The 72,089-nt window shown below is 42.3% G+C and overlaps 2 protein-coding genes and 1 long non-coding RNA gene across 3 annotated transcripts; all 3 read left to right on the top strand.

Annotated features, from left to right (window-relative positions):
* The first annotated feature begins 8,640 nt into the window (after nucleotides 1-8,640).
* Nucleotides 8,641-11,136, top strand: LOC134025254 (uncharacterized protein K02A2.6). Its single transcript, XM_062468154.1, has one exon. It carries the CDS (start codon nucleotides 8,641-8,643, stop codon nucleotides 11,134-11,136), a length of 2,496 nt encoding a protein of 831 aa, XP_062324138.1.
* A 29,468-nt stretch (nucleotides 11,137-40,604) lies between these two features.
* Nucleotides 40,605-41,725, top strand: LOC134025120 (uncharacterized). Its single transcript, XR_009930991.1, has 3 exons — nucleotides 40,605-40,657; nucleotides 41,496-41,546; nucleotides 41,657-41,725. It is a non-coding gene; the product is annotated as an uncharacterized LOC134025120 (long non-coding RNA).
* Nucleotides 41,726-48,568: 6,843 nt separating this feature from the next.
* Nucleotides 48,569-52,472, top strand: rsph3 (radial spoke head 3). Its single transcript, XM_062468523.1, has 8 exons — nucleotides 48,569-48,839; nucleotides 49,177-49,264; nucleotides 49,371-49,512; nucleotides 49,662-49,807; nucleotides 49,926-50,129; nucleotides 51,075-51,237; nucleotides 51,657-51,743; nucleotides 52,043-52,472. Exons 1-8 carry the CDS (start codon nucleotides 48,727-48,729, stop codon nucleotides 52,129-52,131), a joined length of 1,032 nt encoding a protein of 343 aa, XP_062324507.1. The 5' UTR covers nucleotides 48,569-48,726; the 3' UTR covers nucleotides 52,132-52,472.
* The last annotated feature ends 19,617 nt before the right edge of the window (nucleotides 52,473-72,089 follow it).

Here is a 72,089-nt window from a genome sequence, read left to right as displayed (position 1 = left end):
CTCGCTGTGCGGATAGCTTTTGTTTGTTTGTTTTTTAGCAATGGATTGCTACTGTGATACTTCTGCATTGCTAGCTAGCCAGTCACTGACTAGTCTAGACTGTTGGATAAAGACTAGCTATTTGCGTTTCGTTTTTATCCGTGAAAGCTGCCATGTTAAGGCTGGACAGTCCATATCCAATTATCTGTCCCCTAGTTATGTAGCTAGCTAAACGAGTTAGCCTCAACCCCCAACCATCTGCTATCCTCAGTAGTCAGTACAGTAGGCTCCAGTGCTGCACATTCTTGATATTCATTTTTTGTTGTTACCTAAAGTCGATTAGTCTAGCTAGCTGGTATTTTGAGGCAAAACCACTGCTGAAGGCAAGCAAGCTCAACCTTCAACCTAGGCGACTATTTGTTCACGTTCTTATGAGATATGGTCGATAAATTATTACTGGTTTAGATACAACAACAAAAAATACTAGCCTTGTCTACTTTAACACCATTGTCTTCTTTCAGGCTGGAAACAATGCAGCGAAGCCTAGAGTGGGCAAAGGGGTACGCTCTTAAATGTTGCTTCAGCAGACGGCCTGATAGCTGAAGTGTCCGAGCTCATGCAGGAGAGTCGCACCCATGGTCGGCATGCACAACCAGGTGGGAACCATTTCAGTGGGGGTGGGTGCTCACAGCTCAGATAGTCCTTTGAGTTGTTTCACACATCGTTCACTTGCTGCCCATTGCATTTTCCCTTGTGCAGTATTTTTTACTGCCCTAATTCATTTGTTGTTAAATTGCAGTGGTATTTAACAGTGCATGCCTAGAGCTTGTGCAAGTTACAGTCTCTTAAATGTTGTAAGCACAGCATTGTATTATTGTTGCAGCCGGTTCCGGTTACCAGGCTCCATCGACTTGGAGTGGAGCTAGAGGTGCTCCTCATTATCACATCACCGGAGAGCAACTGAGGGGTCTGATGATAGATGGCAGATATTCTTCACGTGTTCCATTCTACACTCAAACCACATCTAAGGTCAGTTGTGCTTGGGATTGAATGCTATGAAATGCAAAGCTTTTAAATGCATGGTTTCCACAATTTTGGCATGAATGGGTTGTCAATAATCAAGTACTCTAGTGATACATTGTCTCATCTGGGCATTGTCAATCTTTCTGTCTTGTCAGGCACTTTGCATTAACCTGAAGGCAGCTGCCTTCCCATCAATGTTGCAGAGGCTGCACAGAAGGTACAGTGTTGCTGCTCTGAATTCTTTATAACACATCGATGGAAACTACAGACAGAAGGTAGATGCTCGCTCACTCACTCACTCACTCACTCACTTTCTTGGTATATCTTGGTTATTTAAACTGTAGGTTGTAACATCTCAAATGCTATCAGGTAGCTCACTTGTTTATCAATTAGAGCAAGAACTGACATGGATATGTGGATAAGAATAGTTTTATGATGTTGCTGCTACTTTGGTTATTGATACAGTAGTAGCACCTTAAAAATATACATGCTTATAGTGACAAAGTCCAATGTTATGTTTTTTGTGATTTCAGGTGGAGGATAGTCATCCATGGTGGCATTGATGGTTACAGCTGCCTTGTGTTTCTCCACGCTTCCAGCAACAAGTGCAGCATTACTAAATGCTGAGGCCACACAGTCCATCCAGGCTTAGAACAGGTGATTGCCACCTATTGAATTGGATAACCATGGACCGGAACAGATAATCAATATTTTCCTGCAGTAGTGAATGTAGGTTACGGCTCGACATTAAATTATAACGAGAAGAAGAAGAAGTGAATGTAGCTTGTTTCATAACAACATAGGTTGATGGAGTGATATGGAGGGGTGATTGTCATTGTTTGTTTACTAATTGTTAAAAATAAACAATGTATATCTTGAATCTGCCCTGAGAGTCGTCCTTGTGTCTTGCCTCTCTAACATTATACATTTGTGGTTGAGGGACTGCAAAAGCCATAGCAAATAGAATAGAATATAACTTCACTTTTACAGAACTTTGTGCTGTCAGACACATACAAAATGTAGTATGCACACAGGTATGTGCAGTATTTATAGGTATATGAAAGATGATCTGATCCATCGACGTGTTCAATTTTTTGAGTCATGTCCAATACAAAACAGTTCATTCTAGCATGTCCATCCACACCAAAGGAAGCCTCCTCATGCAGCCCATCCATCCACCATAGATGTTCACCACCAGCAGCAGATGAGAAGGAAGCGGTGGATCCTCTGCAGCCCCATCCATTCCACATCACACAAATAAAGTATAACAGATTAGAGTTGAACTTATATTTCCTCAGGTAACTTTGATATTTATGTATAATAGAGCATAGAATAAAATAATGAAATTAATCAGAATACGTATATTGCAGTATTTTGACCGGGGAGAAGACAGAACCCTGTGTGTGTGTTAGGAATTAAATTATTTGCAGTATGAATCAAGGATTTACACGTTTAGTATAGTATTCCCAACAGATGTGGTTACATTCTGTTAAAGGCACTAGAGATATTCCACAAACACAAGCCTAGCCTTTTAGTTTTTCCAGATGGGAATGTGCATGATGCAGCAATGTAAGGGCAGCATCGTCTAGACTTCTACTCTTCATGGAAGCAAACTGGAGTTGATCTGCCAGGTTCTGGACTGTCTCTTGTAGTTGCAAAAGTATCAGACATTCAAAACTCTTCATCACCATTGATGTAAGAGCTACAGGTCAAACATCATCACATATGCTGACAAAGCCTCCACTGCCTCATCAAGTGTGTTGTCAAAAAACACTGACCAGTCTGTGTTATCAAAAGCAGTTGCTGAGATATATGATTGTCTTTACCTAACAATGAGCTAATTGCAGTTACATACAACTGTTAACAACAAAGTTGAAGACAGAAAGTACTATTTGTGGGGAATACTGCTTTGGTCGCACTCTTTTTGGTCTTTTGGTGGTCGCGAAAATCTAGAAATCCTAGAAATGCGGTGCTGAAACTTCAGCTTCAAAATGTTGCTCTCAAGAGTGGTTGATGGGGTGGAGGGAATGATGAAGAGTTGGATGCAGGTGTATTTGGTGGATGGATGTGATACTGCGATTGTTATTGTTTATTATTGTATATATATTTTAAATATATCCATATCTGAATAATCACATTTCCCAGAGTTTTCCTTGTTTCTTGCCTCTCAAACCCTTCAAATATCTTGTTGCGATCTAGTGACACTGCTTTGTTGAGATCTAGTGACACTGCCTTTCGTCATCCAATTCGCTTAATAGAGTGAAACTGCCTTTCGTCATCCAATTCGCTGTCAGGTAAAACTAGGGTCCTAGAACTGCGGTCCTGAAACTGCAGCCTCCGGTACTGCAGGCACATACTATTGATAATTCTTGATAACCACAGAAACATTACATAATATAGGCTTAGACCCTGCATTTCTATCACACAGTATATATATATATATATATATATATATACATACAATTAAGTGTCATACATCTGCCTCTGACTGCATTTTTCTGCTGATTTGTTTTTTTTAACAAAATTTCACGGCATTTCAGAAAACATCCAAACTATTTGTGGGATTGAATCAATAGAGGAATAACTTGGTGTTAAAAGTATCAGACTAGATCAAGAGGTTTTATACTCAAATCTCATTACTTTGAATGCAAGCATCTGCCAAAAACCTACAAGAAAAAGACAACATAAAATACAAATTTATCATCCTTTATTACAAACAAACAATTTCACAAGAGAATGTTATCAGAAGGTGTAAATTACAAATATATCTCCAAAAACAGATGGTCTTACTCTCCACTGCTCTCTTTTATTGCTGCCAGCAGGGGAGAGTTCCGGCATAAAAAGAGAAGCCAAGTTTCATTATTGATACATCTTTCCAAGGTTATTGATTTACAGTGTACCGTTGCTCATTCATTCATTTCAATTACATACAATTAGCACAAACTGTGGACGAGGCCCAGGAAGCGGTGCTGGAGGCCTCTGAGGAACTCTCCGTGTTGGGTTCAGTCCGATAAGTGGACCTTGGAGGAGAGGGATGCCTTGGTGGACCACAAAAGTCTACTTGAAAAGCAGGCTCAGGGATGCTTTTGAGCAGTGTGTTTTTATCAGTTTTTTCAGTTCTTGCTCTAATTGATAAACAAGTGAGCTACCTGATAGCATTTGAGATGTTACAACCTACAGTTTCAATAACCAAGATATACCAAGAAAGTGAGTGAGTAAGTGAGCGAGCATCTACCTTCAGTCTGTAGTTTCCATCGATGTGTTATAAAGAATTCAGAGCAGCAACACTGTACCTTCTGTGCAGCCTCTGCAACATTGATGGGAAGGCAGCTGCCTTCAGGTTAATGCAAAGTGCCTGACAAGACAGAAAGATTGACAATGCCCAGATGAGACAATGTATCACTAGAGTACTTGATTATTGACAACCCATTCATGCCAAAATTGTGGAAACCATGCATTTAAAAGCTTTGCATTTCATAGCATTCAATCCCAAGCACAACTGACCTTAGATGTGGTTTGTGTGTAGAATGGAACACGTGAAGAATATCTGCCATCTATCATCAGACCCCTCAGTTGCTCTCCGGTGATGTGATAATGAGGAGCACCTCTAGCTCCACTCCAAGTCAATGGAGCCTGGTAACCGGAACCGGCTGCAACAATAATACAATGCTGTGCTTACAACATTTAAGAGACTGTAACTTGCACAAGCTCTAGGCATGCACTGTTAAATACCACTGCAATTTAACAACAAATGAATTAGGGCAGTAAAAAATACTGCACAAGGGAAAATGCAATGGGCAGCAAGTGAACGATGTGTGAAACAACTCAAAGGACTATCTGAGCTGTGAGCACCCACCCCCACTGAAATGGTTCCCACCTGGTTGTGCATGCCGACCATGGGTGCGACTCTCCTGCATGAGCTCGGACACTTCAGCTATCAGGCCGTCTGCTGAAGCAACATTTAAGAGCGTACCCCTTTGCCCACTCTAGGCTTCGCTGCATTGTTTCCAGCCTGAAAGAAGACAATGGTGTTAAAGTAGACAAGGCTAGTATTTTTTGTTGTTGTATCTAAACCAGTAATAATTTATCGACCATATCTCATAAGAACGTGAACAAATAGTCGCCTAGGTTGAAGGTTGAGCTTGCTTGCCTTCAGCAGTGGTTTTGCCTCAAAATACCAGCTAGCTAGACTAATCGACTTTAGGTAACAACAAAAAATGAATATCAAGAATGTGCAGCACTGGAGCCTACTGTACTGACTACTGAGGATAGCAGATGGTTGGGGGTTGAGGCTAACTCGTTTAGCTAGCTACATAACTAGGGGACAGATAATTGGATATGGACTGTCCAGCCTTAACATGGCAGCTTTCACGGATAAAAACGAAACGCAAATAGCTAGTCTTTATCCAACAGTCTAGACTAGTCAGTGACTGGCTAGCTAGCAATGCAGAAGTATCACAGTAGCAATCCATTGCTAAAAAACAAACAAACAAAAGCTATCCGCACAGCGAGTGACCAAGTTAAACCCCTGTTAGCCTAGCTAGCCGGTGAAGATTACGATTAAGTCACAAATAATGATTTCGAAAAAACTGTACCTTTGTCAACATGGACTGAAGGTCGTCGTGTCCAGGGTTATCCAACAGCAAAAGCTGAGTGCAGTCATTTAGTGTCTGCTTACACTGTCTTAGGAAGTTCCTTCTTGCCATCTTCTCATCCTTCAAACTTCTGTGTGCTGGGCTAAACTTGTTTTGAAATCTTCCGCTTCTACAGTGGGGAGGAGCTGGTACTTGAAAATACAGGGAAGAATCAAATCACACTAGCCCAGATAACTGCAGGAGGAGCTAGGGAAATTGTGGGCAGTGATTTGCATGTGGCGTTTATTTAACGCCTGCAATTGCACGTGTAAATATACAGGCGTTTATTTAACGCCTGCAATTGCACGTGTAAATATAAAGGCGTTTATTTAACGCCTGCAATTGCATGTGTAAATATACAGGCGTTTATTTAACGCCTGCAATTGCACGTGTAAATATACAGCCGTTTATTTAACGCCTGCAAGCGTTAACTAACGCGTACATTCATGTGTAACTTTCGCCTGCACATTTACGGCTGCAGACGCTTATGAAACAGCTGCAGGCGCTTCCTAAACGGGTGTCCAATCAAAAATACGCGTTTAAATTACGAGTACATTTGACCCTGTCGGCGTTCCATAGCCCTCCGCTGCGCGTCGGGCCTAACAACACCCTGGAACACGTACTTTATTGACGATAATGTACTGCCTCGAGTACCTTATTGCTTAACTATTTCATAAGTTGACCGAGGAGTAAAGGTTCGAATGCTTGAAGCTACGTTTCATGCAAGCAGACGGCAAAGATGGCGAGCCTCCCATGAAGAAAATCTACAACGGACAATAACCTTGCATCCGTGAGTCACCTGCGTGTTGAACTCATTCATCCCGGTTGCGGTAGGACAAGTCTGCATAAATGTGCTTGATCTGAGTGGAGTTACTGGACTTGGGATTTCTAGCATTGGACTGCCCAATGTAATCGCTAGCAGCGGTTGCAATTGATGAAAAGAGACTGATTATAACTAAATGTTGAATATAATTCACCATAGATTTTCATATTGTTGAGTTGTGAATGTTATATTTGATTTTCCTTTTGTTATTTTCCTTGTTATTTTCCATGTAGCCTATGTTGCGTTGAACTGGCAAATGGGTATGATACTGCAAAAGCTTAGCTTCAGTAGCTAGCTCACTGGCGTAGTATATTAATAGGAAAATAACGAGATCCTAAGATAGTTCTAACTAAATTGAAATAAGAGTTTAGCACTATCTGAGATTAAAATTAGAACCTAAAACTGAGTTAACTCAAGATAATAGATGTTGAATGGCAAATTAAAGAGAAACTTTAATTTAACTTAAGATAAAAGTTATCCTTGAAACCAACTAGGTTGTCAAACTAAGACAACGAAATAATATTTCAATTATTTTCGTTCATTCCAAAAAGGTTGAAACTTGAATAGATCGCATTTAAATGTTTTGTAAATTGTGTATGTAAACTGTTATTTGGTACCATTTACTAATTATATCTTCTTCTAAATTCTTTCTACTCTTTGATATAAATAAGCCGGCATTTAAACGTACTTGTCTTGGTCTGGGTGTTATTATTATTATGTAACTACCAACTGCTCCTCCTAACTGTGATGTTGAGATACGCTGTCTGCGTAGTGACGTAAGCACTGACTAGTGGACAAGGTTAGGGCAGTTCAAGCAGATGTATGCGGCAGATGCATGCGAGTGATGTCCGTCAGTAAAGCATCCAAATCAATCTAACTGTCTCGTTATTGAACAAACCACAATCGACACACGGAAACATTACAGTGGCGACGAGGATTCAAATGGATATTCGCGTGAAGAATATTTAAAAAGGAAAGGAGAAAAACCAATGCCGAACAGTCAACTCGCAACGTGAGTTTGAAAGCTAAAGGCTAGCCAACCAGTTAATAACGTACAGTGGATGTTAAGAAACTAGCAACGTAAAAATGATGAACTCCGCCATAAGCCATGCTGCTATTCTGCCGTTCGATACGGAGATTGATCCAACTTCAGTCGGAACGAGATGGAGTAAGTGGATCCAACGCTTTGAAAACGTTCTAGTTGCAATGAACATTATGAATGATGGAAGGAAAAGGGCGCTTCTTTTGCACTTAGCTGGGGAACGTGTTCATGACATATACGACACACTTGCCGGTGAAGATGATGATTTTGAAACAACAAAAACGAAACTGGATACTTCAGCCCAAAGAAAAACACTCAATATCTTGTGTACAAGTTTAGAAAAGCCGCACAGGAACAAGGAGAAAGTCTGGACACATATCACACGAGGTTACGCATGCTTTCCAGAGACTGTGAGTTTGCCGATGTGGACAGTGAGATAAAAGCCCAGCTCATCCAAAGCTGCACTTCCTCAAGACTCCGCCGGAGGGCGCTAAGAGAACCTGAAATGACGCTGGAAACTGCTGAATTTTGGGAGAACGCTAGAAATATCAGAGCAGCAGGCAGAGGGCATTGAACAAGGTACATCCACTGCTGTCAACGCAATTGAACACAAATATAAACCACAAATGAATGATCAGAGGGGAAACAAAAATGCAAACAAAGACACACAATGCAGAAACTGTGGAGGGAGATATCCTCACAGAGGAGATTGTCCAGCAAAAGGCAAGGACTGCAATGTATGTGGAAAACCAAACCATTTCGCAAAGGTGTGCCGCTCAAACCAAAGAAAATCAGCTCAAGACAGAAAGGTACGTCATGATCATAACAAAGACACCACATATGGACAACAGAAAAGCACAAGACGTGTAAATCGAGTGACTGCATCAGAGTGTGGTACACAAAGGGACTCATCAAGCAGTGATGATCAGTATGTGTTTTCAGTTAATGGTGAAGCCTGCCCCAAACACCCCAGAACATCTATACTGCTCAATGACATGCAAGTTGAAGTGTTGATCGACTCTGGAGCAGCAGTTAACATAATCAGTGAAAACATATACAATATGCTCTGGCCTCAGACAGAAATGAAGGTTGCCAATATCAAAATATTTTCATATGGATCCAAACATGCTTTGCCTATTATGGGTGTTTTTGAGTGCTCTGTGAAAGCAAATGACAGAAACACACAGGCAACTTTCTATGTGCTGAAGGGCAGTGGACACTCTCTTTTGAGCTATGACACAGCTAGCAAGCTTGGCCTAATACAGATTATCAATGCAGTGGACCCCACCATTAGCAGTGTCTCAGACGAGTTGATTGACAGTCATCCTGAACTGTTCACTGGTATAGGCAAGCTCAAAGATTTCCGTGTGAAGCTACACATCAATCCTGAGGTACAGCCAACGTGTCAATCACACAGAAGGGTTCCTTTCCACGTCCGACAGAAGGTCGAAGAAGAACTACGAAAGCTGGAAGAAGACGACATAATTGAACGAGTGACCGGGCCAACACCCTGGGTTTCTCCAATTGTTACCCCGCCGAAGCCTAAGGACCCCGATCAAGTACGGATCTGTGTTGACATGCGTCAAGCAAATGTGGCAATACAACGTGAACGTCACCTCACGCCCACAATGGACGACGTGATCCATGAGCTAAACGGGGCACGGGTATTTTCAAAATTAGATCTCAACAAAGGCTACCATCAGCTAGAGCTGCATCCGGATAGCCGATACATCACAACCTTTACAACTCACCTGGGCCTGAGACGGTATAAAAGACTGAGTTTCGGCATATCATCAGCTGCTGAGGTCTTCCAGAACACCATTTGCCAGGTATTGCACGGCATCCCTGGTGTCAAGAATTTAAGCGATGACATCATTGTGTACGGCTCATCACAAAAAGCCCATGACGATGCCTTGCGAGCAGTCTTTTCCAGACTCAAAGAATGTGGCCTCACATTGAATCGCAACAAGTGCGAGCTTAACAAGCAACGACTGGAATTCTTTGGCTTTATCTTTTCAGCTGATGGCATCTCAGCTGATCCTCGCAAAGTGGCAGCCATACATAAAGCATCAGATCCCAAAGACCCTGCCGAAATCAGAAGCCTTCTCGGTATGGCAAACTATTGCTCCAGATTTATTAAAGACTTCTCCACCATCACTGCACCACTCAGGGAGCTCACCAAGAAAGGAGCACCTTGGAATTGGGGTGCTGAGCATTCAGCTGCACTACAGACACTCAAGGAGCGTCTCACCAGCGACACTACCATGTCCTATTTTGACCCGAAAAAGGACACTGAACTCGTTGTGGATGTCAGCCCATGTGGGTTGGGTGCGATTCTTTGTCAAACAGACAAGGGAGAGAAGCATGTCATAGCGTATGCCAGTCGGGCACTGACAGATGTTGAAAGGCGCTACTCACAGACAGAGCGCGAGGCCCTAGCGATCATCTGGAGCTGTGAGCACTTCCACCTATACCTCTACGGTAATGAGTTTACTCTTGTGACTGACCACAAGCCATTGGAGCTGATATGGAATAACCCAAAGTCAAAGCCACCTGCTCGGATAGAGCGATGGGGACTCCGACTCCAACCATACGACTTTAAGATTGTGTACAGAAAGGGGGCAGACAACCCTGCTGATTACATGTCTCGACATCCAATACCAATTCAGACATCCGGGAGCACAAGAGCCTCCAAGATTGCAGAAGAATATGTCAACTTCATATCACTGCTGGCTACACCGAAGGCAATGATTCTTGACCACATCAAAGCAGAGACACTGAAAGACGGCACTCTGCAACAGGTCAGTGCACACATTAAGAACAATTCGTGGCACACCATTACTGACAATGCACCGCAAGCTGCTACACTTCAGCAGTACAAACATGTCAGAAATGAACTCACACTGTCAGCAAGTGTGGACTTAATACTCAGAGGCTGTAGGATTGTGATACCCTCATCTCTGCAACACCATGTCCTGGAACTTGCCCATGAAGGCCATCAAGGCATTGCCAAGACAAAGGTCCTGCTCAGAGAGAAAGTGTGGTTTCCAGGCATTGATCAGCGAGCAGAGGCACTTATCAGAAACTGTCTAGCCTGTCAGGCCAACACTCCAGTCACCAGGACTGAGCCACTAAAAATGTCCAATCTACCTGAATCACCATGGCATTCAGTAAGTGCAGATTTCTATGGACCTCTCCCATCTGGAGAATATCTGATGGTGATTGTAGATGACTACACACGTTATCCAGTAGTGGATATTCTGCACTCCATTTCATCCAGTGTCGTGATACCACGCATGGACAACATCTTCTCAATGTTCGGGATACCACACGTTGTGAAGACAGACAATGGACCACCATTCAGTGGTTCCCAGTTTTCCCAGTTTGCTCAACACATGGGATTCCATCACAGAAAAATAACACCGCTCTGGCCACAGGCCAATGCAACAGCAGAAAGATTCATGCGTACGATTGGGAAAGTGATTCGGATCGCCCCAATGCAAGGTATCCCATGGAAGCAACAAATGAACATCTTCTTACGTGAATACAGAGCTACACCACACTGCACGACAGGAAGATCTCCTGCAGAGTTGATGTTCCAACAGCGTTTGAACACTAAGATAGTCAGTGACTAAGATGGAGTCAGTTGGCTGAGTGGTTAGGGAATCGGGCTAGTAATCCGAAGGTTGCCAGTTCGATTCCCGGTCATGCCAACTGACGTTGTGTCCTTGGGCAAGGCACTTCACCCTACTTGCCTCGGGGGAATGTCCCTGTACTTACTGTAAGTCGCTCTGGATAAGAGCGTCTGCTAAATGACTAAATGTAGAAGATACCATCAGCCTACTCAACAGTCATTAGTGCTGACAAAGAAGTGCGTAAAAGGGACACTGAGGCGAAAGCTAAAATGAAGATCCGTTCTGATGAGCGACGACACGCAGTACCATCTCACATCAAGCCAGGTGACAATGTGCTTTGTCGTCAAGTGAGACAGAACAAGCTGACAACACCGTACAGCAAGGAACCACTCACCGTCATCAATGTGAAAGGCTCCATGGTGACAGCAGAACGGAATGGCTATACCATCACCAGGAACAGCTCGTTCTTCAAGAAGATCCATCCCATGACGCAGCAAGACCAACTGCCACCACCCGACTACGACCTGGATCCTGATCCTGATGATGGCAATGATCAACCAGAACCAGCACCAACACAGCCTAGATATCCAGTCAGGCAACATAGGCACCCTCCAACCTATTTGCGTGACTATGAATAGACTGTCTAGAGTTCATGGAGATATGCAAAGAAAACATATCCTTTCAATATCCTGTTTAGCCAGTTTGTTTATGAATGCATATGATATGTTCTGTATCTCCAAGTGTATGCAATGTGAAAGGTGGTGCTGATGTTTTGTGTGTCCCCACTTATGTTTTCAAGGCAACAATTCTCAGTTTGCCAGAATAGTTTGATCATATATGGAATTGTCAATTCCATTGTCATATATGGAGTTGTCAAAAAAAAAAAAAAAAGAGTGATGTGATGTTGAGATACGCTGTCTGCGTAGTGACGTAAGCACTGACTAGTGGACAAGGTTAGGGCAGTTCAAGCAGATGTATGAAGCAGATGCATGCGAGTGATGTCGGTCAGTAAAGCATCCAAATCAATCTAACTGTCTCGTTATTGAACAAACCACAATCGACACACGGAAACATTACACTAACCTAGAGCCTGGTCCAAACTTACTTATCTATTACTTGTAATAAGTGCTACAGAAGGTATTCACAATGAAGACTAGGCACCTAACGCACCGGAGCTGTATCGTAAACAGAACTCAAAGTGATTGGTAAAAACTTCTTCCTTCCTATATACACCCAAACCTAACTAAAATGGGGACACCGGCCATATGACAGAAAGGTTGTCTGACGCATACAAATTCAAATTGGATCATTAATCAAGGCTGCAGTAGACCAAGTGGAGCCCTTGCAAGACAAGGGAATGTGTTAACACGTTGGTCTGCTGCAAGCAGAAACTCTGTAAACCCTGTAAATGTACATGTTACAGTATTAGAATTATTACTAGAATGTAATACATAAAATAAGAAACAAAATCATATCAAACATGACATTAAAAGCTGTTTAGAACTATATTTACAAGAACACAACTTTTAATGATAATTTCAGAGTCTTCTTCAGTCCACCTTCCTCTTCAACTGTTGAGACCACCTTTCCAGAGGTGGTCATTAAGGTGTGATTGTCATTTTAGCATTCATGCAAATCAACGACTGTCCCAGACGAGTGTCTGGGTGACCAGTGACAAAGGGGCTGCCAAAACATCCCTACAGTATTAGATGTAATTTGGTTAATAATGAGAAAATAACTAAATGTACTTTTATTTGGAGTTTAATTGTAATTTGGTTTAAAGTTTTATTTGAGAGTTTTATCAGAGCCTGGCATACTGTTTGGGATAAACAGTTAGGCTGTGATAATGTTGTATTAATAAATGGTATTAGTGCATGAAGAGGGTTATTATAACATTTCGGTTTTTTTAATAAAAAATGCTAACTAGAAAAGAGATATCTTCTGCTAAATTATGTTCCAGGTGAAGCAGTAAACCAAAGAGTGGAGAAGTCGAACGAGGAGATTGGGTATTGATTAAAGTTATCAAAAGAATGAACTGGTCCAGCCCAAGGTGGGAAGGACCATATCAGGTACTAATCACCACACCTACTGCAGTCAAAATAGCAGAGGACATTTTAGAGACGCTTGTTACACTGTAAGAAAGTAAGGTGTACTGTCTTGTACTTTATCCTATAAAGTATTACCCGATACATACAACGTCCGCGAGTTCTTGAGCTTTTTATTCAACTGTCATCAACCGTCAGGTACATTTCCACTGGTTTCCGGTTTACAGATCATTTCAAAATAGGAGTCCTGATTCTATCAGTACTAAACATTACATCTCCCTTCACATTTTTTTTTCTTCAATAGGGCTTGTGCAGATCACAAAAATGTCCCCTCACATTATTATTATAAAAATATTATTATCCTATCATTGAAATTTTCTAGAACAAATTACTTGAATAAGCCATTACAATAAATGATTTACCTCAACATTGTAATTGCTTACAACGCTTACGCTTAAAAAAAAAAATATATATATATAAATATAAAAATTATAACTCACATTGCAGCAATATATAATTCACATATTCATACAATTCTTAACTCACATAATAGCAACATGACTCACATAACAGCAGTATATATTCATAACAACAATATAACAGCACTATATGTAATACAATGAGTACACTTCAAATAACATTTTATTTTTTTATTTTTTCAATAGGGCACTGATCCGCCTGCACCCTAAGTCGAGGACTTGCCTTGACTTAATAATACGACCATACCTCGTGCAGATACAAGCCTCAGTGTGTTTTGGTTCACATACAGATCCATGGTGTGGTTCCTGTTCCCCTGGTTCCCATTGTCCAGTGACCTGATCATCATTGCTGGTCTCAGGCTGCTGTGTGTGTGTGTGTGTCAAGAAGGTGCCGTCGGTTGCGCCTGTACCTCTGTCCATCGCTGGTTGTGATGTGGTAGCTTCGTGGAGTCTCAGCGGGTTGGATGACAGTTGCTGGTTTCCACCTACCATCTCCTTGCTGGAAGCGGATGGGCGTTCCAGCGTGCAGTGTTGACAGGGGCCTAGCAGACCTGTTGTAGTGCTGTTGCTGGCGCTGCTGGCATTTCTCTCGCCTTGCTCGCACTGCCTCCTGGGGGGTTACCTGAGGTCGTAGCTGTAGTGCTGTTGTGGGTAGGATGGAGCGCAATCTGCGGCTCATCAGGAGTTGGGCTGGGGATTTGAGTCCATCGACTGGTGTGTTTCTGTACTCCAGCAGGCTGAGGTAGGGATCTTTCTTATCTTCTCTGGCCTTTGTGAGGATCCGCTTTGCAGTCTGGACGGTCTTTTCGGCCAGACCATTGCTCTGGGGATAATGTGGGCTCGATGTGACGTGCCTGAAACCCCAGGACTCAGCAAACTGTTTGAACTTGTGTGTGAGCTGTAACATGGCCCGTTGTCACTGATGACTTGTTCTGGTATGCCATGTCTGGCAAACACTGATTTCATCTTGTGGATGACGGCATTTGTGGTGATGTTGTGCAGGCGTTCAATTTCAAAGTACCTGCTGAGGTAGTCACATATGACGAGGTAGTTCTCTGAGTTCCAGGAGAATAAATCTTTTGCTACAGTCTGCCATGGATTCTCTGGGATTGCCTGTGAGAGCATGGGCTCCTTTGTGTTGGCATTGCGATGTGTTTGACATATTCCACACCTCCCTACGGTTGCCTCTATCTGTTGACCCATGCCTGGCCAAAACATTATGTCTCTTGCCCTGTGTTTGCTTTTCTCTATCCCAAAGTGTCCTGTGTGTATGCGCTGTAGCATGTCTGCTCTGAGCCTGTGTGGAATGATTATTTTCTCACCCTTTAGGAGGATGCCATTAGCCTCTGTGATCTCGTCACGGTGGTTCCAGTATTCACTGATCTGTGGGTGACACTGTTTCCTTGTCTCCGGCCAGCCCGACCGAATGACCTGTTTGAGGGTGGACAGCTGCTCGTCCTGAGCTGTGGCGGCCTTGATGTCCTCTAGCCTGTCTGCACTCACCGGAGCTGCGCTGATGACTGTGTGTACCTGGGTCTCCACTGCCTCAGAGAGTGAACTGTCTGTGTCATTCATGGACTTTCTTGACAGTGTGTCAGCTACAGGGATCTCTTTGCCTGGTCTGTGGATGAGGATTATGCTGTATTTCTGCAGCGCGAGTATCATGCGCTGTAGGCGCGGTGGTGCTAGGGCTTGCGGAGTATTGTCTCCAGTGGCTTGTGGTCTGATTCCACGGTTACATGTCGCCCATAGAGGTATTCGTGGAATCTCTTACACCCGTATAGGACTGCATAAAGCTCCTTCTCTATTTGGGCGTAATTCTGCTCCGTGCTGTTAAGCAGCTTGGATGCATATGCAACTGGTCTGCCTTCTTGCATGATCGTTGCGCCTAAGCCATTTTTTGACGCATCGACCTGTAGCGTCACTTCCTTTTTGGAATCAAAATATGCTAGCACTGGCCCTGGTTCAGCTGTGATAGTGTCTTTCATCTGCTGAAATGCTCTCTCGTGTGCTGTGTCCCATTTGAACTCTGTTTCTCGTCTTAACAGTAGTCTCAGTGGTGCACTCACCCTCAGCCAGATGTGGAGCGAATCTTGCGAGGTAGTTCATCATGCCAAGGATTGTCTCCAGCTCTGCCTCATTTTTCGGTGGTTGCATGTCTCTGATGGCTTTCACCTTAAAGATCCTGTAAAGTGGACCTGGAAACGAGTTTTAAGTTCGCCACACCACATAATAATGTGTTATTAACTACCCATCCAAATTCGAATGAAAAAATAACACAGACAAGTATGTTACATTAGGCTTTGAAATCGTGAAAAAATCAGCTGTCTTCTCTGCTTGAGACTGGGGGGGCGTGTCGCCTGAAGGAGCTGAAGCTCCGCCCCTCGCTGCCTAGTGCCTACCTCCGACCCAGATAATGGACGCTATGTCAAGCCGAACAAAACCGTATAGAATTTGAATTTATTTGTTCAATGAGTGAAACATGCAGATGCATATAAATGAAATGTTCCCCTGAGCTGTACAGTAAAAATGGACACCAGAGACAGCAGACAGTGAGCTCTCCAATTAGGCTACTTCACACACACACAAACACATTAGCTACCATTTCACCAAAATACCATCATTCTACACCGAGTAGCCTAATATCAAGTTAGCGGTTTGCACTAATTATAGCAGAGATACATCTGGAAAAGTTATCTAGTATAATTATAACAAGCACACAGAACTGAGTGATGAACTGCTGGCGGCGGTGGATGGTCCAGGTGCGACCGGAGGATGAATGGCCGGGGGGGCGATGCTCGGTACGGCTCCGCGCTGCAAGAGAAGCCGTGTGTTGGTGAACCCCGTCTGTCTCTGGTCCATGTAAAAACTGTCCGCCGTGAAATGGTCAGTGGCGCAGAGGCGGCTGTTGGAGTTTATCCGAAGCTTTCCATGAGCGTGGCTCTTCTGACGTAGATGGGGCGAAATGACGTAGATAGGGCATTTTTGGGCTCCGCCCATTAAAACTTGATCTGAAAACGGAAGAGAAACTGTTCTTCGGTTTAACTCCACATTTCAGTGCGACAAAGTTTTAGCGCTTTGCACATGCTTTCAGGAACTCATTTCACACGTATATAATGTACTTAGAAGCAAAACATGGAATTTACTTTACAGGATCTTTAAGTGGGTCTGGTTTCAATCCATTGGCTGTGAGTCTATGTCCGAAATAGCTCACCTCAGACACACAGATGCGGCATTTGTCCGGGTTCAGTCTTACCCCTTTTTCTCTGGTCCGGCTGAGCATGGCTCTGAGGTTGCTGTCATGCTCCTTTCTTGTCTTCCCGAACACAACAATGTCGTCCACGATGCCGGCCACGCCCTGAAGACCCTCGTATGTCTCATCTACTCTCCTCTGGAATTCATCCTGGGCAGACACGATGCCGAATGGGAGCCTGAGAAACCGGTATCTACCAACTGTGGTGTTAAATGTAGTGAGCAGCGACGACTCCTCACTCAGCTTGATAGCCCAGTAACCCGACCTTGCGTCTAGGACGCTGAAGAACTTAGCCCCAGTCAGTTTAGATGTTACATCTTCCAGTGTGGGTAGAGGGTAGTGCGGCCTCAGTATTGCCTTGTTTAAAGGCCGTGGATCTAAACATACTCTAAGCTTGTGAGTTTTTGGCTTCTCACACACTACCAGCGCGTTAACCCACTGGGTAGGTTCAGTCACTTTGCAGATTATGCCATCCCTTTCCATGTTGTCTAACTCTACTTTTAAACGTTCTCTTAAGGCAAAGGGTACTCTCCTTGGTGGGCAAACCCCTGGTGCTATGCTAGGGTCTATCCTAAAACTGCACTCACCCTGGAACTCACTGATGCCTTTGAAAACATCTGAGTATTCATTCAGTATGTTGGCTGACTGTGTGTCTGGCTCTTCCTCACTGGCGTCGGTGATGGCGTATACTACCTTGATGAGCCCCAGGTCTTGACAAGCTCTGTAGCCTAGGATGGGTGGGCCGTTGCAGTCCACAATGTAAAACTTCCGGGTTATGGAGCTATTCTTGTACCTGCCTTCCAAAGTGCAGTACCCGTTCACTTTCAGCGCATGCCCCCCATAGCCAGTTAGCTTACGATTGTCAGTCCTAATTGGGGTGCTAGGCATGAGTGTGGCAAAGTCTTTGGCAGGTATCACATTTGCTTGTGCACCTGTGTCCAGCTTGAATGTCATTTGTTGGTTCTGTGGTCCCAGTCCTATGTCTGCATAGGAGCTTTACTCATTTTTTCTCTCCGTTGAGACTATGTCCACAAACAGCTCTGAGTCGTAATACTCATCATCCTCAACAGCATGTACATCTCGGTGCCATGTTCTATTTGAAGAATGATTCTTTGATTTACAAACTTTTGCGAAGTGGTTGAGTTTTCGGCACTTTAAACACTGTTTTCCTTTTGCTGGGCATTCAGATAGTTTGTTATGGTGCCCTCCACACGCACTACATGCTTTGTAATTAGTCTTCGAGCCTTCGCTTGGCCTGCTGACGTTAGCTCTGCTGGGATATCTGACTGTCGCTGACTTTCCCGCCTTGCGGTGTACTGTGTGCACTTCATGGCTGTCATTAGCCATAGCCTTTAGGTGCACTTGTGCTAGCTCATAGGAGCGTGCTATATCAATTGCCTTATCTAGTGTTAGCTCTGGTCCCTTACTGAGCAACTTTTCGCGCACTCTAGGTGAGTTGGTAGCGAAAACAATACGTCCCTAACCATTTTGTCACTATTTTTTTCTGTGAAAGACATTGGTACTGAACAACCAGACAAGTACAAGGTTAAGTGTCGGCACGACAACATTCATTTTATACATCATATCATTGTGACATGCACTACAACATTCCCATACATATATTGACATAATATACAGCAGCAGAAAGGAAAATGAAATGGCATAAGACATCAAAAGTCCATCAATAATCACAACCCTACTTAAACTTATACAGATTCCATTTTGTCCATCTTCCGATATACAAGTCATTTCTCAAACGCAGTAGAAAGGTTAGTCTTTCCATCTCATGGATCTCCCTAATAATATCCAACCAATTATCCACAGTAGGTGAGTCGGTCTGTAACCATTTACGTGTGATTGCTTTCTTTGCTGCTGCCGTAAATATTCTCAACAGGTATTTATCATTTCTAGTAAGTTCTTCTGGCATATCGCCCAAATAAAGTGATAGACACGATCCTGGAATTGGTAAATCTAAAATATGTTGTATAGTTTCCCAAACCCTCTCCCAGAACTTATCAATCTTCTGGCAGGCCCAAAAAATGTGGTAGTGATTTGCATCCACTTCCCCACAACCCCTCCAACATGTATGTGTCAGTGATGTTTGATGTGATTTTAGTTTAGGTGTGATAAAAAAACTGACAAAGTATTGGCGTAGCTGTAAATATCTGAAAAAATCTTGTTTTTCTAAATTGTATTTTTCTCTTATTGTCTGAAAACTGTGTAGTCTATTGTCCTGTATCAACCTGCAAAAAGCTGTGATTCCTCTATTCATCCAAAATTTAAACCTGGAGTCCATACTGTTTGGAACAAAATCTGTGTCATATGCGACCCATCTCAGTTTTTTTATCTGTGTGGATAGATTTAATTGTTTGATAACATCAAACCATATGGACAGGGTAAAGGAGACTAAAGGATTCAAGTCCTCCTGATGAGTTGTTGCTAATTTTCGGTCACCAATCATTGCTTGTATTGGGATATCTCCACACTTCCTCTCCATCTCCTTCCATCCTGCGTCATATCCACTGTCACACCAAAGAATGACAGGTTTTATCTGTGCCGCCAAGTAATAATCCCTGAGATTTGGCAGTGACATTCCACCTCTAGCCTTATCAATGGTTAATGTATTAAATCTAATCCTTGGTTTCTTTCCGTTCCATATAAATCTAGATATTTGCTTGTTCCATTCATTAAATTGACAGGTTGGAATTTTAACTGGCAGTGACATGAATAAGTATAACAATTTAGGCATAACAACCATTTTGATGGTCTCAATTCTTGAACTGAAGCTTATAAAAAATGTTGACCAGTGGTTAAGATCATCCTTAATTTTCTTGCTCACTTCTTCATAGTTTCTTTTATACAGGTCTTTAGGGCAATGGGTTAACCAAACCCCCAAATATTTAATTGCTTTTTGGGACCAATCAATGGTAAGCCTCTGTTCAAGATCTACTGATGGTCTGTAGTTAAATACTAATATTTGTGTTTTTTGTATGTTAAGTTTATAGCCTGAAAGATTGCCAAAGGTCTCAAGGAGATCCAAAAGTGCGTGGAGAGACCCATCTGGATCCGCCACATACAACAAAATATCATCGGCATATAATGCTATTTTATGCTCTTTCCCGTTTACATCAATTCCATGGATATCATCATTTTCTCTTATAGCTTGTGCCAATGGTTCAATGTAAAGTGCAAAAAGGGTTGGGGAAAGAGGGCATCCCTGACGTGTAGACCTTTCCAGATTGATGCGATTGGTTAATCGACCGTTTATTTTAACTCTTGCTGTTGGGGCAGAATATAAAGTTCTAAAAATATCAATTGAATTTTTAGTGAAGCCAAACCTTTCCAGGACCAAAAACAGATATTCCCAACTGACACAATCAAAAGCTTTCTCGGCATCAAGACTCATTAAAGCTGCACCCACTTTACTTTCTCTAATATTGTGTATTATATGAAGTGATCGCCTGATATTATCTTGTGTTTGGCGCCCCCTAACAAATCCTGTTTGGTCATTGTCAATCAGATCAGGAATAAAGGAATCTAATATCTTCGATATAATAGATTAAGTTTATAGAGAATAAAGTTTATAATCCTGATTTAGAATTGAGATTGGTCTGTAGGAGCTACACAACATTTTATCCTTTCCCTCTTTTGGGATGACAGAAATAATTGCCTCATTCCATGAAGGGGGGATCGAGCCTTCCTCAAGAGTCCAGTTGAAAGATCTTAAGAGAACTGGAATCAGGTGTTCTCCAAATGTTTTGTACCATTCCGTGGGCAGACCGTCCGTCCCTGGGCTTTTATTTTTTTTTTTATTTATGCAGCGCATCCTCTAGTTCTTTCCTTGAGATCACTGAGGTTAAACAGCCATTTTGATAGTCACCGATTGAGGGCAGATCCAATGAGTTTAAAAATGTTTTTATATTCTCTTTACAATCTTGTTTTGTTTGGGAGTACAGCTTCCTGTAGTATGTTTGGAATGCAGCATCAATTTCATCCAAATTGTTATATGTTTGTCCTGTTCCCGTGTCCAAAATTTTATAAACTGATTGTGAAATCTGTTTTTTCCGTATTCTCTTTGCCAATAACTTTGTAGCTCTGGGACCTACTTCATAATATGACTGTTTTAAGTATTTATGTTTTTTGTCTAACTCGTCTTTATAGCAATTTGATATATGATTTCTGATTTCTTTAATTTCACACATTATCTGTTCGTTCTGATTCTCACTGTGCATTTTTTCTAGTTCACCCAGTTTTTTTTCAAGTTGATTAAGTCTATTTTCTTTTGCCTTCTTCATAGCTGCGCTAAGAGATATCAGTTTGCCCCTGACAACTGCCTTTAACCCTTGTGTTATCTTCGGGTCATTCTGACCCATCAGTCATTGTGACCCACCGTCGTATTGCGACAAATTTACCTCATACAAAAACAAAGTGAAGCATTTTCTTTTAACTGTCGGGCTGTCTCAGACCCCCCACATTGGAATGGTTAAAAGAAAATTATTTTTATTTGTTTTTGTATTGGGTAAAATTGGGTAAACACAACAATGGTTCGTTATGAACCTTTGGGTCATGTGACCCGAAGGCAGCACGAGGGTTAAAGTGTCCCAGAGAATATTTGGGTTTACTTCCCCATTATCATTTATTCTGAGAAAGTCCTGTTTTTCAGCTTTTACCTGCTGTACCACCGTCTCGTTATTAAGAAGGCTTGTATTGAGTCTCCAGTTTGTTTTCTTGGGTCTACCGTCTAAACACAATGTCAGGTATATTGGAGAATGATCCGATATATCCCTAGTTCCAATATCGCAGGACTGAACCCTATGTCTATCATTCCTAAAGATAAAGAAAAAATCTATTCTCGAGTACACTGTGTAGGGCGCAGAAAAGTATGTGTAGGTTTTCTCCGTTGGGTGTAGGTCTCTCCACACGTCCAGTAAGCCAATCTCCTCCAGACCCCTTCTTAGTATTTTAGTTTGAGGTGATATCCTCTTAATGTTTGATGTATCCAATCTATTTATTACCGTGTTAAAATCTCCTGCACAGATTAATGTACCTTGTGATTCTGAAGCGATGAGCTCCAGAACTTTCTTGAAAAGTTTTGGGTCACTCTATGGAGGAAGATAAACTGAAAGAAGGGTAGTCATTTGACCTTCTATTTTACCTTGCACTAGAATATATCTGCCTTCGCTGTCCCTTATTTCTTTGATTAATTCAAAATGTATGGAGTTATGTAATAATATCGCAACACCTCTTCTGTGGCTTTTTAAACGAACTATAAAACATGTTCCTGTACCCAAACTTCCTTAGTTTTTCATGCTCACTTTGAGATAAATGAGTTTCTTGTAAAAAAAATTATTTGATTTTTCCCCTTCTTTATCTTAGCCATTACTTTACTCCTCTTAACTGGGTTATTTAAACCATTCACATTCCAAGAGGCTGCTCTAAAGCTGCTATAGCCCATCATCACAATTAAGATCGAATATGTCGACAAAACAATAACAACAATAATAACAATAACAACAGATATAACCAAAAGGCACCTCTAGAACAAGTGCAACGTTGACTTCCAACCTCAGGGTGTTACTATACCCTATCAACCTCTCATATTGTTCAATCAAGTAGTCATGGAGTAATAGCCCTACATCCTGTAGGTGCTCCCTCTTCGCTAGAAGCAAAGTTCCTTTTCCCTTGAGCAACAAAGTCATATTGGTTCTCTTCCTGATAAGAAAAAAACGGTTTCTTTGTATTGTCCGAGGATCGAAATAAAAATGAAAAATAATGATAATAATATATATATATTTTTTTTTATTAAACAAATCTTAAATTTAGAAAGGAAAATACTCTTTGTCGAGTGGACAGTTGAAATACCAAAATCAAAATAATCTACCACAGAATGGTTGTGAGAGTCAAACAATCACGTTAGGTTAGTGCTTACTTCCGTTGGAATCCACTGAGCCTCCCCCGTGCTCGTTCGGCAAGATCTCCTTCTATATTCCAATGCACGCCCCGTGTGAGTTTCTGTTCCCAGTCCATAACATTTGTCTGTGGCAGGTCCACTGGATAGCCCCTCTTGATCATGTCCTCCGCTGCTTTAGTTGCGTTGTTGTAGACACAGGCTCCGTTATCCCAGTAGATCTTCATTTTAGCAGGATATGGTGTCTGGAAGCGAATTTGTTTCTCTTTGAGGATTTTCCTGATGTCTTTGTATTCTTTCAGTCTGCTGTTTACCTCGGCAGGGAAGTCGTGTGCGAACATAACCATTTTACCGTCATAAGTAATTTTCTTCGTCCAGGCAGTTTTAAGTATCTTGTCCTTGATGTCAAATCTCTGGAAATTAACCAGAATGGACCTTGAGACGGCCTCGTCTTTGGCCTTAGGGCCGAGTGATCGGTGTGCTCTTTGAATTTGCAAGTCCATGCTGCCGTCAAGCATTAGTTTGGTCTTCAGAAAGTCGTCAATGAATGTTAGCATTGACGGTCCTTCTTTGCCTTCTTTAATGCCATAAATGCGGATGTTATTACGACGCGAGTGTCCGTCAAGGTCCGTTATCTTAGCCTGAGAAGTTCTCTGTTGTTTAAGAGAGTAGAGCAGACCATCTCTTAGCTCAGCGTTAGCCGTCTCTAGTTCCTCCACCCGTTGTTCTGCCTCCGTTAGCCTTGCGTCTTGATTACAGACATCACCAGTGATTTTCTGTAGCTTCTGATTCATCTCCGTCGAGAAGTTGTTAAATTCTTGTTTCATATCATTTCTAGTCATTCTTAAAATCCAGTAATTCCTGCTTAAGATCACATTTCAACTCTTGTATGTTCTCACTCAGGTTTTGAATAGCTTTCGCAGTGGTAAGCTCTTCTTGAGTAGATTCCACTCTCTCCATGTTAGCAATATTTTCCGTTGTGTTTTTCCTCTCTCTCGTGTCTTCGTCGGTTTTAGATTTCCCCGAAACTTTCTTGCCTTTAGCCCCACTCATACTAAATTATTATATTGTCTTGCATGTACAAAAGTACCGTGTTTTAGTGGTTTTTCTTTTACTTTATCAGGAGAGTTATTAGGTCTATGTGGCCATCTTGAACGTTCGCCCGGAAGTCCTCCACTCAACCTCGTCACTATTTCTATAGTCAGTCTTTAACGAGTAGTTTGAGCTCCGTGACAAAGTGCTCGAATGACTCACCGCTCCCTTGCGTCTTCTCGTGGAACTTGTAACGGGCGAATATTGGGTTAGCTTTCGGTGTGAGGTATGCTGAAAATCCGTCATAGTACGTTTTTAACAGTATCGCATCATCCTCCGTTATTTCCCAAGTGTTGCTTATGTCCCTTCCTTTGTCCCCGATCCACAGCAAGAGAAAACTGCATTTCTCAGCCTCCGTTTTCTGTCGTAGCGGTCCCGTGAACATTACCACTGCATGCTGTTTGAATCGCCGCCACGCATCAGGTAGGTTGGACGAATCCCATTCCATCCTCGGGGTAGGGACACCGAAAGCCTTCATCTTCTCTTTATTTTATTTTTTCAAGTGGGTTCGTAGTCTAACTACTTATTCTGACACCTTGTACTGTCTTGTACTTTATCCTATAAAGTATTACCCGATATATACAACGTCCGCGAGTTCTTGAGTTTGTTATTCAACTGTCATCAACCGTCAGGTACATTTCCACTGGTTTCCGGTTTACAGATCATTTCAAAATAGGAGTCCTGATTCTATCAGTACTAAACATTACATAAGGGACATTGATATAGGGTCAGATTAGTTACTCACCACCGTCTTTTGAGGCACAAGTCTGACTACAAAGGGGAGTCTTTCTTTTATTGAAAGGCCCGTCTCAACATCAGTGAAGAAACCGACCGGCCAAGAAAGAGACAGGGTGTAGACTAAATAGGCTAAAAAGAAGTAAGCAGGGACAGGTAGAAAAGATGGGTGACCTATTTCCTCATCCGTAGTATATTGACATCCGTGGTACCATATGTAGCTTACTGTTGCTAATATTCATAATAGTCTTCCCTATACTATGGTTTGAAAAGGGAATTGCTCCTGTATGATGCCCCTAGGGGAAATAATAGGACAAATAGAGACAACACCACTGAGACGAGCAGAACAAACCAGTATTAGGAACTAGATTTACATTTGCATTTATGCATTTAGCAGACACTTTTATCCAAAGCGTCTTCCAAGAGAGAGCTTTACAAAAGAGCATAGGTCACTGATCATAACAACGAGATAGCCCCAAACATTGTGAGCAGCCAAAACATTAAGCATACATTGTGGAAAACCAAATAAGTGCCAAAGGGAAGAACCATAAGAGCATGCAGTTAAACAAGTTACAATTGAACAACATGAAACTCCCCACAAGAGTGCAAGAGTGTACCTGTAGAAAAAACAATCAACAGTAAAATATTTACTGGATTTACTGACAGAAAATGTATGGTTGGAATGGATAATGTTTACTGCTCGCCAAAAAGGGCAGTCCAACTGTCTTGCATGTGCCAAAGCTAGACCTAAACTGGGCACAGTGCTATTCCGGCTGTGTGATTAAACAGATCCCACAGGTTTACATGTGTGTAACCCAGGTGAATTACATAAAAATAAAAATAGGTAACTTGAATAAGTAAAAGGAAAATAAAGTAATAGACTGTATCAATACTATTGTTAAACCTGTATGTGTGATGTCTCTTTAAGAGTAGCCTATTGACAATCAGCCAATCAGGGAAAAGTTGAGTAAAACAGTTGAGACGTTACTACTGCCAGAACGAGAGAGAAAAACACTTGAGAAGAGTTCTAAAGGCTTAAGGCCGCAATATGCTTCTGCGTCTCCGTTTACGGATGGGCGGGCGCACGGATACGCACGGATACAGACGGATAGACGAAAAACGGACACATGGGAACGCCCTCTTCTCCGAGGAACGCCCTCTACGAGCTCTCCGTCAGCCCTCGGAGAGCCCCGGAGAGCTCGACGTGCACCTCCTGAATTTTCTAACTATCCGTCGTGAGCGACGGAGACCCCCTTGGCTGTGATTGGTCAGTATTAAGAATCGCTTGCGTCAGGGGCGGGGGCGGGGTTGCCGGGATAAACAGGACCAACAGAATCCTTTGACCGCCATTGCTGTAAGTTTTCACAATTCATATTTCAGCTAAACAGTACATGTAAATCAGCATCTGAATTAAAATGTGACGAGAAATGGGCAGTGTAGTAGCTGAAAATGTGCGTATTTTATTGATGAAACGGCTAATTTGTAAATTTGCTCCGACTTCTCGATAACCTAGGTAAATAAACACTCCACGACGATTTACAAAAAACCGTTGCGCCACCTACAGAAATCATATACTCGTGAATTGTTTTCAGCACCCACAGCCTACGGAGAACCATAAACGCCGTCTATCCGTGCGTATCCGTGCGCCCGCCCATCCGTAAATGGAGACGCAGAAGCATATTGCGGCCTTAAGAAGAAAAGAGAATACTGCAGATAATAAGGGACGAAAACAGAGTTAACATTTGTTAGCTAAAACTCTCCAACAAACATAGTTAAAGTTTGTAAAAACCTATTCAGAGAGCAAGAAATAATCAAGAGCGTACTGAAACGTTTTGTTTTGGGGAAATTTGTTGAACGGAATTGGTAAGTTTTCTTTTGATAATAATGTTTTGTCATAGCCAAACTGTACAATATAAAGAAAGTCAATGTATTGGTTGTATTATTTAATTGTTTTTGGAGATTATTTGGTCTCATGTTGCAAAGAGACCCTACGATGTAGCGTCACTGTGTCCAATCCCGACCGGTTTTTAGCTAACATTCTGAGAAAATGCCACTTCAAATATTGATAAAAATAATCGTATCATGTTTTCAGCTGATTTACTGATTTCACGTTAAGCTTTAACTTCTTACCTTTCGAGCTAAATATTGTTTAAAAATTTAGAGTTAGCTTAGCCTTTAGTAAAGCCGGTCAAAAGACCTGCTGGCGCCGGTAAATTAGCCGTGCGCTACCCTTGTCCAAACCCGACCGCACTTCTAAATACTGGCCGCTGCTGTTTTTCTGGGGATATTAACTTGATCCAGGGTCACCAAACTGACCATCAATGCTGTCAACATATCCGGGGACATAGTTATGTCCTCCACAATAAGATATCACGCTTCAACATCTCCAAACTATGCGATAAAATCTCAATTTGACTGTATACCACCACCTGCTGGATGTTTTGTTGAACTCTTCTCAAAGTTTGCTAGCCCCCATCCCTTCCTCCCCTCGACTACAGATCACGTCACACATGATCGTGTATTTTCATTGGCAAGACAAAGTGTGTTAAGCTAGCATTGAAATACACTCATATGCTAACCCATAGTAGCAGTACGATGACAACAAAGACACACTTGTGGGAGTAAAGATCGTCGCCCGAGTGTCGCCGAGTGGTCTTTCGGCCAAAGTAACTTTTCTATATTATTTAGACATGTAAACGTCCATATATGTTAATGAAATTTTACACGTAGATTGTTTGGTATGCCTAAAATAATACTACTTACACTTTGCTGGCGATAGCAAAAGAAAATGCTGGCAAAAAGACCGGAAACTGAGTGTCCAAACCCCGTTCGGGTTTGGACAATAGTAGTTTACAGCGGTCGGGATTGGACACAGTGACGTTAGTAGCTACGAGCTAGCATCCGTTTTATTCGATTCATTCTGAAATGAATGTCATTGTAAAATGTATGCAGTGTTGGTTAAATTGTTTTCTTTGATAAATTACACTAATTTCAATCATGTTGGTATGTATGACGCTGTTTTATAAACAGGTCAGTTTTTTGGGGTTCTTTGGAATTTGAATGGTCCACTGCACGTGGGAAGACCAAGATGGCGAGCCACACATAGAATCATCCCTAGGAAGAAGACGGCACATGAGAGAACTGCAACGGTTGTATAAAAAGACTGCACAGTGAAAGGTTGTAAAACAGCGACTGGCTGATTTTGAACTGATTTGAATTGATTTTACATTGTAGGTTTTGATTTCATAAGTTTTTGTTGTGACTGAAATACAATTGATGTGTTTTCATATTATTAGCAGAACGGTTCCTGTTTAAAGCTAATTAGGAGAATACTTAAAAGAGAAATAGAATTTAGATCCAACCCATGGGAAAAATAGAATTTAAAAGATATATTACAAAACAGATCAAAATCACATATGGAGTAATATAAATCCAGGTCAAACTAAAAGGTTTACAGGATCCACCTTTTGAACACAACTGAATATCTAAGTTTCTTTTGAAGAGTACATGTCTGTTTTTATTTTGGTTTAAGGGATATCCATTGGTAAAACCAATACAAGAATATAGCTGCAAGCAGCGATGCGGGTTCCTCTGCAAAATGGCAAAATATTATAAACATGTACACTGTAGAAGATCGAGACTTGGACAACAAGAGAGCAAAACTACTTCATGTTTGGCCAACAATAATAGGCTGAACGGGGATTTGAACTCATGAGCATAAGGTTACTAGTCAGTCTCTCTAGCCTGTCTGCTACACACCAACTGCTGAGATTTTATGATTAGTAAGGCCTGATTATTAACTTTTTATAGGATACTGAAACTCTTCTTGAGTTGATCTCCTTCCAGACTCATAGTCAATGCACAACAAACAATAGTCATGTGGGCAACTGGGCTAGGGCAGCACTCATATTCAGCTCCTTGCGAGAATAGCCTGTGACAGTACAGCAGCCGACTCTCTGGTCCCATTAAACTACACAACATGCACAATCAGGGTGACCAACAAGATTATATTAACTAACAAACAATAACATTACAAACATCTAACTGAACCAACACAACAACTGAAATCCCTTGCACGGCTGTTGTAACCAACTATTTTCCACAAGTCTTTGCGTTTTTTGATATGCCGCACTGCATGCTGGGTACCCAAGGGTGCTGACGCTGATTATCTAGCTGTGCTCCGACTGCGTGATATGAGTATTAGTTTTTGGTCAGTTTTGGGACAAAGGTTAAGAAACGGTTGACATTTCAAGGTGAAATTGCGCATGGTATTTCAGAATGATGTCTGCCTGTTTAACTAAACAAGTAATCAAAATTATGACAGGCCAAAAGACTGTGCCTCGAAACGAACCTGTGGCCTTATGCTTTGCAGTACAACGCTTCAACCCATTGAGCTACACGCAAGGCTGAGAAATTCTGATCAGTTTCTGTCCCCCGAAAAAAAGATGTATATCCTGTAGCATGGCTTGTTCGATTCGGCCAAAGCTTAAACAGCTGTAATTCAATGATATTTTGACATATCAAGGTGAAATTGCGCATGGTACTTTAGAACGATGTCATCCTGTTTAACTAAACATGTATTCTCTTTTGAAGAGTACATGTCTGTTTTTATTTTGGTTTAAGGGATATCCATTGGTAAAACCAATACAAGAATATAGCTGCAAGCAGCGATGCGGGTTCCTCTGCAAAATGGCAAAATATTATAAACATGTACACTGCAGAAGATCGAGAGTTGGACAGCAAGGGAGCAAAACTACTTCATGTTTGGCCAACAACAGGCTGAATGTGGATTTGAACTCATGAGCATAAGGTTACAAATCAGTCTCTATCCTCTCTGCTACACACCAACTGTTGAGATTGTATGAATAGAAAGGGCAGAGTATTAGCTTTGGTCAGCTTTTGGACAAAGGTTAAGAAACGGTTGACATTTCAAGGTGAAGTTGCATGAAATTGTGCATGGTATTTCAGAATGATGTCATCCTGTTTAACTAAACAGATAATCAAAATTATGACAGGCCAAAAGATAATGGCTGGATTCCAACCAACTACCTTATACTTTACAGGTCACCATGCCAGCCCATTGAGCTATTCTCAGTGTTGAATATTGTCATGTTCAGTTACTGTATAAAAAAGTAAGATGTTTCTCCTGTGGTAAGCGTTGTTAGATTCAGCCTAAGTTGAAACTGCTTGTACATTTCCTATAAAAACGGGACAGCGGGATGACTGGATTGCTGCTGTAAAGAATAACTTTGTCATCGTTTTTTTAAACAGGTTGTTTGGAGTGCCATAACTTGTCATGGAAGGGAATTGTAAATCATGCCTAGCATCAGTGAGAATGTGTCCTGGCTTAGGTTACTGAAATGAATTTGTGCAACAGGCAAGGGATCCACCTGAACAATCAATTTACTTCATTAGAGATAACCATTAGAGTTATCTCTACCATGCGTAGACTACAAGTAGCTAGCTACTGTGGTCAACCTGGCTTGTTTTGCAGTGGTTTACACAGTCTCGCTAAACAGATGATCACAGTGTTGTGATGGGCTCAAATAAACACGCATTGCTATGTTTTACAACCGGAGGATTTATCGGGAGACTAAAAACCGTTTGGTCAGAATAAAAAATTAAAACTATGCCTCTGACTGGTATTGAACCTTGATTACCAGCACAACATCTCAGCCAATTGAGCCATTCCCAGGCATGGAATACACAAAGTTCAATAACTGGATAATTAAAAAAATCTGTTTCTCCAATGGCGAGCATTGTCAGATTTGGTCCAAGTTCAAACTGCTGTAATTCAGTCATATTTTGACATATCAAGGTGAAACTTTGCATGGTACTTCAGAGGCATGTCACCTTAAAGCTTATTAGGTTTGTACCATCCTTCAAAAATACATTTGATTTAGTGACACAAACATATTGAGGCAATGTGGACATTTACATAAATACACCCATTTCAGCCATTTTGTACTTGATTCAATTGCCTTAAATAACGTTTTTAAATACGTCAATGATACATATCTGTACCAAATTTCAAGTCAATTTCACCTTTGGTTCAAGAGAAGAGGAATTTTGAAGGTTTTCCCAAATTATCACAGTACAGGAAAATCCATCATGGCGGACCTTATGGGTCCTTGAGGCTTTTTTGTTCCTCATAAAAAATGAGGCATGCACACCAAGTTTCAGAAGAATTGGAGCAATGGGGTGGAAATGCCATCACTTTGAAAATCGGACATTTGGGCGTGGCCTGTGGCGCCCCCTATGGTCCGATGTGGCCCATATTTGGTGTGGGGGTACCCACTTGGATGTAGTATCAATGTGCCAAATTAGAAAATGTATTACCAGGGACTTTTTGAGATATTGGGGCGCAAGGAGAAGAAAAATAATAATAAGAAGAAGAATACCAATAATAACAATAGGTTCCCTCCTACCGGAGGAACCTAATAAATATAGCTGCAAGCAGCGATGTGGGTTCCTCCGCAAAATGGCAAAATATTATAAACATGTACACTATCGAAGATCGAGAGTTGGAAAACAAGAGAGCGAAACTACTTCATGTTTGGCCAACAACAGGCTGAATGGGGATTTGAACTCATGAGCATAAGGTTACAAAGCAGTCTCTCTATCCTCTCTGCTACACACCAACTGTTGAGATATAGAACTGTTTCTTTGAATAGAAAGGGCAGAGTATTAGCTTTGGTCAACATTGGGACAAAGGTTAACAGTTGACATTTCAAGGTGAAATTGCATGAAATTGTGCATGGTATTTCAGAATGATGTCATCCTGTTTAGCTAAACAGATAATCAAAATTATGACAGGCCAAAAGATAATGGCTGGATTCCAACCTACTACCTTATACTTTACAGATCACCATCCCAGCCCATTGAGCTATTTTCAGTGTTGAATATTATCATGTTCAGTTACTGTATAAAAAAGTAAGCTGTTTCTCCTGTGGTAAGCGTTGTTAGATTCAGCCAACGTTGAAACTGCTCTAATTCAATCATTTTCACATAACAAGGTGAAATTGTTTGTGGTACTTCAGAATGATGTCATCCTGTTGAACTGAACAGATAATCAAAATTATGACAGGCCAAAAGACTATGGCTGGATTCCAACCTACGACCTTATACTTTACAGGTCACCATCCCATCCCATTGAGATATTCTCAGTGCTGAATATTGTCATGTTCAGTTACTGTATAAAAAAATAAGCTGTTTCTCCTGTGGTAAGCATTGTAAGATTCGTCCAAAGTTGAAACTGCTTGTACATTTCCTATAAAAACGGGACAACGGAATGACTGGGTTGCTGCTGTAAAGAATAACTTACTCATAGTTTTTTTTAAAAGGTTGTTAGGAGTGCCATAACTTGTCAAATTTCAAATCATGCCTAGCATCAGTGGGGATGTGTCCTGGCTCAGGTTACTGAAATGAATTTGTGCAACAGGCAAGGGATCCACCTGAACAATTAATTTACTTCATTAGAGATAACCATTAGAGTTATCTCTACCATGCGTAGACTACAAGTAGCTAGCTACTGTGGTGAACCTGGCTTGTTTTTCAGTGGTTTACACAGTCTCGCTAAACAGATGATCGGAGTGTTGTGATGGGCTCAAATAAACACGCATTGCTATGTTTTACAACCGGAGGATTTATCGGGAGACTAGAAACCGTTTGGTCAGAATAAAAAATTAAAAACTATGCCTCTGACTGGTATTGAACCTTGATTACCAGCACAACATCTCAGCCAATTGAGCCATTCCCAGGCATGGAATACACAAAGTTCAATAACTGGATAATTAAAAAAAGCTGTTTTTCCAATGGCGAGCATTGTCAGATTTGGTCCAAGTTCAAACAGCTGTAATTCAGTCATATTTTGACATATCAAGGTGAAACTTTGCATGGTACTTCAGAGGCATGTCACCTTAAAGCTTATTAGGTTTGAACCATCCTTCAAAAATACATTTGATTTAGTGACACAAACATATTGAGGCAATGTGGACATTTACATAAATACACCCATTTCAGCCATTTTGTACTTGATTTAATTGCCTTAAGTAACGTTTTTAAATATGTCAATGATACATATCTGTACCAAATTTCATTTGGGCGTGGCCTGTGGCGCCCCCTATGGTCCGATGTGGCCCATATTTGGTGTGGGGGTACCCACTTGGATGTAGTATCAATGTGCCAAATTAGAAAATTTATGACCAGGGACTTTTTGAGATATTGGGGCGCAAGGAGAAGAAAAATAATAATAAGAATACCAACAATAACAATAGGTTCCCTCCTACCGGAGGAACCTAATAATACCAACAAACACAATAGGGTCCTCCTGACGGAGGAACCCTAATAAAGCACGCCGGCAAATCTAAAACTGTTCTGTGGTCTGTTTATTTCTAACCAAATCTTACTACTGCTCCCATCGAATCTAGAACTGGTCCTTAGCACACTCTTAAACCATTATAGGTGCTACATGTGCTTTAACGTTATAACAATAGTTTTAAAGAAAAGTTTATTTGGAAGTGAAAGAAATTAGGCAGGACTAATAGGAGTTGAATATCAAATGATGATGTATTGTCTAGTTTTACATGTTTGCTTAACAATGGATAAATAAGGGAATGATCACCTCTACAAAAGAGGATATCGATTATGAAGAATTTGATTGCTCTACTAGAAGTTCATACTGATAACATTGATTTCATTTTTCTGGGAATGCTAAAGCAGATGTGGCGGCAAAAGAGGCAGCCATACAGGTCTTAACATTAGGAAAGGTATTATGTGGATGAGACTGTCTTGATAGATATGCAAGAAGTATCACCAAACTGATGGGTTATGTAAATTCACAGGAGGAACTTATGTTACTAAAGAATCTATTTCGTTATGTGTTTTGAGCCATCGGATGAATCATGTCTCAAACAGGAGGGATGGCGATAACGAAAGTGTTTACAGCATATGGATTTACAAACTATTCAAGAAAAAACTTTTTAGCATACCCTATTTGAGAGAAAACATAATATGTATGAACTTAATTGAGCTGAAGAAATGTCAGATACACGTCAAACCCTTTGTTTCCAATATGACATCGCGGTCTCAAATAATAAGTGGCACAAAGAAGGACAAACGTAAAAAAGTACGTGCCAAGTATGATGAGTTCTGGAAACGGCATTTGAAACAAAATAACTGGGATGAAGGGGACCGTATGTGTTTAAAACAGATAATGATTGAAAGTGAGTCCGCGGCCATACAAGCAAATAAAGCGCTCGGACCGTTTGCTATTGCTACGAATGTGAGAGTTCGGAAAAGAGGGTTACGACTAGGTCAAGAGTGATTAGGCCGTAAGGTGAACCCTGTTATCGTTTCAACCCGCTCCAGTCTGACATCTACACAATCTTTAGCTCATAAAAAAAGAACGAGTCGTGCTAAGCTACCAAAAAAAAGTTTGTCGCTGAAATTCCAGTCGATTGTCGATGCGTCTGTTTTATGCAGAACTAGTTTGTTGACCTTATTCTGCCCCGCCCACTTTTTTCATATTTTTGCACTTCCGTTGTATTGGCACTTCCTGTTTACCAGGGATATCATTCAATTCAATGGAGAACTGTCGAGAAGTCCCGCTGCTAAAATATTAAATAATTAGGTTGATTTGTGCCAGATGTTACGGTGAGTAACATGAGTGCATCCCCCAAATGAAAACACTCCCCCCAAATACGAGTCAACTCCCCCCAAATAGGATGACTTGCTCACCTCCCCCAAATACAAGGACACGCTCCCCCAAATGGGAAACATTACATTAACTCAAAAACACATTACATTAACTCAAAACGGAAAGGGTTGGTACTACACTTTGTTGCTGAATGGATGCAGTAACTAACAAGAAATTGACCGACAGAACTACAAAATGCAATAGTAAAGAATATATTGTGCTTATTAAAGTTATGCATTGTGCTTATTAAAGTTATGAACTTAGAAGTGTGCTCAGGCTTAAACATTGGGTCTCACACTGGGTGTGGGAAGCAGGCTGTTCTTTGTGTCTCTATCTCTTCATTTTCAGAAACAACCTTGAAACCGGGTGGAGACGGCACCCGAGCAGGTGGGACGCGCGTAGGCAAGAACAACTCCCTGACGCACGAGAGAACAAGCTGAACCCTTTTTTGATACTTGTGTTTCAATTGTACTGTATAAATATATGCTGGGGAGGGACAGATAGCCAGTTGGACTTCGTGAACCAGCCCAAACTCTGTTGCGGGTAGGGAAACGTAGACAACTCCAGAGCTCTGTACTTAGTTGATTTCCAACTGCTGCATTAAAGCTGATATTATCGGACCTCTGCGACTCCAGACCACTCTTTCTAGAACACAGATTTGTGTCATTGAATACTATCATTACATATTGGAATAGACACATAGATATATGAATCCTTCAAATGGTGACCCCGACGCTGAAAAGAGGGAGTCCAGAGGGTTCCGGCCCGACCGACAGATCGGGAGAGAGACCCATACACCGGTACGAGGAGGCAGACGTAATCGTCAGAGGCGCCTCAACATAAAAAAAAAAGGTAAGCAGACACCTGTTAATTCAAAGTACTGCTATTCGGAACTGAGAACCAAATTTAGACGATTACTATGTTTCATCGTACCTAGTCAAACCAACAGTGGTGGGAAATCAACCGTTTTTGTGTTTTGTCTTTGTCCAAGGGGAGGTTAGAGTCCTCTCCAGGGGTTAGAGTCCCTAAACTCGTTGTCTTTGTCCAAGTGGAGGTTAGAGTCCTCTCCAGGGGTTAGAGTCCCTAAACTCGTTGTCTTTGTCCAAGGGGAGGTTAGAGTCCTCTCCAGGGGTTAGAGTCCCTGAACTCGTTGTCTTTGTCCAAGGGGAGGTTAGAGTCCTCTCCAAGGGTTAGAGTCCCTGAACTCGTTGTCTTTGTCCAAGGGGAGGTTAGAGTCCTCTCCAAGGGTTAGAGTCCCTGAACTCGTTGTCTTTGTCCAAGGGGAGGTTAGAGTCCTCTCCAAGGGTTAGAGTCCCTGAAAAAGTAATATTTGTGTGGCGTCGGGTTGAGTTGAACGGTATTTTAAACAGATCTGTCGTTCTTTAACCCTTGTGTTATCTTCGGGTCGTTCTGACCCATCAGTCATTGTGACCCACCGTTGTATTGCGACAACTTTACCGCATACAAAAACAAAGTGAAGCATTTTCTTTTAACCGTTGGGCTGTCTCAGACCCCCCACATTGCGAAGGTTAAAAGAAAATTATTTTTATTTGTTTTTGTATTGGGTAAAATTGGGTAAACACAACGATGGTTCGTTATGAACCTTTGGGTCATGTGACCCGAAGGCAGCACGAGGGTTAAAAAATAAAATAAAAAATAAAAAGATCCACAAGGTGTCCTCCAAGGACCATAATTGCCTTCAGTGCAAAATCTAACAAGTTGTCAAATTGTGAGATCACTCACTTTTATCAATCTCGTGCTTTTTTTTCTTTGACCAAGAAGTTACAGAAATCCCGCGGAGAGTTGGAGAAAGGTGGGGGCTAAAAGAGTCCTGTTACTTGAGATCTTACAAAGGTGATCCCAGAGGGTATAGTTCTGCATAATTATGTGAGTATTAATGCTGATAGATGTGTTCGTTTAGATGAATCCCAAGTTTGGTGGTTAACAAATGCGTGATCAACATTTGTTATAATTCCTAGCCAAACAGGGAGGTTTTTTGAAGCCTTTCCGACCAGAACTTGGATTTATAGGCGGAAAATCTGTGATGTGTGATGGTATTCAGTAAAAATGCAGAAATTGAACCCCTGGTTTATAAATTGGTTCTAATACAATTGGAAGAGTTATACTAGAGCAAACCAGCTGTGTTGGTCAAAGAATGGTTTGAGGAAATGTATGTGAAAAATTAGGAGGAAGCAATTGGAAAGTTACATAAAGGATTGGTTTAGAGAGGATCATGGAACGTTTTGTGGATGTGAAGAGTGGCACCCAACGTGGGGCCACTCGTTTAAACACTGATGTTTTGAAGAGGAAACTATGAATATACTTTGATGGTATATGGGATAACATTTTAAGTCAAAATAGTAAAATCTTGGGTTTTTAAGAGTTTTGATAAAGGTATTAGATATAATTTGGTTAAAAATGAGAAAGAGAACATAACTAAATGTACTTTTATTTGGAGTTTAATTGTAATTTGGTTTTAAGTTTTATTTGAGAGTTTTATCAGAGCCTGGCATACTGTTTGGGATAAACAGTTAGGCTGTGATAATGTTGTATTAATAAATGGTATTAGTGCATGAAGAGGATTATTATAACATTCAGTTCTGAAATAATTTGGGAACACTCATCAAGTCTGATAAATTGTGGTTATGATGGTTTGAGCTAATTGGCTCGTTTTGAACTGCAGCAAAACGAGTTATGAAGTTCTACCTATCTGACCTTTATAGAAAATATATTTGGGAAAAATGTTTGGTTAATAGCTACATTAAGAACATTATTTGGTCTATATTTCATTTAAGAAGCATACGGATTCTGGTTTGGCATAATGAAAATTGCTTTTATCATATCTTTGATAAAAAGAGGTGTGATTTGGTAAAATAGAGAATCTAAAACAATATTGGTCTTAAACTTAACTGTTTTAAAAGACAGAAAAGTTTTTTTGGAGTGAAAGAAATTAAACTAACAGTTGATTTTCTAAAGAAGGGAACAAAGAAACAGATTGTCATTTCTAGGCATGACTAATAGGAGTTGAATATGGGGGATCGTTATTAGATGCTGTTACATGTGTTTGCTCAACAATAAGAAAACTGAAGGGAAAATACTGCCTGGTAATTATAGATACAGTATGTTTACTAGGTGAATTGAAGTCTTTCCCAGTCCTATACCAGATGCATAACACCATTTGAATTGATTTATTGGAGATTATATGTAATACCACAACTTAAACCTTTCACATAGCATGATGAAGAGGCGAATCAAATGGTTAACCAATTTTATAAAAAATGCTAACTAGAAAAGAGATGTCTTCTGCTAAATTCTGTTCCAGGTGAAGCAGTAAACCAAAGAGTGGAGGAGTCAAACGAGGAGATTGGGTATTGATTAAAGTTATCAATGAAAGGAGGGATCTTATGAGAACTTTAAAATATCCTGTCTAATTTCTGGTTTTTCTATTTGTTTCAAATTTATTTTATTTTATTACAATTCTAAAAGCTTGGCTAAAGTTGTATGTATGTGGTGAAGGGGGCCTGTGAGCATGTCCAGGTCTGCCGTGGATACATGGATGTTGAATGTCCACTCTGCGGAGTGACGGTGGGTTTTCCCCTATAACATCATTAGGGTTTTCCCACTGTGTCCAGTGTGTCCTCACCACTTGGCCATAACGCTGCATAGTCTCATCATTATTGTTGATTTGTATGTCAACATTGTGTAATCGGTAATGGGATATATATATTTTTTATTTATTTGGGTTTGTTGTTACACCCTATAAGGGTGTGAAAGGAGGGATTTATTTGAACTTTAAAAATATCCACTTTAAATCCTCAAATGGGTTCTTGATTTCAATATCTGTGTTTAATCATTGGTGTTCGACTGTTTGCGTCTCATTTGACTCAGTTACTGCTTGATCATGGGAGATAAGGTGATGCTGGGACTGTAACTCTTTTCTGCTTCAGGACGAGTCAGACAGGCGGGTCTGACTACCTAACCCCTGCTCTAAGGCCCCATTCCCCTGGAGATCCTGACCCATCTGCCCCTATGCCTCATCAGACCTATGAGTGGTCTGCCCCCCCCCCCTTCCCCTTGAAGACCCTGTCCCACCTGCCCCAATACATCATCAGATGTTCGGGGAAGCCTGTTGTACATTTATGGACAGGACCATTCAAGGTCATCGAGAGAACCTTGCACGCCCTAAGGGTGCTGGGGAAAGGAAGTACGTGGTACCACTGGAGCATGTGTTGTGCTGCTCCAGAATCCAGTCGTACGTTGCAGGAGTTGGTGGAGAAGGGCCAGTGAACCTTTTGCTATTGCTACGAATGTGAGAGTCCGGAAAAGAGGGTTACGACTAGGTCAAGAGTGATACTGCTTGACCACACTAGAATTGTACTGGACTAAGAAGGTTTCTGCTATTTTACTTAAGAGTGTGCTATATCAATATCAACATGATTGTTGCTGTATCCCATGTATCAGGTCCCTGTGTAACAGGATCATTGTCTCAGCTGAGGAGAACCCGACGAAGGGGTTCCAAATGCCATTGCTGGGGCTGGCTGACCAGGACGAGGAGGCGGTTGTTGGTCCTGGCTATGTTGATTGATCTCTGGTGTTTTCAGAGATCAAAAGAGGGATTAAAGAATATATTGTGCTTATTAAAGTTATGCATTGTGCTTATTAAAGTTATGAACTTAGAAGTGTGCTCAGGCTTAAACATTGGGTCTCACACTGGGTGTGGGAAGCAGGCTGTTCTTTGTGTCTCTATCTCTTCATTTTCAGAAACAACCTTGAAACCGGGTGGAGACGGCACCCGAGCAGGTGGGACGCGCGTAGGCAAGAACAACTCCCTGACGCACGAGAGAACAAGCTGAACCCTTTTTTGATACTTGTGTTTCAATTGCACTGTATAAATATATGCTGGGGAGGGACAGATAGCCAGTTGGACTTCGTGAACCAGCCCAAACTCTGTTGCGGGTACCCAGCTAACACATGACGTTGCGGCAACGTTGCCAGTAAGTGCTCAGTTGGTAACCCGCGACGTTACCTTCTGGCAACGTTGTGGCAACGTCGTAGCAACGTTATAAAGGGAATGTTGCCAGTTGGTCCCATGGACAACGTTGCCACGACGTCGTACCTTGGTCGGCTGGTTACGTTATTTTTAGACCCGTGGACAACGTTGCCGCGACGTCGTACCTTGGTCGGCTGGTTACGTTATTTTTTGGTCCCCTGGACAACGTTGCCGCGACGTTGTACCTTGGTCGGCTGGTTACGTTATTTTTAGACCCGTGGGCAATGTTGCCGCGACGTTGTACCTTGGTCGGCTGGTTACGTTATTTTTTGGTCCCATGGACAACGTTGCCGCAACGTCGTACCTTGGTCGGCTGGTTACGTTATTTTTAGACCCGTGGGCAACGTTGCCGCGACGTTGTACCTTGGTCGGCTGGTTACGTTATTTTTTGGTCCCATGGACAACGTTGCCGCAACGTCGTACCTTGGTCGGCTGGTTACCTTATTTTTAGACCCGTGGACAACGTTGCCGCGACGTCGTACCTTGGTCAGCTGGTTCCGTTATTTTTTGGTCCCGTGGAGAACGTTGCCGTGACGTTGTACCTTGGTCGGCTGGATACATTAATTTTGGTACCATGGGTTAAGTTGCAGTTAAGTCGCTCTTTGGTCGCAGGACAACGGATCTCGAGTGCAATATAGTGGTTTATCCAGAGATGGAGAGATCACACTGGACTGCTCTCAGTTCTGACACCTTTGCAATGTATAGTCTACATGAATTTCAATCACACACAATATTAAATGTTGCACCCAGCACGTATAAATGTAGACAATGCATGTAATTCATTTGCAGCTCAGCCCCAGCATGTCATTGGTCATCAATTTTCTCATATGCAGAAACATAGCTTTAATAAATAAAAGACTGAATTTGGAATATAATTTAGTCTTTCATTCTTTACTATAAACATGTACAAAAGCAATCAATGTGTGATGTGTAACATGATTAAGCAAACATTATTTGTATAGCACACCAAAGCTGTATGACACACAATGCAAATTTGTCCTCCAATAATTTTTGTGATACAAAATTGTTAAATGTGACCAAAAGGTAAGCGACTCTTAAGAGTTTCATTTCCAAAGGCAAGTCATCACAGAATATTACAATTCTTCCTTAGCAAACCTGCCCCTCAGTCTGCCCCTGAGCAACAACTTTGCGCATGCCCATTTCAACGCATTGCTGAAACTGGGGTTTCAGAAGAGATTTTGCAGGGGTTCAACACCGTCTTGTACGCATTGGATTTCAACTGGAAATTAGCTACTTCAAAGGTGAGTTTCTTTACAGAAATAGTTTAAATATATAAACATATTTTCAGAAATTGGATGGGGCATGCTAATACGTATATGTTTGAAATTTAGGCCATTTAGCCTGTTTATGTGCTATCAGATTCACATTGTTTACGTTAGGATTTCGCTAGCTACAGTACAGTAGAGGTTAAACCCTCCAGAAAGTTATGTTGAAATACTGAAAATGCATAGGCCTACATGTTTAAGTTTAGCGTCTCACAAATCACCCACAAAAGAATCAGTGAAAATAAACGTTCAGAACTGTTAAAAAACCTTGTCCCAAAATAGTTTATTTAGCCCGGAATTTTCAAAGACTGTGGAGCTAGCGTGGCTGATCACGTTTTAATCAGTCGGCCATGGCATGCACAGCAATGGCGTCTATAAAAGTATCATGTCACTAATATTTCCAATTTGTACATGCCATCTGTTTTTGGATAAGTTTATTCGTTTTAATCTTTAGATGCGTGAGTTCTAAATATTTCCGACGCTTCCACCAGTTATTTTTCCAAAACGGCAGCTAGGTAGCTTTAATTAGCTTCCGTTACCTAGCAACCTAGCATAATACTCGTAGCAATGCTACCACCTGCTAGTGTTGCTTGTTAGCCTACTAATTGTAAATTTTGAAGCCTTACTATAGCGTTTGTCATATAGTTTTTGTCTATCGGAAAACAGTCGGTTGGAATGTTCAGAATCACACATGTGCGACGCTACGATGTGGGGCCCTGCTTTCGAACGATCGCATATGTGCAATGCTACTCCTTTAATATCAATATGCTATAACTATGTACATAAACTACATTCCATTTTCATTTCTGTACAGATTATCCTACCACCGTCACACGGCCTAGCACTGTGTCCCTGGGAAATGATGGTAAAGTAATGAATGACCGTTTAAAACAGTGACAATAATTGTATGAGCCATGGCAACCTAAAGGCTATGTTTTGAAGCAAAAGCATGACTTAAAACTTTTGCATCACCAGATTCCATACCCCTAGATGTCAACTCTGGTCTGGTGGAGGTGAACCAATTGGGGGCCCAGGAAAACAGCTGGCAGCCAGGCAAGTGCAAATATAAGACACTCAAAAAAATATATGCTTTGTATACAACCATTCAAGGTAACATTTGTTATTTACATCATTGCTACAGCTAATCTAGAAGAACCACAGTGTATGCCAATCATGCTAACTCTTGTAAACTTGTTTTACTTGTCTTTAATGACAGACACATTACAGGTTATGCTCCGGAAGATGGAGACATTGGAGGAGAACCAGCGAGAGGCTCTCCTATTCAGGCGACTACAGGGCAGACACACAAGAGGTGCCAGTGATGGACCTACAGGTGGCCCAAACACAGGCTGAACTCCAAGACCTTGAGGAGTGCCTTAAGGTGCTGGAGTTGCGAAAGAGAGTGGTAAGTGTTTGGAGATGCCATGAACTATGGCTTATACGCAGCGTTCAACGTTCACATTGGTGCTGACAATAAGTTCATGACTTCTAATTCCAGACGCTGTGATGAAGTGGAAGACGGGACTGGGAGAGAAAGCTGTGGAGCTCCTCATAGAGGAGACACTCAAACACACCCCGGCAGCCCATTCAAAACAAGCCAGGTGAATGAATCATGATTGCAGCTTCCATATCCAACCTTTCACATGGCTATGTGACAAAAATCTAGAATAACATCTTTTTTTTGATGATGTATATTATTTTAGATGTGATTTTTTTATGACTTGTATAGCGCCTTTTTACACGTGCAATTATGTTGATAGAACACTAACTTATTTTGTGCTTCATTGTCAGGGCCAACAGACAGGACCTGTAGCGGGCAGAAGATTTTAATTCACTGTTTGGCACTTTGTTTGAAATAAAATGACAATGTTACATGGAAATGCTGCCTTGTTTATGATTAGCAGGAGTTAGGCTACACATCACACAAACATAGTCCTCCTAAAGTTGGCTACCATGTAGCCTATTATACAAGAACAAGTAGCATTTTGGGCAAATGAGGTCTGCATATGAACCGCCCCAATATAAGCAGTAGAATTGAGAAATATAGGTTACTTAGTTAACGTTGCAATTACGGACTGGCAACGTCACAAAATTACGTTGCTAGGAGGTCGCGGTTACGGACTGGCAACGTCGGAAAATGACGTTGCTAGGAGGTCGCGGTTACAGACTGGCAACGTCGGAAAATAACGTTGCTAGGAGGTCGCGGTTACAGACTGGCAACGTCGGAAAATGACGTTGCTAGGAGGTCGCGGTTACAGACTGGCAACGTCGGAAAATAACGTTGCCACGACGTCGCGGTTACGGACTGGCAACGTCACAAGATTACGTTGCGGTTACGTTCTGGCATCCCACAGATGCACGGTCCCGCAACGTCGCCAAAGACGTTGCGGCAACGTATGTTTGGTCATCGAGTGACGTTGCGGCAACGTAAGGGCAACGTAACTGTGTTAGCTGGGTAGGGAAACTTAGACAACTCCAGAGCTCTGTACTTAGTTGATTTCCAACTGCTGCATTAAAGCTGATATTATCGGACCTCTGCGACTCCAGACCACTCTTTCTAGAACACAGATTTGTGTCATTGAATACTATCATTACATATTGGAATAGACACATAGATATATGAATCCTTCAATAGCCTGACAGTTACGTGCACCAGGACATTTGTTTGGCTAACGAAGCATGTAGCAAGTAGTAGGCTACTTATGCAAAAGTATAAATTGCATGTTAAACGTCAAAATCGATAGCCAAACAATTATCCTGGTCCACGTAACTCTGTCATTGTGGCATTTCGTTCTTCTGTTGTGGACTATTAATTTTTTCTTCTGAAAAGTCCTGCTTCCTTCAACTGTGTTTTTAGCGTGCGCATAGGCTACTTATTTTAATGTTGTGAAACGTTAACAGCATCTCTAGGATTATTTCATAGGAATGTTGCTGATTAAAATAAAGAGTAGTGCAAGTCATGACTCTGAATTGTTTACACAAATGTTTCTTCTTTTCTTCCAACCAAAACGATCAACTTCATGGTAATGACAGAGTTACGTGGACCAGGATGGTTGTTTCGCTATCGATTTTGACGTTTAACATGCAATTTATACTTTTGCATAAGTAGCCTACTACTTGATACATGCTTCGATAGCCAAACAAATGTCCTGGTGCACGTAACTCTGTCAGGCTATTGCATTTTGTACTTCTGTCAATCAATTCCTTGTTAGTTACTGCATCCATTCAGCAACAAAGTGTAGTACCAACCCTTTCCGTTTTGAGTTGATGTAATGTGTTTTTGAGTTAATGTAATGTCGTTTCCCATTTGGGGGAGCGTGTCCTTGTGTTGGGGGAGGTGAGCAAAGTCATCCTATTTGGGGGGAGTTGACTCGTATTTGGGGGGAGTGTTTTCATTTGGGGGATGCACTCATGTTAGTGGGTGTGATTTGCACTTCAGGGCCACCGTAATTCTATCATGGTTTGTTGTACTCTAATGATTAATTATACATTTTAAGATCTAGTATTAATTTTGAGCATGTTTTTGCACCCCCAGTTTTAAAACCTAGATTCGCCTCTAGCCTGTAGTATGCTCATTATTTGTAGGCTATTCACATTTTGATTTAACAATTATACATTGATATGTGGATATAATAATTCAAACCTTTCAAAGTGCCAATACACACATCTGTATAAGCCCAGCATGAGGTGTGTAGCCAACCAGTACTTGTTTAAAGCTGTCATAACCGGGTTCATAGGAAGATTAGATGGATACTTTGGGACTTCAGGAAGTGAAATAAGGATAACACTATTCAATAAAAAGTGCTTACAAAGAAACGGTTGCATGTGAGGGTCATGTAAATCAGTAGTGTAGGGAGTGGATGTGGGATCAGTGCAAGTGTAGAGTGTGTAGAGAATCATTACAAACTAAAAAGCAAACAGTGATGATGTTCCTGCTAGTATGGAGAGACCCAGCTTGTTAAAGGGCTCAGCTTATTAAGGACCAAGGCACAGATCACAGGTGTGCCCTTGCAGCAATCACAGCTCCTCTACCTGCCTGCCATCCTGCAACAGAAACAAAGACACAGAAACAGAAGACAAGGGAGAGGAAACCCAAACATTGCACATAGAGCCAACAATCTGACATGGTTTATGCCATCATCAGAACAGGCGTAACCTCCCAATCACTACAAGTCATTCAGGCAATGGTAATTTCCTATTGACAGCTGTGAACAGTATCCTTTCTCAAGTAGGATTTAACAATTATAGCCTACCGAAGAAGCCGTGCTTTCACTGAACCACAACCTAGAATAGTCTAGGTGACCACAATACAGTTTGTTTCATGCTTGTAAAGTTTGCATTCATTACATTTGTTATATTGCTTGTATATGGTTATTTCCCAACATGTGGCAACAGTGTAGTGTAATAGTATTGAGTTTATTTGATGTGTTTGCTAACTTGGTGGTGCTAATGAGTTACTAATGAATGTAGCCTATTGCTAATGAGAGTTTTAATTTATAATTTTGCCTTCTGACTACATTTCTTTGTTTAGCACTGGTGTAGAAGTGCATGATAGCAAATTAAACATCTTCAGACCATCAGTGAAGGTTTCAATTTTTTTGTGTGGAGCAACACTAACAAAACCAGCAGACTGTTATAACCTGATACAAAAGTTTATTTGACACTAGCCTATTGATATTGCTCATAATATTAAGCTAACACATGATTCTATACCATTAAATTCACAACTGCAGACAAACTTACAGGGTTAAGACTGAAGACATATTAGATAGTACCCAATTGCTGTGAAAGTACAAAGTCAATTAAGTCAATCACCAATTACAAGTTCAAGACAAAATCAACTTATTTATTATAGATCTATGAAGTGCAGGTGTCTGATACAAGGTTGAGCAACTCAGAAGACTGGACAAAGAATACAGGAGTCAGGGCAGTCAAATAGTATCACAATATGGGGAGTTTTACTCTCACAAGAAATATCAGGGGGTGATAATCAACATAGTCTTTGCAAGCACAGAAAGAGGATGCTACATGCTAGATAGCTTTTGTTTAGGTCTTTAGATATAGGGCTCCTAGAAATGGCTTTGACGCTCCTCCTATTTTCCTCGTTCAGAGTTGTATGGCATTTTACACTTTGGTAATATTGTGACCACCTACCTACACTAGTGTCACAGGCATTTCCTAGTCACTCCTTACAAAGAACTAACTTATGGCTATGCAGGCATAAGCAAACAGCAAAATGTGAGTTTATCAATGATACAAGCAACATAATTCATATAGGAATATTTCTCTCCTGGACATGACCAAGGGTTATGTTCTCATGAGATTAATATAGCAGGGTATAGATCAAACGTTGTTTATTAGGCTATATTCAGAGTATTCCAAACAGTATAAAAGTAAAAAAGTAATCATTATCTTTTTAATTATTGTTAACTGATCAGTGGTTAAGCACAGACCTCTTCAATACACAGCAGCCAAGGGGTGTAGGGTCAGAGACTACGCCTCTAAAACAAAATGTAAGGCAGTATCAAAAATAGGAAAAGATGAAAGTTAATAACAAATAGACTACATATTAATTTATTTTCAGTCTTTAACAAGCAGTGTTTTGGCTACACAAAGGAAAGAATGACAGTGACATAGGCTACAAAAAGAAAATACACCAAAAAAAGATATTAAGATATTATCCACTGTCTGTCTTGTCCTTCTGAAAGTTGTTAAATTGAATAGGCTGAAGCTCAACATTTAACATCAAGTATAGCCTAGAATTTACAAACGAATTAACTTTCATTTTAACGTATGCCACTTGGACCATGTCCTGACAATAAATAAACAACATTATGCTACATGTTTTGCCAGGATAACTGGATAGACCATTGAATGTTTATGATGTTTGACTGGGTACAACAACGCCATCAGTCAACCGACTGTAAAAAAAAATGTAATGACGGGCTAGCATATAGCACAACTTCTGTATGATACGCAAAGTGTGTGGCATCCTTTAGCCAAATAATTAGCCTACATTTTTCTTAGAGATTGAAGGGCTAGACAACAAATGTTCTAATGAATCTCTGACTAAAGTCATCTTCTGACATTGCCTTTGCTCCGTGTTAAAATCTCAAAAATGATGAACTGGCAAAAACTTTGTAACTAGGCCTATACATTTACTCTAAAATGTAGGCTACTTAAAAGTATGGCGACAGCTAGGCAGGTTCTCCATGTCCCTATCCGCCCCCCATATACCACAACCGTTGGAGAGATAGGCAAGACAGAACAATCCACCGGAGGTATGCATACCCGCCTATCAGGGCATCGAATTTAATTTGGTATGTTGTGCATGTTTGCTCTGTGTGGGTGTTGCTGTATCCCGTGTATCAGCGCAGCGCCACGATTGGCTACGACTGAGCAAAAGATGTTCACACCAGACGCGCATTTCTCCGCGCCGGTCACCAAACCTTTCAGCTACTCTGAACTTTCCTTTACGCTGACATGGTACATAAACATGGCATTGGCTATATCCCAGCATTGATCCTTATCTACGTTGTCCTTGTAAAATTGTTGCTGACATACAACAACTCCCTGTGCTTTTCAACTTCGAGAATTCATTTGATGCTGATTTTAGAAATCGACTTGGGGGTTCTCTCTCGGTCGGCTATGTCTGCGTGTGTGTTGTGTGCAACGCGTGACAACTCGTTTCTCTCAAACAAACAAAACAACTACGGGCATGCTAGCTCAACGGATCAATCCGTTTTATTTTAATTCGTTTTCATCAGGGTAACCACATGTAAAGGACGTTCGTTACCAACATTGTGTAATTATAAAGTCTACAACTTTACAAATGTTCACCGTAGTCTACAATTAATGGAGTCAAATCTTAATAACATGTTTTTTTTATTCAAATATATCAACTAATATGGTGTATTTCATCATCTTGCAGCCGATTTCGCAAGCGTCTCTGCGAAATCGGCAGCGCGAGTGACCTCTCACTGGTCCTTTCCTTTCGTTTTTTTTTTCCACAGGTACACTTGCACTTATAGCGGTTCACGTTGTTTAATTGTAACTTGTTTAACTACATGCTCTTATGGTTCTTCCCTTTGGCACTTACTTTGATTGTTCACAATGTGCTTCATGTTTTGGCTACTCGCAATGTTTTTGTGGCTATCTTGTTGTTATGATCAGTGACCTATGCACTTTGTAAAGCTCTCTTGGAAGTCGCTTTGGATAAAAGCGTCTGCTAAATGAATAAATGTAATGTCTTACTGCACATATACAAACAAATAACAAATACACTGTGTTTATTGAGTGAATTTTGACAATGGCAGTCAGTGTAATAGTGTGTGATATTCATGCCATAAAGTCAACATTTCTGTGTATCGCCAACCTGTTATGAATATGGTAACTATATTGTGATATTTACGATTACAGGTAAGAACGATATATAAATGTATCGACCCCCTGGTTTTTACCTCTTTTGGGGGGGTCCGAGCCTTAATCGAGGGGGTCAGACCCCCCCAAACCCCCCCGTAATTCGCACACTGGCAACAACGATTTACCCTGTAAGAAATTGAAAGGACATAAGTACTCGTTCATTCAACCTTTGACGTGTAATCCATGTTGAACATGCAAAAACTACAATCAAATCTGAGATTTCTCAACGACAAGGTGAAAGAGACCAATTTAGCCGGGAGTGGCCAGGCTCTGGTAGCGCTGCTACTGGACAGTGGTGTTGCAATGGAGCGTTCTATTGGCTTTCACTTCTTGTCAATATAAGTTTGTTGGCGCTACCTAGTGGCTGTTACCAAAAAACATCAGAGTTTCGCCTCTTGCCCCTGTTAAACATTCTATGAGCATGTCGAATAACAAAGGAAGTGATGCAATGCCTTGTTTCCGGGGTGCCGTTGCCATGACAAACATCAACTTTGCGTTTGTATTCAATCACATATGGTCATGTTAACATTAGTTCAGCGAGCTGTATTTAGTTTATTTTCAGTGGTATATGTATGTTTGGCAATAGAGTACAATATTTAGGTGTTTAATAGTACAATAGTAAAATGACATCCGTTTTACAGCCTCAGAAGGAGCCAACTAACGGCACATACACGTTCTCCAGTCGTCCAAGGCCTGTACAAAACCGCACTACATACAGGGAGCCTGCAGCAGAGCAGTAAGTTTGACGACGTAGCCTGTAGATCGTAGATAGACGACAAATGTGTAACCTAAATAGGAAATTACTCTGGGTCACTAAACCCAAGTGTTGTTATTGACTGTTGAGTTTGGCGCCTTACTGTAAGTAGGTGACGCTTGTGCAGCACAGTAGTAAGCAGTACACAGAGGTGTTCCCTTCACTGACTGAATGTGACTGCAGATATAGCTATAACGTTACTAGCTAGCCAGCTAAGCGAGCGTGCTATTCACTGTCAAGAAGTGTGTCAAACCAAAGACACTGTCGCAATAAGAAGTTGTACTGTCTTTATGGAAGAACATTTTCTCATACAATGTAGAACTGATGGACAATCCAATTATGGAAACATCATGTATGATCGTCGAGTTGTCAGGGGAAACACATATGCCCAACACATCATACCGATTGTGAGTACTCACTCAGTATTGAAAATCACTGCCTATCAATCTGAAACTGTATGAAGTACTGTACAGAAGGAAAGGAGAAGTTGAATACTATGTGTGTCTTTGACAGACTGTGCAGCCTGACCCTATAGAAATACAGAGACAGCAGGAGGCCAGAAGGAGAGCCTTTGCTCGGAAGCAGGCCAAGGAGCAGTTCAGGCCCAGGACTCCAGAGGCACTAGAAGGAAGGAAGCACATAGACGTACAGACAGGTAAAACACTACAGGCTCCTAACAGTCTTCTAAGTAGAGCTAAAGTAATTTCAACAAGACAACTTGACAGCATAACGTAATGCGATAATATAACTTTTTGAGAGCGAAGCAACCCAGAACTTATGAAGGTCTTTACCTGTGTCATGTAGAACTGTACCTGGAGGAGTTGAGCGATTCCGTCGAAGATACCAGTGTTGAGTGCCAGACTGATGCATTTCTGGACAAACCGGCGACGCCCCTCTTCATTCCTGCCAAATCAGGCGAAGACGTGGCCACACAGATAGAGGAGGGAGAGGTGTATGAATGCTGATTGCTTTTCTAGCGCACACACAATTAGAAGTGAGGAGTTATGTTATTAAACAATACAGCATTCAATTAATTTAACTAATTCTTCTGGGGGCCCTTGCTTGCAGCTGTTTGACTTTGACATGGAGGTCCGCCCGGTGCTAGAGGTTTTGGTGGGGAAGACGGTGGAGCAGGCTCTGCTGGAAGTGATGGAGGAGGAGGAGCTGGCCAGCCTGCGGGCGCAGCAGCGAGCCTTCCAGGAGCTCCGCAACGCTGAGCTGGTGGAGGTGCAGCGACTGGAGGAGCAGGAGAGACGCCACCGCGAGGAGAAGGTACCACGCCGGCAGACAGCCCTGACATGTACAGTTATGTCTCAGTGGGATTTGGGTCTATGGACGCTTGTTCCGTTCACCACCGGCAGCAATGCTTTGATTGCGGAAAACTCTGGAAGGGCTAAAGGCCGAAATATGCTTCTGCGTCTCCGTTTACGGATGGGCCGGCGCACGGATACGCACGGATACGGACGGATAGACTTCGTTTATGGTTCTCCGTAGGCTGTGGGTGCTGAAAACAATTCACCGGCAGAAGAGTAGGTGGCGCAACGGTTTTTTGTAAGTCGTCGTGGAGTGTTTATTTACCTAGGTTATCGAGAAGTCGGAGCAAATTTACAAATTAGCCGTTTCATCAATAAAATACGCACATTTTCAGCAACTACACTGCCCATTTCTCGTCACATTTTAATTCAGATGCTGATTTACATGTACTGTTTAGCTGAAATATGAATTGTGAAAACTTACAGCAATGGCGGTCAAAGGATTCTGTTCGTCCTGTTTATCACGGCAACCCCGCCCCTGACGCAAGCGGTTCTTAATACTGACCAATCACAGCTAAGGGTGTCTCCGTAGCTCTCCGGGGCTCTCCGAAATTACGACGGATAGTTAAAAAATTCAGGAGGTGCACGTCGAGCTCTCCGAGGGCTGACGGAGAGCTCGTAGAGGGCGTTCCACGGAGACGAGGGCGTTCCCATGTGTCCGTTTTTCGAAAAACACAGAAGCATATATCGGCCTTTAGGTGGAGAGCGCAGCTGCGTAATCATCACTGAGATCATTGACGAGAATAAATGGGGGAGTGAAGGGTTAAATATAGCCTATGCCGTTACTGTACACGTTTGATGCTGATGATACGGTCACTTTTTATGATTGATTTATTGACTTTCTGGTTGCCTTCCATTAATTGGCCCACACACATGGTTGAATAATTGTTTTCTTTGACCACAGGAGCGTAGGATGGCACAGCAGAGGGAGGTGCTGGAGAGGGAGAAGGAGACGGCAGAGAAGATAGCATCCCGGGCCTTCGCCCAGCAGTACCTGGCTGACCTCCTCCCATCCGTCTACACCACCCTTAGAGACCACGGCTACTTCTACGACCCTGTGGAGAGAGGTCGGCTCCCCCCTCCCCCTCCTCCCGGGAGGGCAACTGCCCTCCACCACCTTCCATTCCACTTCAGCAATCACTTACATAAGGCATTTTGGCACACAAAGAAATCACAAAATATTGAAGCAAAAAAACACAGTTCACATTACAATATAGGACAAGGGCTGCCCAGCTCTAAATCAGATGGGTAAACTAGGATTTGCGAAACATTAATGTCAGGACATATTGACATATTATTCAGTTAGTTGACACTTTTATCCAACGTGATCTACAAATAGTGCATTGAGTACAAAGTACAGGAGAAGAACAAGGATCAGAAGTGTATTTATATCACACTTTCCTTATGTTTACAAGTGCATATCCATCACGTTTTTCTTGAGAATGCATCTGTGATTTTTGTGTACTTTGTCCTCCCTCTCCCCCAGATATTGAGACTAGGTTCCTCCCATGGCTCTTTACAGAGGTCACCAGAACTATTGAGAAGAGATACGTGGCACGAACCGTTCTTGACAGTAAGGAAGGCATTAGGAACAAAGATTAGGACATATTTTTCTTTCCAACATCAGAACATTAAGTCCTACGGATTTATAATGCCAATGCATTGATCTTATTATTGTCAATTCATGGTTTTTACAGCTCCATCTAGTGGTTGGCGTTTAATTTGCAGTGGTTGTGGTTTATCTCTTCTAACAAATGAATTCCTTTCACCTGAAAACCAATAGACTGCTGGTCATTGTCTAGATGGTCATTAGTAGTAGTGCAACAGTAAGATACAATGACTGTCTGTCCTCACTCTCAGTGTCTGTTTCAGTGCTCCTCCGTGAGGTTACCCAGAAGAGGCTAGACTCCTTCCAGCAGCCAGAGGCTCAGCTACCTTCTAAAGAAGAGTCTATGGGCTAGATACAACAGCCTGGAGATAAAACCCACATTCTTTAACAGAAGTGGTTGTTGGGATGAAATACATTTCAAATATAATAAACCCTCTTACATTCTGTATAAGCTACTTCGGTATGCCATTATATATAAAATGGCAATCAGTTTGTGTATGTGAGTGTGATCACCAAAAATCCTTGAAATCCGGTAGACAAAAATCTGGTTTTACAACTTGACAAACTGACACTTATAATGTTGACTACTGCACTTTTTTTTGTTATGGTTAATTGAGTTAATCCAAGTTCACTTGTTTTCACTTGCCAACCATTAATAATGGATTCATGATATCAAAGTAAATTCAGCATTCTGACCTCAAGGTAAATGAGTGATTTGAGGACCTTTATAGTTCTGTGGTTTAAAAAGAAACCAAAGCAAAACCACAGAAAATAACTGAAAAATCAATCATGGCAGACTTTTGTTTCCTAGGTTAATGTTTTGCCTTTGGTTGCTGTTTCTAATGTTCTTTCTAGTTTCGAACATGTTTCTCTTCCTGCTCTTCGTGACATGGTTAGTGGTATGAGGCCGTCCTCCTCTCCTCATGATATTGTCCCAGCGATTATAAAATCATCTTTTATAGGGGTGGGAATCTTTTGGTACCTCACGATTCTAATCAATTCTTGGGGTCACGATTCGATTAAAAAACGATTCAAGATTTTTTGAAAAACATTAAAAAAAAATATTCACATAAATTTATGAATCTATCTGAATCGCTAAATCGTGATTCAAATATGAATCGATTTTTTTTACCCCACCCCTAATCTTTTACATCGCTTGGACTTAGTATCCAGTCAATTATAAATTCGTCCCTGGATCAAACTTGCCTGAATAATTACCGACCTGTGTCTAGACTGGTCACTGATCATAACAACGAGATAGCCCCAAACATTGCGGGTAGCCAAACATGAAGCATACATTGTGAAACCAAATAAGTCCCAGAGGGAAGAACAATAAGAGCATGTAGTTAGACAAGTTACAATTAAACAGCAAGAACCTCAAAAGTGCAAGAGTATACCTGTGGAAAAAGCAAGCAACAATAATATATATTACAGCGAGTACAATAATTTTAAGACAGTTACAACAAACCAACAAGAGCAACAAGACTCTCAATAAGAGTCATTGTGATCCTGGGGGAAACTAACATCAGGTCCAGCCAATCATTCCTAAGTGCCGTTGTACTCCCGGAACAAGTGCGTCTTGAGCCTTTTCTTGAAGGTGGGGAGACAGTCAGTGTCCCTGATGAAGGTGGGGAGTTGATTCCACCATTGGGGGGCCGGACAGGAGAAGAGCTTGTGTTGGGACCGGGTGCTCTCGAGCGGTGATGAAGAAAGTGTTTTGTCCGTCTCTTCATAAATGGAGTGACTAAGTTCAGTTGAGTTCTGGATTTTAATAAGTATTATCAATCTGCAGATTGGGAGAGAAAACCAGACCTCTGACAATAAAATGACAACATGACACCAGGTTTAGGTCTCAATCTTGTCTCTCTCAGCTCTGAAAGCCGGAGGACCATCTTTTATAGGGCACAAGAATGTAAACATAGATTGTGACAGTCAGGCAGTAATGACGTTTCAACAGTCTCAGAGAAAGAGATTCACTGCTCCCAACACATGACAACTCTCAGACTAGAGAGTTCATAGTTGGAGTCTATCCTTGTAGTCATGACAAGGAACGTTTAGCCAGTACTTTCTCCTGACCCGAACATCTATTAACCCTGACACAGACACAATATACTCTATTAATAGTAAGCTTACATGAGAACGTACTAACTAGTATCCAATGACTAGTTCTATTGATTAGTGAATAATTTAAGCACACAGGAAATCCCAATTTCTTCCACAGTCCCCCCTTTTGACGTTTAACGTCAACCCAACAAACATTTATCAACTGTTTATCTGGGGCCTGCTGTAGTGCCTTACATTTCACAAGTTTCATAACATTTCAAAACCTTAACAATCAAACAATACTTAATCTGTTACTACTCAGCACAGCATACATGATTATAGGATTTGAAGAAGTATTAGATAGTACCCAATCAGGTGAAAAAGTACATAGTCAATGAAGTGAATGGCTCCTAGAAATGAACTTAACGCTCCTTACATTTACATTTAGTCATTTAGCAGACGCTCTTATCCAGAGCGACTTACAGTTAGTACAGGGACATTCCCCCCGAAGCAAGTAGGGTGAAGTGCCTTGCCCAAGGACACAACATCATTTTGCACGGCTGGGAATCGAACTGGCAACCTTCAGATTACTAGTCCGACTCCCTCACCGCTCAGCCATCTGACTCCCTCTATTTTCCTCGTTCAAAGTTGCATGGCATTATACACTTTGGTGATATTGTGACCTCTGATTCATCCTAGTAACACAGGCACCCCCTAGGACCTTACAAAAGAACTAGCGTATAACTATTCACTTCATAAGAAAACAGTATAATGACAGTTTATCAATGATTCTAAAATATAGGCATATTTCTCTGCTGGACATAACCACTGGTCATGCTCTCGTGAGCTCAACACAGCAGGGTATAGGTCAAACACTGTTCATTAAATTCAGAGTATTTCAAACAGTATAAAAAGTAATAAAGTAACCATCTTTAATTATTGTTAACTGATCTGTGGTCAAGGACAGATCTATTCACATTGCATACAGCATTGTATATCAGTTGGAAAATAGAAGGAGGCAAATGGCCATCTTTATTACATTGGCAAAATAGTCACTTGGTACTTGAGATTACATATCAGACATTTCAATCATTCCCAGGGCAATAAAGTAATCATCAGTCTTGCTTGCTTTTGTCTGTGGCTTGATTTGGGCTACCATAATCTTACTGGCAGCCTTACGAGAGCCTACTGCACAGCACTGTACACAGCAGGCAGTACACATCTTCCAAGCACAAACCACAATCAGCACAACAACTATTAACATGCCCAATCCAGTGATTCCTATTTGAATGATAGTCGAGTTGAATGACCCCGAACCCCTGGCCTTCATCTCAGAAGCAACCGCAGTTAAGGCGTCGGCTGTCTCATTACCAATGGACTCCAACCCTACTGCTAAGCTCCTAATATCTCTATCTGTGGAATGGCAGCTGAAAACGTGAAAAGTGACTGTGTACTATTGAATCCACGTGATGTGATCCCAGTTTCTTAGCATCTGCATTAATAATACTTCTCTTGTGGCCTTCTTTTCCTGACCAGTCGGCCGGCAGGAAATAATAAGCACTCTTACCACATACCCACATGGTGCCATTGTTAGCTGCACGAGGAACCCAAAATGGTGATGCCCTTATACTTACAGGTCCATCTGCAACAGGCAAATCATGCAACAGGCTGTTAGCATACATACCACAGTGTGGTTACATGTATTTTCCCAAATACCTTCCCATAATTATTTAAACAATTAATCAACCATATACTACATATTCTGTAGTATGCTAAAGGTGTAGGAATAGCATAGTCAGCAACATCAGGAATTTATGTCACCCGCCCAAATGGTATACAGGACAAGTAACATTGAACTCAGATACAATTGAACTTACAAATCATCCAGTAGAGTGTGAGCATACATGGAAACCGTATCGTTGCATGTATTTTTTCCAACACTCTCACTGTACCACTGTGCCATACACATAACCATGCAGGTGGGGCATATTCAAGAGATGACTGACTCGTTCGACAGAACAGTCACATTTGTCACATCCAACCCTACACAACTTCTTGACCTTACACATATCAGCCATTGACAGAGGGACAGATATCAGGACAAGCTCTCCCAGCTGAACGTGCCCGACTCCACCTGCAGGTGGATCACAGACTTCCTGTCTGACAGGAAGCAGTGCGTTAAGCTGGGAACACAAGTCTCTGACTCCCGGTCCGTCAGCACCGGATCTCCTCAGGGCTGCATCCTTTCTCCTCTGCTCTTCTCCCTGTACACCAACAGCTGCACCTCCAGTCATCCGTCTGTCAAACTTCTGAAGTTTGCGGACAACACCACCCTCATTGGGCTCATCTCTGACGGGGATGAGTCTGACTATAGGTGGGAAGCTGACAACCTGGTGACCTGGTGTAGCCAGAACAACTTGGAGCTCAATGCTCTTAAGACAGTGGAGATGGTTGTGGACTTCAGGAAGAATACAGCCCCACTCACCCCCATCACCCTGTGCGACTCCCCAGTCAACACTGTGGAGTCCTTCCGCTTCCTGGGCACCATCCTCTCCCAGGACCTCAAGTGGGAACTGAACATTAGCTCCCTCACCAAAAAAGCACAACAGAGGATGTACTTCCTACGGCAGCTGAAGAAATTCAACCTGCCAAAGACAATGATGGTGCACTTCTACACAGCCATCATTGAGTCCATCCTCACCTCTTCCATCACCGTCTGGTACGCTGCTGCCACTGCCAAGGACAAGAGCAGACTGCAGCGTATCATCCGCACTGCTGAGAAGGTGGTCGGCTGCAATCTGCCTACCCTCGAGGACCTGCACACCTCGAGGACCCTGAGGCGTGCGAGGAAGATTGTGGCCGACCCCTCCCTCCCTGGTCACTCCCTGTTCCAGCTACTCCCCTCTGGCAGAAGGCTGCGGTCCATCAGGACCAAAACCTCACGCCATAAGAACAGTTTCTTTCCATCTGCTACTGGCCTCTTCAACAAGGCCAAGGACTCCCATTGACATTCATTCACTTATTTAACTATTATAAGTCCATCTAATGGAAATTTCAGTATGCATAAGCCACTTTATCTCAGTATCCGATTGCACTATGTTGACCATTCACGCTGCTCATTATTCTTATTTTTATATATATTTGATTTTATATTTAAATTGTTGTATTCTTAGATTGTTTAGTTCTTAGAAATAGTTAAACTTTTGTACTTTTACTTAATTTAAGATCTGTATATGTTTAGTGTTTTGCACCTCCCTGCCACAGTAAATTCCGTGTTTGTATAACATACATGGCGAATAAACCAAATTCTGATTCTGATTCTGATATCCCTGGATAACCTCCAGAATGCTTGGGACTCTAACCACAAACCCTGCAAGGTCTGTCCCCTCTAATGCTGCGTCCAGTCATTTTTACGTCCACGGTAAGGTGTTGTTGTACAGATTGTTCTTCATGTGTGCTTTATGATGAATCTCAATGTTCACGTCAGTATAATTGGGAGCGTGCAATAGTGACTCTCGGTGTGGCTCATGTATGCGATGTCTGTGGACTTGTGCGTCCAGTATGTCTGGATCTCATCTCTCATCGTAGCTCAGGCAGCGGCCTCGGTTTCTTTGAAACAACCGAGGGCCTCCGCCACAGTATCCTCTCGTCGCCCTTCTGGGTGCTGTCATCTGCTTCATGTAGAGGCCGGAGGAAGACTGAAAGTGTCTTCCCCTCTCCAGGCTCCTCTCTCTGGTTTCCTGTCTGGGTGCTGTCATCTGCCTCATGAATCACACATGGGGAAGAGAGGCATGGTAGCAACAGCAGCCCCTCTCTGGCTTTCTCCACATGTGACTCACCTTTCGACGTCTTCAACACCTCCGGGTGGGTGCTCTTTGGGACCTCCTTCTCAGTGCCCCTGGATTGGAGTGCTGGATGGCGGGGTCCTGGTTCTGGCTCAAATCGGTCCGCTGGACTGGAACCTGCACCCGGATCAGCCGCTGCAAAACGGGTCTCCACCCTCCTTGGTGTACTCCTGGAGGAGTAACCCAGTGGGGATGAGACAAAATGACAAGTTGGAGCAGGCACCATTTGGAGGTGCACCTGCTCCTCCACCGGCCCCTGGCTCTCCGTTGGGATCCTCCACCGTTTTGTTCGGTGGAGGGGCCATTTTGCAGTCTGTTGCATGAATCCATGTCGGAAGACCCTCCACTTTCACAGCTGTGTGAGTCACCAAGAGATATGGTATGGTGGTAAGGTAAGGTATGGACCGGTCCATCTCGGTGAGAGGGCAGTCCTCCGTTTGTGCACTTTCACATAGTCTCCCGGTTGATAGGGATGACATGGCTCCCCAGCGGGCAGCTTTCACCTGTGAATGCACAACCCTGGCTGCTGTAGTTAGGGCAAAACAAAAGTTTAACATTGTATCATTCATCTGGTGGATATCCATCTGTTTCAATGATAGTGGGGGAGAGACAGGCAATTTCATTGGTCTCCCTAAAACTATCTTGTGTGGGGAAAGTCCATTCCTCCTCTGGGGAGTGGACCTCATGGCCATAAGTGCTAGTGGGAGTGCATCAGGCCATTTTAGGCCAGTCTCTTCACATATCTTGGCTAGTTTGTTTTTCAAAGTTCCATTTGCCTCTCCACTGCCCCCGCAGACTGTGGGTGGTAGGGACAGTGGAAATGCTGGTTGATCTGGAGCGCTTTACAAAGTTTCTGAACAATTTGATCTGTGAAATGTGAACCTCTATCACTGGACAGTCTTGTGGGGGTCCCATATCTACAGATCACATCTCTAATGAGAATCTTGGCTACCGTGGTAGCATCAACTTTCTGACATGGGTAGGCTTCTACCCATTTTGAGAACATGTCAACAATTACAAGTACATATTCAAAATTACAACACTTGTTCATCTGCATAAAATCAATTTGTAAATGAATAAAAGGACCACTTGGTGGCGGGTGGGCTGCGTCTCTTCTCTTTGGTCCCTTTCTGGGATTATGCTGCTTGCAGGTATGACACTGAGCACAATGTTGCTCAGCCTTTGTGGAAAAACCAGGAGCAAACCAATCTGTATTTACTATTGAGACCATACCCCCCTTGCTCGTATGGGCACATCCGTGCGCCATGTGAGCCAACCAAGGGAACAATGCACGTAGAATCTTTCACACAGCCAACAGATAACCAACCATCCCTCTCAGTGTTATCAGCAGCGGCTTGAAGGTCCGCCACAACATGAAGACAGGGAGTGCGTGTTTCCGGTTGCTGAGACACAAAATATAGAGACCTGGGACACATCAGAGGATTTGGCCGCAGCCTTTGCTGCTAAATGAGCTCAAGCATTTCCTCTTGAAACATAATCTGTATTGTTAGTATGAGCCTCACACCTAACAATAGCTAGCTTTCTCGCTAGTAGTATTGTAGACAACAAATTATCCATCATCTTTCCATTCTTGATTCCTCCACCTGAGGAGTTAATGAAACCTCTTTCTCGCCATATGGCACCAAAATCGTGAGTAACTCCAAATCCATACCTCGAGTCAGTGTGAATATTTACAACATTGCCTTCTGACAAACAACATGCCCTTGTCAAAGCAAACAACCCTGCCGGCTGTGCAGTGCATTGTGGAGACAGTTTACCAGATTCGAATGTCTCACTGTCCGTACAGACCGCATATCCGGAGTTTAGGGAGCCATCCCATGCTCGGGACGAATATCCATCTACGTACAACACAAGTTCAGCATTATCCATAGGTTTGTCAAACAAATCAGGTCTGGGTGTTAGCACTTTATCGACAACCATCTCACAGTCATGTGGTTCACCATCATCAGGGGTGGGCAACAATGAAGCTGGATTCAATGGGGACCATCTATGGATCGTAATGTTACTTTGAGTCAACAATATCAGTTCATACTTTGTAGCTCTAGTGGCTGACAGGTGTTGAATTTTGGTGCGTAACAGAAGAGCACTTACTGCGGGAGGAACCATCACTGCCAAGGGCGACCCCAGCACTATATCTGCAGTTGCCTCCACACATGTTTCCGCAACACAGCCTGCTCGTAAGCACGGGGGGGAACCTGCTGCCACAGTATTTAAAGAAGAACTCACATAGGCGATAGGCCTCCTAAGATTACCATGCTGCTGGGTCAGTACACCCTGGGCAAACCCTTTGGCCTTGTGGCAGTACAGTGTGAATGGCTTGGTGTACTCTGGCAGATCGAGAGCTGGCACCTGGGCCCAGGCCTGCTTGAGAGATACAAATGATTTATCAGCTTCAGTGTTCCACAACAAGTGAGTATCAGTCTGGCACTTCATTAAATCAAAGAGAGGTTTAGCCAACACGGCATAATCAAGGATCCACTGACGACACTACCCGGCTGAACCTAGGAAAGACTTGAGTTGTTTTGGTGTTTTAGGCTTCGGTATCCATCGGATGGCCTCCACTCTATCAGGCGTCAATAGACACTCTGTACCTTTGAGTGTATGGCCCAGATACTTGACCTCCTCAGACCATAACTGCAGTTTTGCCTTTGAGGGCTTGTGGCCCTTCTCAGCCAGTGCCTGTAACACAGCAATAGTGTCCTGTTGGCAGGAGGCAAGATTCTTAGAACATATCAAAAAGGTAATCAATATACTGCACCAGAGTAGAGCCGGGTGCTAAGGTGACATCCTGGAGGTCCTCTCGTAATGCTTGACTAAACAACGTAGGTGATTCGGTGTACCCCTGTGGTAGAACTGAAATGTATAGTGGACCTGGCGAAACGTGAATGTAATACTGACTACTAATGTGATACTGGCTCTCTTCTGCAATGGGAACAGAGAAGAAAGCAAACAATAGTCCTTCACAGAGCAAGAAAGTAACAGGGTTACTTGGTAAGTATTGTAACAGGGTTAGGCACAACAGGATGTATAACACAGGCATTACCTGCTTATAAAACCCATAATAAACTTCTAAGTATTTTATTTAGCCTTAAAGGATCAAATTGACCTTAAGTCTACCTATGACTCCTTGTTTCAACAAAGCATTAATAACTGGGACAATACCTTTCCCTACTTCTCTATTACTAGCATACTGAGGTACGGTTCTCAAGAGTCGTACTACAATCAATGATAATAACAACTTGGGTAGCATTCTTAATGCGCCCAATATGATTAGCGTGTGTGGACCACAGTAGCTCAGGCCCAGCTTCTAGCAATGCCACATCTGCGGTCGCTAAAATCTCTGCATTCCACTGCTGGGGGATGTGTATGGGATTGCTAGGCCAAGTGTTCTTTATCCTAAGGAATAGATAAGAAAAAGTCAGTAGTGCATTTCATTTCGGTTCAGTTTGCACAACAAATTACTTTCCAACAGATTTACTTGTTATTTACTTTTACATAGTTGAAAGAAATACATGTTCATCTTTCAAAGATCCATCTATCCACCCATAAGAGCTAACTGACAGTTGTGTCCACAGGAACCCCAGAAACTACCACTATCATCTCATTGATTTGGGTACTGTGTACTGTTGAACTGGCTAACCTAGTAGCTCTGTGTCTTACTTGAAAAAGAGAAGCTCTCTGCCTCCCCTATTCTTGATTATTATTATTTTGATTGTGGCTGTTTACTGTCTGAGTGTCGTTGAGCGGGAGCGGTTGAGTGCAGTAGTATGGAGTATGTGACTGAAGGGTACTGACTATTTTCTGTATACTGTGCCTGGACTATCACCTGCCCTGTGGCGTATCTGTTTACAGAGTATGCACATATCCCTGTCTATCTCTAACTCCCCTTGCTGCCTGCTCCTGGCTCTCCTTTTTCCTTTAAACATATTATTTTCTTTCCGTAAGACATTCATTTGCAATGTCATTAATTTCTCAACTTTCTTTTCTGCATTCTCCTGCATCAATGTACAATTATGTTTGATATAATCCATAATCATATCAACAGTTTTGTTCTCCCAATGTAGAACCTGTTTCTTAACTTTTACCTGGAGTTCAGGAAGCAATCCACATATGAACACATTACAAAGTGGCATGGGGATGCAGCTGCTGTAAAACCAGAATGTTTTTCAAAAATCCTAGTAAGTTTTTCCAGTTAATCAGTAGGATCCTCATCTTTTCTCTGTTTGCGATCATACACTTTGCTCCAGTCAAGCAACACCCCTTCGGTATTACTGTCATTAAACACCATCAGGAATCTATTTCTCAACACACTGGGCTGGAGTGCAACCTCTAACCCTTGATTCAAATCAATAAAAGTATGTATGGCATTGATAACTATTTGCAAATCTCTTAGAAATGTTGCTGAGTCCTCTCATGTCAGGAAATCCCTTTCCTAGCTCCCTCAGCTCAGTCACTGACCATGGGCGATAAAGGTACTTAGGCTGTCATACATCAGGACATGGATATGCACACATAGGGTTCATTGATACCTGGGGGTTCAACTGATAGTTACAGGCCTTTCATGGTTGGGGTATCTCTTTCTCTGGTTGATTGACCTGAACCCTTTCCCCAACCTCATAAGCAGTAGTGCTTCTTCTGTTCTTAGGCCTTCCTGACTAACCTCACCAATCATATTTTCTGTGGTATGAACCTCAACCTTCTCTTGCAGGTTCTGTGCTGGCTGCACTTGACCCGCTGCTTCCACTAACACTGCATTTTCCCTGTCTCTGGCTCTCCTCTGCATAGCCACAGCTATCGCAACAACATCATCTTCATCGTCTGTAAATAGGCTTCAAATCTTAGGTAGTCTCTCGTTTCCCTTGAGAATTAGCGCTACCGTCAGCCTGTTTCACAACTACTGACTTCTCACAATTCGTTTTGGCACTGTTAGTCTGTTCAAGCAACTTCATGTTAGCATGTTCAAGCAATGTCTCGAGTTCCCTCACTTTATGACTTTAGTCAGTCTGATCATGTTTTAACAATGACTCCCGGATGCTCTGTCTCTCAAACTGCTCTAGTTCAATTCTAGCAGCCTCTTGTTTGTCTCGCTCAAAACGTTCTAGCTCACTTTTCTGTTCATCTTGTCTCCGTCTTTCAAGACGCTCCGGCTCATTCCTAGCTTCTCTATCAGAATCTATTTTAGCTTGATCTGACCGTATTTTCTCAAGATAGACAATGCCACATCGTCTCATCACATAGCACTGTAAAACGGTCACAATATTGAAGAATAAAAGAACTACAATATCATGTGGTAGTGAACTACAAATATGGCCTTTTCAATCCAAACTATCCTCGCCTTCCGGGCGCTCGATCATGGGACGCACATACAAAGGCTCAACTTTTTAGGAACGCGCATACAATAATTTCAACTCCGTTGAAATTATTAAAATAACCACAATTCATGCTTGCGAGAGACGAGTTAATGAATAAACTGCCAGTCTATCTTTCCCTTAGTATTTTATTGTGTCCCTCGCTGATCATTTAATGCCAAGTTTGTCAGTTAAAATCCTAACTGTCCCTTTACATTGTCAAAGTATCCCTCACTTGTTTAAAACCACTTTACCCTTAAAGGTTGGTCTCTTGCATAAAGCCTTTGACTCTAATACATTATGACCGCCCACCTACTGTGCTTGGTCTTAAGAAAAAGCCCAAAACTTAATGCAGTTACAATTCAAACCAAAATTAAAGTCCCAATAAGATCTCTGTTCAAAAGAGAAAAGCCCAAAACAAAACTTAATACAATTCAATTAAACTTAATACAATTCAAACCAACATAAGATCTCTGTTCAACTAAAGTTTTCAGCTGTAAACATGCATTTTAAAAGTAACACATACCTTTCCTTGTTTGGTTCACCCCTGGTCTGTATCTGTAAAACCATACTCTCTGTTAACAGATCCTTTTCCCCAGATCAAGAGTATGGGACGTATTCTCTTAACAGATCCTTTGCCTCAGATCAAGAACACAGATTGTTTTACATACCTTTTCAATACTTCACGTGACCAGAGTTCTTGTACGCTATCAGAGTTTGCCAACTCTGACCAAGACAAAGTAAAAATAGCAAGTCAATTAATGACCCAAATTTACTAAACCAAAACTCTAATATTATCTTCCTAGCCTAGCAAACTCTGGTCTGCTAAGACCAGGCTCCCAACTGAACGTCACAATAAAAGGTTCTTAAATTGTTTACGTTACCAGCATCACAGAGGGACAGAAGGCGGACCAAGCATAAAGCAGTCCGTGAATGGGGTTTTGGAAAAGGATCCCCTTACCTTTTACATTTACATTTAGCAGACGCTCTTATCCAGAGCGACTCACAGTAAGTACAGGGACATTCCCCCGAGGCAAGTAGGGTGAAGTGCCTTCCTGGATCTGGTTCTGCAATGCTGCTGCTCGACAACGCCAATTGATGAAGAAAGCGTTTTGTTCGTCTCTTTATAAACAGAGTGACTACGTTCAGTTGAGTTCTGGATTTTAATAAGTATTATCAATCTGCAGATTGGGAGAGAAAACCAGACCTCTGACAATAAAATGACAACACAACACCAGGCTTAGGTCTCAATCATGTCTCTCTCAGCTCTGAAAGCCGGAGGACCGTCTTTTATAGGGCACAAGAATGTAAACATAGATTGTGACAGTCAGGCAGTAATGACGTTTCAACAGTCTCAGAGAAAGAGATTCACAGCTCCCAACACATGACAACTCTCAGACTAGAGAGTTCATAGTTGGAGTCTATCCTTGTAGTCATGACAAGGAACGTTTAGCCAGTACTTTCTCCTGACCCGAACATCTATTAACCCTGACACAGACACAATATACTCTATTAATAGCAAGCTTACATGACAACGTACTAACTAGTATCCAATGACTAGTTCTATTGATTAGTGAATAATGTAAGCACACAGGAAATCCCAATTTCTTCCACAGCGGTGGGACCACCAGACGGTTGTCGGAAGAAGACCGTAGGTGGCGGGTGGGGGTGTAAGGCTGGAGGAGAGACTTGATGTAGTCGGGGTGCAGTCCCGTTCACCGCTCGGAAGGAGTCTTGAATCTGATACGGGCCATGATGGGAAGCCAGTGGAGGGAGATTAGGAGCGGGGTAACATGGGAGCGTCTGGGTAGATTGAAGACCAGACGGGCTGCCGCATTCTGAATCCTCTGGAGAGGGCGGGTTGCGCATGCTGGGAGACCGGCGAGCAGCGAGTTGCAGTCGTCCAACTTGGAGAGGACAAGTGCTTGGACTAGCAGCTGGTTGGAATGCTCAGATAGGTATCTCCTGATCTTCCAGATGTTGTAGAGGGTGAATCTACACGACCGGGAGAGCGCAGCAATGTGGGCTGTGAGGGAGAGCTCGTCATCCATGGTCACCCCGAGGTTCCTGGCAGAGGATGAAGGGGTCACCGTCGCCGATCCCAGGGTGATTGAGAGATCGTGGGAGATGGAGGGTTTGGCCGGGATGATGAGGAGTTCTGTTTTGGCTAGGTTCAGCTGGAGGTGGTGCTTGGTCATCCAGGCGGAGATGTCTGTGAGGCAGGCCTCGATCTTAGCTGAGATCCCAGGATCAGTCGTGGGGAACGACAGGTACAGCTGCGTGTCGTCAGCATAGCAGTGGTAGGAGAAGACATGGGAGGTGATGATTGGTCCAAGCGAGGTGGTGTACAGGGAGAAGAGGAGGGTTCCAAGGACGGAGCCCTGTGGGACACCAGTGGAGAGCTGGCACTTTGCCTCCCCAGGAGACTTGGTCGGATCTTCCCGACAGGTAGGATGACATCCACTGAAGTGCAGATCCAGTGATGCCCATCTCAGGGAGTTTGGCGAGCAGGATTTGATGGTTAACCGTATCAAATGCTGCAGAGAGGTCCAGCAGAATGATGACGGATGACCTTGAAGCCGCTCTGGCAGACTGGAGGGCAGTGGTGACTGACAGGAGGGCGGTTTCTGTGGAGTGGCCAGTCTTGAAGCCCGATTGGTTGGGGTCAAGCAGGTTGTTCTGAGAGAAAGTTTGACAGCTGGTTAGATACAGCGCGTTCAATTGTTTTAGAAAAGAAGGGTAGCAGTGATACTGGTCTGTAGTTCTGGAGGACGGCTGGATTAAGGGAGGGATTTTTGAGTAGAGGACTAACTCTGGCCCGTTTGAAGACAGAGGGGAAAGTGCCGGAAGTAAGAGAAGAGTTAAGGACATGGAGAAGAAAAGTTATGATGGAGGGAGAGATGGTTTGAAAGAGAGGGGAGGGGACTGGATCAAGGGGACAGGAGGTGGGGCGATGAGAGAGAATGAGGTCAGAGATCTCTGCCTCTGACAGGGGAGAGAAAGAGTTTAGACATTTAGTTGGGTCAGTCATAGAGGGTGAGTGGGTAGGAAAGGTGGGTTCAGGGAACCGACTGCTAATGTCAGCAACTTTTTTCTCAAAGAAGGAGGAGAAGTCGTCTGCTGTCAGGGTGGAGGGGGGGGTTAAGAAGGGTGGGGGGGGGGGTTAATAAGGGTGGAGAAGGTAGAGAAAAGTTTGTGAGGGTTTGAGGCAGAGTTAATTTTGTTCAGAAAGTAGTGGGTTTTACATTTAGCATCAGTTATGCGGGCAGAGAAGGATTTGAGGAGGGAGTGATACTTATCAAGGTCCAGACCGTCTTTGGACTTGCGCCATCTCCTCTCAGCTGCCCGAAGGATGGACCGTTCTTCACGAATAACATCCGTGAGCCACGGGCAGGAGGGGACAGAGAGTGTCGAGTGATGCAGTAATGTGGATAACAGGGTGTTAGTGGCAGTGTCGGTGGGGTGGGACATGGACTCGTCAATGGGAGGGAGGGAGGATGTTACAATGGAGGAGAAATGGGAGGGGGATAGGGAGCGGATGTTGCGGCGGAAAGTTACGAGGGGATGGGAGGTAGTAGGGGTTGGAGGGAGAGAGACAGAAAATTGGATAAAGGAATGATCAGAAGTGTGTAGTCGCAGTGTTTCCTCTATGTTTACTAAATTTCTGCCGCCACGGTATCAGAAATACGGCTGTCAAATTTTTTAGGACGTCTATCAGCAGTGATTTTTAGAGTGCATGTCGGAGAATAGCACGGACACGCGCTTCACACCGCAGTTGAGATTGCGTGTGTGCGTCCCTGAGAACTGTAGCGTAAATCGTATAACTTGTGTTGTCAGTTCATTTAAGCCTGTTATTGTATTAGTCTATAGTTCTTGCTAATTTAAATTAAGTTAACTGGTGATTTTCGTTGTTTGTATTCTTCCCCTGCTAGCTACAGTAAATTGCACGTCTGTTGATTCGATAGCGATTGCTGCCTTTGCTCACGTTTCTATTTTAAGTGCAAAAAGAATATTTCCCATATCTCTTGAAAGCTTCCCTGCTCGACTTTTTTTGTGTAGATTTGACTGTAAAACTGTATAATTATGAACCTTGTGACATGAAGTGAAGACATAGCTGCCGCCTAATACTGTGCGGTCTACCGGGCGACATTCTCACTCAAATTTAAAGACTTTCGTGCCCCAAATCAAAATTCTGATGTGACAGATCAATGGGGAATCGCTTTCTCTCTTACAGGCTGTCCTCGACCTTTTTGGTCTTTTTAAATTGAACTATTTGTATAATCCGTGTAATTCTCGAGCCGTTATAAAGGCTATATTTTCCCGGTTTTCTGCCACCATGCTGCGCGCGCATCCCGAATGTTTACAAACAAATAATTGGTCTATAGGCTACTGACCATTTACATTAAGTTGTTACGTCTATTAATTGGCAGCATTTATGCCATTTAGAACATATTTTATGAGTGGAAGGTCTCTAAGTATCCTAACCTTATTGCTTTAGGGTAAATAGGACCAAAATATGTCCAATATTACATTAGCTATTAGAATATTACATTAACCTGCTCCGAAATATAGGGTTAGGGTTCGAACTTTGTTTTGGTGGGGAGCGGGGGGTTCGGACAAACCTGCCCCCACTGCTAAAAAGAAATCCTAGAGGAAACACTGAGTCGGGTTACAGAGGTTAAGTCAGTGATACAGTTACGTGTCAGGATGAGATCGAGCTGCTTTCCTGCCTTGTGGGTCGCCGGTGTGTTCAGCAGCTTCAAAGTCGAAGGAAGTCAGAAGCAACTTGAAGGCGACAGCCTGCGTTCTTTCAAGGTGGATGTTGAAGGTGGATGTTCCCCAAGGAGTATCAGCGGCGTTCCATCATCCGGGAGGACGCTGAGGAGCATGTCCAGCTCCTCCATAAAGTCAGCTAGCGGCCCTGGTGGGCGATAGAGGACAACTAAAAATGCTTTGATAGGATCAGTTAGCATCACATAATGGTGTTCAAATGATTTGGCAGTAACAGAGTGAGGTGGATGTGTATTTAATACGTGGGGAGAGAAGCAAACCTGTCCCACCACCTCGCCCGGATGAGCGAGGTGAGTGAGAGAACGAGTGGTTGACGGAGAGAGCAGCTGGAGTTGCAGTGTTCTCTGGGCGGATCCATGTCTCTGTCAGCGCAAGGGCATGAAGAGAAGCATGAGATGCAAACGCCGGGATGAAGTCTGCCTTGTTCACAGCAGACTGGCAGTTCCAGAGCCCTATAGAAAGAGGGAGGGCAGGTGGAGAAGATCTGGGTAGGTAGCTAAGATTAGAAGTGGAAAGTATATATTTTGTGACATATCTACGTCTACGTCTGCGAGTGGTGTAATGAGCGGGAATGCTAAAGAAACACATGCTAGCTATGAATAAGTTCTAGGTGTATTAGAATACAAATAGGTTAATACTCCTGCAGGACTGACATTGACTGACTTCATGCAGCACCGCAGCCGGCTGCAGGCAGCTGACTTGAAACAATGAATTCTCGTTAGTCTTTTTGTCAAGTGTCATGCGACGTTCTTTGTACGAATTTTTAATGTGGTGTCAGAAGGAGCTGTGATGTCGTAGAAAATACGGCTACAGCCTTGAAACAACCCCAAATACGTGATTAGTAGCCTACATTCGGGTAGTGTCTATGGGAAGCAGTTGTTTTAGAATAAGCCAAAACAAGATGTTTCCTGAAGGCCAACGTAGTTAATAAATACGTAACGATTTAGCTGATCTTTTATGAGCTAGAATAGCTCGCAGTGTAAAGCAATGTGCCTTGGTGTAATACGTGTTTTTGCTCTAGTGTGATCGAATCCCACTTCATGCGAGCCTGCAAATGTTTTATTTTGTCTCCATTTATTTTGTCGTGAATGGATGTAATGTAGTGCGCACGTAGCCTATACTTTCATACTTTCATATTCGCTGCAGCAAATATGCGATCCGACTTGAAAATCGCCAGTAATATGTTTGTGAATTTGTGACGAATCAGGTGATAGAGGAAGACTGATATGTGAACGCACAGCTGGGGAACCAGTTAGCGTGGAAACCAGTTGGGCGACAACACCGGCTGTGTAACCGAGCGCATTTTCTGAAGAGCAACTGCACGGGTTCTAATGACGACACAGCTATTTCATGATTGGCCAGACTCACACACGACAACTTTGACGCTTGTTTTGTAATTATTCTGACACCTTCAGTTTCGACAATGCTAAAATCCGGACCAAACAGTTTAATTGAATAAAAAATGTGTTGAAGAAAAGGTTTTAGTACGCCTCTTCACTAACGGAAAGACTAAGTTTAATTATAAATAAAGTAAAGTAAGCAAACATCGCTTGATCGGCCATGACTGACTAGCCTGGCTCTGCCCTCCTATGTACTTCCGCTCAATTTGGATTTTGCTTCTGTACTAGGTCTGGGATTTCAGTGCATCAGTCGGTTTTCAGAAACAATTTTTTGGTAGGTCCAATCAGCGAACAGAGGGAGTGGCTGAGAACGATGAAGTTGATGTCGTGCACTAGTTTGAGTTGTAGTTCAGTAATGGCGGCGGAGAAAGATGCGAGCGAAGCTATTCTGCGGTTGTGGCAACGCTGCCGAATATCCATAAGTTATAGCCGGAGCAAGAACAATCCTTGCTGAGTTTTGCTGGTGGTCATGATGTTGTGGCCCTCCTCCCCACTGGGTTCGGGAAAAGTTAGATTTTCCACTTACGGCAGCTAGCTCCGTGGTGAAGGAGTTGGCTAAGGCGAATGCTAGCGATTGGTTATGGCAGATCAGAGTGGCTCTGGGCAGATCCAATAGTTTTAAACTTAAACAGAGTACCCGCCTTCAAGGAAGTTAACGCTTGTCAATGGAGCGATCCCAGACCCTCTGTACAAATGAAATGTACGAGGGTCTGGTTAGGACCAGGCTAATGACTGACATCAACGCAGCAAACCACGAGAAGCTGGAATGTCTGACTTCACTGAGCCGTTTTTAACTCCTCCCCGACTGCAAGCGGCTACTCTCACCGGTCGTTTCATGCAGCCGCAGTCCATGTCGAACGCACCTAATGTTTTGTTCTTCTGCCAACCGAGTCTTCGGGTGAATGTTTCGTTCTTCTGCCTCATACAACTACACGCACCCCTTAGGTCACTGAGGTCTGCGGACAAACTACTTTTATACACTCCCCAGTCATGCTGCATACGTACAGGTGATAGAGCCTTTGCAGTTGCCAGCGTTATCGCCCAACTGGTTTCCACACTTTCCCAGCTGTGCGTTCACTTATCAGTATGCCTCTATCACCAGATTCATCACAAATTCACAAACATATTACTGGCGATTTTCAAGTCGGATCTCATATTTGCTGAGGCGAATATGAAAGTATAAGTGCGCACTACATGACATCCATTTACAACAAAATAAATGGAGACAAAATAAAACATTTGCAGGCTCGCATGAAGCGGGATTCGACCACACAACAGCAAAAACAGGCTCATCACTGCACTGCTTTACTCTGAGAGCTATTCTAGCTCATTGAAGTTAACCAAATCAGTTAAGTAATTATTAACTATATACCTTGGCCTTCAGGTTACATCTTGTTTTGGCTTCTTCTGAAACAACTGGTTACCATAGACACTACCCGAATGTAGGCTACTAATCACATATTTGGGGTTGTTTCGAGGCAATAGCCGTATTTACCACGACATCACAGCTCCTTCTGACACCACATATAAAAAATTAATACTAAGAACGTTGCTGCTAACCCAGACAATACGATCAAAATACACGTAACCCTTTGAAACACAACATGGGTCTATTCGTTTCCTATGCGATTTTGTGTATGGCTGAGTGTTTCTTCGCTATATCTTTTAAAATCAATTCATTTCATAATTGTATATTCTGATCAAATGTAGTGAGCACTACATTACCGCCATTCACACCATAATAAATGGAAGCAAAGAAAATAAAAGATTCTCAAGCTCGCATGAGTTGGGATTCAATCCCACAAGAAAAACCACATCCATCATTGTAGTCCACTACATTACACCGCAAGCTACTGAAGCACATGGAAATGTCAGTAATTCAGTCTCGGATTATTAACTACGTTGGCCTTCAGGCAACATGTTGTTTTGGTACTTCAGAAACAACTAGTTACCGTAGACACTAGTAGGCTACTCATCACGTATTTGTCTTTATTATGTGAAGCACTACACATGTTTGTATGAAGTACTATAAACAATTATTACATCTAACATCCAGGTAACTTTTGGGGTTACTTGGTTTGGGGTTCATCCAAAACAGCTGGTTACCTGTTAGGGTTACCTTGCCATGATTGTCAGAAGTAGGATAATGTCTGTGCCCACGTTTCTATATCATGCCACTTATCATAGGAGTCAATCAATCAATCAATCAATTAAAGTAATTTCACACAGTACTGTACAGCACAGTTGAGCGAGTATAAATGGGGCAGGTGAAAGGTTCTTTTCTCAGTAGCAACAAAGTCGGTTTATGGTTTCTAGTATTTAAACAAGTTAAACAAAGAGCAAATATGGATCCTCAGAAAGTCAAAGAAATTGTTTTACTGAAGTTGAAGAACATCTATCCTCCAAACTTCACCAAAAGATCCAGTGTACAACATGCAGCCTTTTGGCTTAATTTGCTTTGTGTTGGGAAGCCACCATTGGAGCAGGACTTCTATTGTCCTGCATGTACTCTGTGAAGGAACAGAGTACATGCAACAACATGACATTTAAAAGATGTGTGACACACGGCTGGTGGACATCTGTCCCTTCCAGTCCATCAATCTACCTGGCTTCCCTGTTATGTTGTGCCAATCACATGGCACCAGCCTGTGGCTACCATTGCTTAAACTGACATTTCCCAACTCTGACCCGAGTTGACCTTTGGATTTCTGTGTTTGGCACTTTTCTCAATGTCTGTGTTTAACCGTGTTCTGCACCTCTCTTTCACCAACCATCTCTGGATGAGGGGATCCTTCATTGAATTGCCCCTCCCAAGTTTTTCTGGGAGTTTTTCCTTGTCTTCCTTGAGAATTACATTTAACA

Source organism: Osmerus eperlanus, chromosome 8 (assembly GCF_963692335.1).
Source record: "Osmerus eperlanus chromosome 8, fOsmEpe2.1, whole genome shotgun sequence".
NCBI classification, from domain to species: Eukaryota; Metazoa; Chordata; class Actinopteri; order Osmeriformes; family Osmeridae; genus Osmerus; species Osmerus eperlanus.
Note: the sequence above shows the minus strand (reverse complement) of the source record. Positions and strands in the feature narration are given on the sequence as shown.

Excerpts from the sequence above, each read along its gene's own strand:
- rsph3 (XM_062468523.1), top strand. The coding sequence starts at position 48,727 with ATGACATCCGTTTTACAGCCTCAGAAGGAGCCAACTAACGGCACATAC. Across the intron at positions 48,840-49,176 it reads AGGGAGCCTGCAGCAGAGCA|AACTGATGGACAATCCAATT; the intron begins GTAAGTTTGACG and ends CATACAATGTAG. Across the intron at positions 49,808-49,925 it reads CACAGATAGAGGAGGGAGAG|CTGTTTGACTTTGACATGGA; the intron begins GTGTATGAATGC and ends CCTTGCTTGCAG.
- LOC134025254 (XM_062468154.1), top strand. The coding sequence starts at position 8,641 with ATGGGTGTTTTTGAGTGCTCTGTGAAAGCAAATGACAGAAACACACAG.